This window comes from Lampetra planeri, chromosome 14, assembly GCF_965212315.1.
Source record: "Lampetra planeri chromosome 14, kcLamPlan1.2.h2, whole genome shotgun sequence".
Taxonomy (NCBI): domain Eukaryota; kingdom Metazoa; phylum Chordata; class Hyperoartia; order Petromyzontiformes; family Petromyzontidae; genus Lampetra; species Lampetra planeri.
This window is the reverse complement of record NC_136120.1, coordinates 1,684,621-1,755,984: the sequence shown is the minus strand read 5'-3', so window position 1 is coordinate 1,755,984 and position 71,364 is coordinate 1,684,621. Positions and strand designations below refer to the sequence as shown.

The window sequence follows — 71,364 nt, the reverse complement described above, 5'->3', positions numbered from 1 at the left end:
GCTGGCACGGTGCCGTGGAGGAGCAGGCAGCAGCAGCAGCATCGTCCAAGTCGTGACAAATGCGCACGCATTGTGCGTCATGCCGGTCTGCATATGCATCACACAAGCGAGCGCGCATGCATTGCAGCGCCACGTCTTTCTTCTTTTTCAAATGCACAGCTTATGCGACGGAAGTGTTAATTTCTGATTTCGTTGCGCTCGTTCGTCGTGGCTTGTGCGAGCCGCACTGGGCAAAAGCAGCGGCTGCGTCGCCAAATAACGATTCGCTTTAAGCAGGGACGACGGCAGAGTTCACGCGGCGACAAACACAACCTCGTTACAGCACTGCATAGTTTGTTTAACAAGGGCGTCAAATAAGAATGAAATCAAAGCACGATGGTAAATGATCAATGATCAGTAAAGGCGACACAAAGTATGCATTTACACGTGAGATTATATGAATATGTCCAAGTTATAATGCGAATGGGGAAGCAGAGGTCGTCGTGGTTAGCGCACTAAACACGACGTGCAGTGACATCGCGCTGTGAAATCAGCCCGAAATCCCCCGCGTAGCATGAACAGACTGTATGGGCAAGTGCTGTTAGCGAGTAACACCTATGAAGGCCGGCACGGCACACGAGGGGGGTGGGTGGCCAGCAGCACGCCCGGCCGCCTTTGTCTCTCCAGTGGCGATGTTTACACACCGCACCACGTACTCACTTGAGGCTGAGTCGACCTAGGGGAGGCCCAGGACCGGTTCAGACAATCGTCACTGGGTGTTGGCCGTGATCGGGAATCGAACTCGGGTCGCCAGGTTCATAGCGCAGCGTAGCGCTAACCGCTACACCACCGCTCCCCATATGTATCACACGCACGCGCACGCATTGCACGCAATGCCACACGCTACACGTGCTATGAACCAAACTCTTACCTATGTTGTGCATGGGGTTTTTAAAATCTCTCTTTTATAATGCATATTTTACGGGACAAAAGTAGTTAATGTCCCGTTTGTTAGTTCGTCGTGCTTGTGCGACACTGCCAAAGCAGCAGCTGAATCACCAAATAATGACGTCCTCTATCCAAGGATGATATCGTTCAGCGCTCACACGCGCGCGCGGAAAACACAACCTCATTCCTTTGTATGTACAGTACTGTGTGTATGGTTAATTTAACAAGGGCCTGACGTAAGAAATAGACTGATAATACCCTAAATTTGACAATACATTAATATCGTCCAATTCACTAACACAAAAAATGAATTACACGTAAAATAATAAACGTATACAAACGACGTTGTCACATTACGGAGAGATGCATGCTCGGAATTTAGAGAACAAAGGGGCAGGGAACGCGTGGATACGAGATCACTGGCAGGTTAATGACGAGTGGGTTTGGGCAGGGCACGTCGCTGGAAAGGGATTATGGCCAGTGGCGAAGGCTTCCGACGGCTTGGCAGCCGAGGAATGAACAACTCCGTCGGCAAGATGGAGAGTCTCTCTGCACGCTCGCGTACAGAGAGAGACGCTGGCTGAATCGTTACATCGCAGCAGGGTCGTTCGAGGTGGTGGCGACGGTGGCATTCAGATGATGATGTTCTATCCACTAATGGATGGAGGCGTCCCCCAAAGCTGCCGCTGTCTGTCACAGTCTTAAGATGCAAAACGTCAGTGGAGCTACTCCGCGGTGCACGCGCTCCCACCGACGTGTCCACTCTTCTTGGCTGCCGCTGCCTTCGTGATGCTCGACCAGCGGCCATCATCCTCCCTGCCAGGGTTGTGTGTCCCCTGCCCAAGCTTGTGCTTTACTGACACTCCAGTGTCGTGGGTTCAGTGTTCTTTTGTTTATAAATAAGTTATTATTCTTTCTGTCGCCCTGTTTAATTTGAAGCATGCAACATGTCTCCATGCTTCTTTGCGCAAGTAACTAATGTAACAAAGTCAAACATCTCTACATGTATAATTAAAGGATAGAACAGTGCTCTGAGACGTCTTGTTACGTTACGGGCTCAATACAATTGCAAGTAGAAAATTCGTGCATTGTGATAATCACATCAGAATCTTTATTTTTCTTGGAGAAATCGGATGAGCTATTAATCTCTTTTTCACAATGTCCAGTGGAGTATACGTGTACATACAAAAAACACATTAATAGCAAAGAATAATATATTTTTTTTATGTTTTAAATCTCACACCTTAATTCTAGATTTGAAGGTTTCGTGATTGCAAGGATCCATACTCTTTGTTTTTTTCGGTAAAGTCACGTAGGTAAAAAAAGAAAACAAATAAATTAAATCACGACGTTTCGTAGACGGAGGCTTGTGTTGCCTCCGAAACGTCGTAATTTGTTTTTACCTACGTGACTTTACCGAAAAAAACAAAGAATACTCAGCACCTTAGTTTACAACATTGCTTTAAAAGAACAAAATACAGAGGCGACGTTTCGATCAATGGCCCTTCTTCTCAGCACATACGTGCCAAGGCAGCGTTATTAACGAATGTGTTGAGCTTTTTTGTTATTGGTGCTGCAGCACCAGGAGCTTCACGAAACCCATTTGCTTTGTTATTCAAGGCGCCATCGTCGTCGTCCTTGCGTCACGTGAGGCCGCATCAGGAACATGCGCGCGGTAACTGAACTCAGTTGCATGACAAATCCCTACACAAAATCAAACCGTTTGTAAAGTTCTATACATTTAATTATTTTAAGGCGTACGCTTGAGTGCAGATGCTCGGCGAATCGTTACATCGCATACTCTTTGGTCCTTTAGGTAAAGTCACTTAGGCATAAAATAAAATAAATAATTTATTTTATTATCACCACATTTCGGTAAAGTCACTTAGGTATAAACTAAAATAAGTAATTTATTATTAATTAAAATAAATATTTGTATTTATTGTATATTTACGTGACTTTACCGAAAGAACCAATAAGTATGGATTCCTGCAGTCACGAAAACTCAAAATCTAGATCGTGACATCGCAGCAGGATCGTTAGAGGTGGTGGCGGCGGTAAGTTGAGACACGGGTGATGATGATGATGACATAAAATAATAAACGTATACAAACCACGTTGTCACATTACGGAGAGATGCATGCTCGAAATTTAGAGAACAAAGGGACAGGGAACGCGTGGATACGAGATCACTGGCAGGTTAATGACAAGTGGGTTTGGGCAGGGCACGTCGCTGGAAAGGGATTATGGCCAGTGGCGAAGGCTTCCGACGGCTTGGCAGCCGAGGAATGAACAACTCCGTCGGCAAGATGGAGCGTCTCTCTCTGCACGCTCGCGTACAGAGAGAGACGCTGGCTGAATCGTTACATCGCAGCAGGGTCGTTCGAGGTGGTGGCGACGGTAAAATTGACCACGGATGATGATGGCATTCAGAGGATGGCTGGTGATGATGTTCTATCCACTAATGGATGAAGGCGTCCCCCAAAGCTGCCGCTGTCTGTCACAGTCTTAAGATGCAAAACGTCAGTGGAGCTACTCCGCGGTGCACGCGCTCCCACCGACGTGTCCACTCTTCTTGGCTGCCGCTGCCTTCGTGATGCTCGACCAGCGGCCATCATCCTCCCTGCCAGGGTTGTGTGTCCCCTGCCCAAGCCCACTTGTACTTTACTGACACTCCAAGTGTCGTGGGTTCAGTGTTATTTTGTTCATAAATCAGTTATTATTCTTTCTATTATGTTTTATTTTTATTATTTTATTACTTCCCTTCTACGTGACTTTACCGAAAGAACCAAGAAGATTATTCTTTCTGTCGCCCTGTTTAATTTGAAGCATGTGACATGTCTCATTGCTTCTTTGCGCAAGTAACTAATGTAACAACGTCAAACATCTCTACATGTATAATTAAAGGATAGAATAGTGCTCTGAGACGTCTTGTTACGATAATTGGATCTTTACCCTTCTATCTGGCAACAAAACTGACACCTTTTTTTGTTGTTGCCAGATAGAAGGGTAAAGAACCAATTATCATATTTTAACTGGCAAATGAGGTTCCCATAGTGTACGTCTTGTTACGTTACGGGCTCAATACAATTGCAAGTAGCAAATTCGTGCAGTGTGATATTCAGATAAGAATCTTTATTTTTCTTGGAGAAATCGGATGATCTATGAATCTCTTTTTCACAATGTCCAGTGGACGTGTACATACAAAACACATTGATAGCAAAGAATAATATGAATAAAATGTTTTAAGGCGCAACACCTTAGTTTACAACACTGCCTTAAAATAACAAAATATAGAGGCGACGTTTCGATCAACGGCCCTTCTTCATATCACATACGTGCCAAGGCAGCGTTATTAACGATTGTGCTGAGTTTTTTTGTTATTGGTGCAGCAGCACCAGGAGCTTCACGAAACCCATTTGCTTTGTTATTCAAGGCGCCATCATCGTCGTCCGTGAGGCCGCATCAGGAACATGCGCGCGGTAACTGAACTCAGTTGCATGACAAATCCCTTACACAGAATCAAACCCTTTGTAAAGTTCTATACATTTAATTATTTTAAGGCGTACGATTGAGTGCAGATGCTCGGCGAATGGTTACATCGCATGCTCTTTGGTCCTTTAGGTAAAGTCGCTTAGGTATAAAATATATTATTTCTATGAAACAAGTTATTTATTTTAAATTACTTATTATATATATGAAAAAAATATTTATTTTATCAGCACATTTCGGTAAAGTCACGTAGGTATAAAATAAAATAAATAGTTTATTTTATTGTAAATTTACGTGACTTTACCGAAAGAAACAAAGAGTATGGATCCCTGCAGTCACGAAAACTCAAAATCTAGATCGTGACATCGCAGCAGGATCGTTAGAGGTGGTGGCGGCGGTAAGTTGAGACACGGATGATGATGATGACATAAAATAATAAACGTATACAAACCACGTTGTCACATTACGGAGAGATGCGTGCTCGAAATTTAGAGAACAAAGGGACAGGGAACGCGTGGATACGAGATCACTGGCAGGTTAATGACTAGTGGGTTTGGGCAGGGCATGTCGCTGGAAAGGGAGTATGGGCAGTGGCGAAGGCTTCCGACGGCTTGGCAGCCGAGGAATGAACAACTCCGTCGGCAAGATGGAGCGTCTCTCTGCACGCTCGCGTACAGAGAGAGACGCTGGCTGAATCGTTACATCGCAGCAGGGTCGTTCGAGGTGGTGGCGACGGTAAAATTGACCACGGATGATGATGGCATTCAGAGGATGGCTGGTGATGATGTTCTATCCACTAATGGATGAAGGCGTCCCCCAAAGCTGCCGCTGTCTGTCACAGTCTTAAGATGCAAAACGTCAGTGGAGCTACTCCGCGGTGCACGCGCTCCCACCGACGTGTCCACTCTTCTTGGCTGCCACTGCCTTCGTGATGCTCGACCAGCGGCCATCATCCTCCCTGCCAGGGTTGTGTGTCCCCTGCCCAAGCCCACTTGTACTTTACTGACACTCCAGTGTCGTGGGTTCAGTGTTATTTTGTTCATAAATCAGTTATTATTCTTTCTGTCGCCCTGTTTAATTTGAAGCATGTGACATGTCTCATTGCTTCTTTGCGCAAGTAACTAATGTAACAAAGTCAAACATCTCTACATGTATAATTAAAGGATAGAATAGTGCTCTGAGACGTCTTGTTACGTTACGGGCTCAATACAATTGCAAGTAGCAAATTCGTGCAGTGTGATAATCAGATCAGAATCTTTATTTTTCTTGGAGAAATCGGATGAGCTATGAATCTCTTTTTCACAATGTCCAGTGGACGTGTACATACAAAAACACATTGATAGCAAAGAATAATATGAATAAAATGTTTTAAGGCGCAACACCTTAGTTTACAACACTGCCTTAAAATAACAAAATATAGAGGCGACGTTTCGATCAACGGCCCTTCTTCATATCACATACGTGCCAAGGCAGCGTTATTAACGATTGTGCTGAGTTTTTTTGTTATTGGTGCAGCAGCACCAGGAGCTTCACGAAACCCATTTGCTTTGTTATTCAAGGCGCCATCATCGTCGTCCGTGAGGCCGCATCAGGAACATGCGCGCGGTAACTGAACTCAGTTGCATGACAAATCCCTTACACAGAATCAAACCCTTTGTAAAGTTCTATACATTTAATTATTTTAAGGCGTACGATTGAGTGCAGATGCTCGGCGAATCGTTACATCGCATGCTCTTTGGTCCTTTAGGTAAAGTCACTTAGGTATAAAATAAATTATTTCTATGAAACCCTGCAGTCACGAAAACTCAAAATCGAGATCGTTACATCGCAGCAGGATCGTTAGAGGTGGTGGCGGCGATAAATTGATACACGGATGATGATGACATTCAGAGGATGGCTGATGAAGATGTTCTATCCACTGATGGACGAAGGCCTCCCCCAAAGCTGCCGCTGTCTCTCTCAGTCTTAAGATGCAAAACGTCAGTGGAGCTACTCCGGGGTGCACGCGCTCCCACCGACGTGTCCACTCTTCTTGGCTGCCGCTGCATTCGTGATGCTCGACCAGCGGCCATCATCCTCCCTGCCAGGGTTGTGCGTCTCCTGTCCAAGCCCACTTGTACTTTACTGACACTCCAGTGTCGTGGGTTCAGTGTTCTTTTGTTTATAAATCAGTTATTATTCTTTCTGTCGCCCTGTTTAATTTGAAGCATGCAACATGTCTCCATGCTTCTTTGCGCAAGTAACTAATGTAACAAAGTCAAACATCTCTACATGTATATTAAAGGATAGAACAGTGCTCTGAGACGTCTTGTTACGTTACGGGCTCAATACAATTGCAAGTAGCAAATTCGTGCAGTGTGATAATCAGATCAGAATCTTAATTTTTATTGGAGAAATCGGATGAGCTATGAATCTCTTTTTCACAATGTCCAGTGGACGTGTACATACAAAAACACATTAATAGCAAAGAATAATATGAATAAAATGTTTGAAGGCTCAACACCTTATTTTACAACACTGCCTTAAAATAACAAAATATAAAGGCGACGTTTCGATCAACGGCCCTTCTTCATATCACATACGTGCCAGGGCAGCGTTATTAACGAATGTGTTGAGCTTTTTTTGTTATTGGTGCAGCAGCACCAGGAGCTTCACGAAACCCATTTGCTTTGTTATTCAAGGCGCCATTGTCGTCGTCCTTGCGTTATGTGAGGCCGCATCAGGAACATGCGCGCGGTAACTGAACTCAGTTGCATGACAAATCACAACACAAAATCAAACCCTTTATAAAGTTCTATACATTAAATTATTTGAAGGCGTACGCTTGATTGCAGATGCTCGGCGAATCGTTACATCGCATACTCTTTGGTCCTTTAGGTAAAGTCACTTGGTATAAAATACATTATTTCTATGAAATAAGTTTTTTATTTTAAATTATTTATTATATATATGAAAAAAATATTCATTTTATCAGCACATTTCGGTAAAGTCACGTAGGTATAAAATAAAAAAAATAGTTTATTTTATTGTAAATTTACGTGACTTTACCGAAAGAAACAAAGAGTATGGATCTTTACAGTCACGAAAACTCAAAATCGAGATCGTTACATCGCAGAAGGATCGTTAGAGGTGGTGGTGGCGATAAATTGATACACGGATGATGATGATGATGACATTCAGAGGATGGCTGATGATGATGTTCTATCCACTGATGGACGAAGGCCTCCCCCAAAGCTGCCGCTGTCTCTCTCAGTCTTAAGATGCAAAACGTCAGTGGAGCTACTCCGCGGTGCACGCGCTCCCACCGACGTGTCCACTCTTCTTGGCTGCCTTCGTGATGCTCGACCAGCGGCCATCATCCTCCCTGCCGGGGTTGTGCGTCCCCTGTCCAAGCCCTTTACTGACACTCCAGTGTCGTGGGTTCAGTGTTCTTTTGTTTATAAATCAGTTATTATTCTTTCTGTCGCCCTGTTTAATTTGAAGCATGCAACATGTCTCCATGCTTCTTTGCGCAAGTAACTAATGTAACAAAGTCAAACATCTCTACATGTATAATTAAAGGATAGAATAGTGCTCTGAGACGTCTTGTTACGTTACGGGCTCAATACAATTGCAAGTAGCAAATTCGTGCAGTGTGATAATCAGATCAGAATCTTTATTTTTCTTGGAGAAATCGGATGAGCTATGAATCTCTTTTTCACAATGTCCAGTGGAGTATACGTGTACATACAAAAAACACATTAATAGCAAAGAATAATATTTTTTTTTTATGTTTTAAAGCTCACACCTTGATTCTAGATTTGAAGGTTTCGTGATTTCAAGGATCCATACTCTCTGTTTTTTTCGGTAAAGTCACGTAGGTAAAAAAAGAAAACAAATACATTAAATCACGACGTTTCGTAGACGGAGGCTTGTGTTGCCTCCAAAACGTCGTAATTTGTTTTTACCTACGTGACTTTACCGAAAAAAACAAAGAATACTCAGCACCTTAGTTTACAACATTGCTTTAAAAGAACAAAATACAGAGGCGACGTTTCGATCCAATGGCCCTTCTTCTTAGCACATACGTGCCAAGGCAGCGTTATTAACGAATGTGTTGAGCTTTTTTTTTGTTATTGGTGCTGCAGCACCAGGAGCTTCACGAAATCCATTTGCTTTGTTATTCAAGGCGCCATCGTCGTCGTCCTTGCGTCACGTGAGGCCGCATCAGGAACATGCGCGCGGTAACTGAACTCAGTTGCATGACAAATCCCTTACACAGAATCAAACCCTTTGTAAAGTTCTATACATTTAATTATTTGAAGGCGTACGCTTGAGTGCAGATGCTCGGCGAATCGTTACATCGCATACTCTTTGGTCCTTTAGGTAAAGTCACTTAGGTATAAAATAAAATAAATAATTTATTTTATTATCAGCACATTTCGGTAAAGTCACTTAGGTATAAACTAAAATAAGTAATTTATTATTAATTAAAATAAATATTTGTATTTATTGTATGTTTACGTGACTTTACCGAAAGAACCAAAGAGTATGGATTCCTGCAGTCACGAAAACTCAAAATCTAGATCGTGACATCGCAGCAGGATCGTTAGAGGTGGTGGCGGCGGTAAGTTGAGACACGGGTGATGATGATGATGACATAAAATAATAAACGTATACAAACCACGTTGTCACATTACGGAGAGATGCATGCTCGAAATTTAGAGAACAAAGGGACAGGGAACGCGTGGATACGAGATCACTGGCAGGTTAATGACAAGTGGGTTTGGGCAGGGCACGTCGCTGGAAAGGGATTATGGCCAGTGGCGAAGGCTTCCGACGGCTTGGCAGCCGAGGAATGAACAACTCCGTCGGCAAGATGGAGCGTCTCTCTCTGCACGCTCGCGTACAGAGAGAGACGCTGGCTGAATCGTTACATCGCAGCAGGGTCGTTCGAGGTGGTGGCGACGGTAAAATTGACCACGGATGATGATGGCATTCAGAGGATGGCTGGTGATGATGTTCTATCCACTAATAGATGAAGGCGTCCCCCAAAGCTGCCGCTGTCTGTCACAGTCTTAAGATGCAAAACGTCAGTGGAGCTACTCCGCGGTGCACGCGCTCCCACCGACGTGTCCACTCTTCTTGGCTGCCACTGCCTTCGTGATGCTCGACCAGCGGCCATCATCCTCCCTGCCAGGGTTGTGTGTCCCCTGTCCAAGCCCACTTGTACTTTACTGACACTCCAGTGTCGTGGGTTTAGTGTTATTTTGTTCATAAATCAGTTATTATTCTTTCTATTATGTTTTATTTGTATTATTTTATTACTTCCCTTCTACGTGACTTTACCGAAAGAACCAAGAAGATTATTATTTCTGTCGCCCTGTTTAATTTGAAGCATGTGACATGTCTCATTGCTTCTTTGCGCAAGTAACTAATGTAACAACGTCAAACATCTCTACATGTATAATTAAAGGATATAGTGCTCTGAGACGTCTTGTTACGTTACGGGCTCAATACAATTGCAAGTAGCAAATTCGTGCAGTGTGATAATCAGATCAGAATCTTTATTTTTCTTGGAGAAATCGGATGAGCTATGAATCTCTTTTTCACAATGTCCAGTGGACGTGTACATACAAAAACACATTAATAGCAAAGAATAATATGAATAAAATGTTTTAAGGCGCAACACCTTAGTTTACAACACTGCCTTAAAACAACAAAATATAGAGGCGACGTTTCGATCAACGGCCCTTCTTCATATCACATACGTGCCAAGGCAGCGTTATTAACGATTGTGCTGAGTTTTTTTGTTATTGGTGCAGCAGCACCAGGAGCTTCACGAAACCCATTTGCTTTGTTATTCAAGGCGCCATCATCGTCGTCCGTGAGGCCGCATCAGGAACATGCGCGCGTTAACTGAACTCAGTTGCATGACAAATCCCTTACACAGAATCAAACCCTTTGTAAAGTTCTATACATTTAATTATTTTAAGGCGTACGATTGAGTGCAGATGCTCGGCGAATCGTTACATCGCATGCTCTTTGGTCCTTTAGGTAAAGTCACTTAGGTATAAAATAAATTATTTCTATGAAACAAGTTATTTATTTTAAATTACTTATTATATATATGAAAAAAATATTTATTTTATCAGCACATTTCGGTAAAGTCACGTAGGTATAAAATAAAATAAATAGTTTATTTTATTGTAAATTTACGTGACTTTACCGAAAGAAACAAAGAGTATGGATCCCTGCAGTCACGAAAACTCAAAATCGAGATCGTTACATCGCAGCAGGATCGTTAGAGGTGGTGGCGGCGATAAATTGATACACGGATGATGATGATGACATTCAGAGGATGGCTGATGATGATGTTCTATCCACTGATGGACGAAGGCCTCCCCCAAAGCTGCCGCTGTTTCTCTCAGTCTGAAGATGCAAAACGTCAGTGGAGCTACTCCGGGGTGCACGCGCTCCCACCGACGTGTCCACTCTTCTTGGCTGCCGCTGCATTCGTGATGCTCGACCAGCGGCCATCATCCTCCCTGCCGGGGTTGTGCGTCCCCTGTCCAAGCCCACTTGTACTTTACTGACACTCCAGTGTCGTGGGTTCAGTGTTCTTTTGTTTATAAATCAGTTATTATTCTTTCTGTCGCCCTGTTTAATTTGAAGCATGCAACATGTCTCCATGCTTCTTTGCGCAAGTAACTAATGTAACAAAGTCAAACATCTCTACATGTATATTTAAAGGATAGAACAGTGCTCTGAGACGTCTTGTTACGTTACGGGCTCAATACAATTGCAAGTAGCAAATTCGTGCAGTGTGATAATCAGATCAGAATCTTAATTTTTATTGGAGAAATCGGATGAGCTATGAATCTCTTTTTCACAATGTCCAGTGGACGTGTACATACAAAAACACATTAATAGCAAAGAATAATATGAATAAAATGTTTGAAGGCTCAACACCTTATTTTACAACACTGCCTTAAAATAACAAAATATAAAGGCGACGTTTCGATCAACGGCCCTTCTTCATATCACATACGTGCCAGCGCAGCGTTATTAACGAATGTGTTGAGCTTTTTTTGTTATTGGTGCAGCAGCACCAGGAGCTTCACGAAACCCATTTGCTTTGTTATTCAAGGCGCCATCGTCGTCGTCCTTGCGTTATGTGAGGCCGCATCAGGAACATGCGCGCGGTAACTGAACTCAGTTGCATGACAAATCCCTACACAAAATCAAACCCTTTATAAAGTTCTATACATTTAAATATTTGATGGCGTACGCTTGAGTGCAGATGCTCGGCGAATCGTTACATCGCATACTCTTTGGTCCTTTAGGTAAAGTCACTTAGGTATAAAAGAAAATAAATAATTTATTTTATTATCAGCACATTTCGGTAAAGTCACTTAGGTATGAACTAAAATAAGTCATTTATTATTAATTAAAATAAATGTTTGTATTTATTGTATATTTACGTGACTTTACCGAAAGAACCAAAGAGTATGGATCCCTGCAGTCACGAAAACTCAAAATCTAGATCGTGACATCGCAGCAGGATCGTTAGAGGTGGTGGCGGCGGTAAGTTGAGACACGGATGATGATGATGACATAAAATAATAAACGTATACAAACCACGTTGTCACATTACGGAGAGATGCATGCTCGAAATTTAGAGAACAAAGGGACAGGGAACGCGTGGATACGAGATCACTGGCAGGTTAATGACTAGTGGGTTTGGGCAGGGCACGTCGCTGGAAAGGGATTATGGCCAGTGGCGAAGGCTTCCGACGGCTTGGCAGCCGAGGAATGAACAACCACGTCGGCAAGATGGAGCGTCTCTATGCACGCTCGCGTACAGAGATAGACGCTGGCTGAATCGTTACATCGCAGCAGGGTCGTTCAAGGTGGTGGCGACGGTAAAATTGACCACGGATGATGATGGCATTCAGAGGATGGCTGATGATGTTATATCCACTGATGGACGAAGGCGACCCCCAAAGCTGCCGCTGTCTGTCACATTCTTAAGATGCAAAACGTCAGTGGATCTACTCCGCGGTGCACGCGCTCCCACCGACGTGTCCACTCTTCTTGGCTGCCACTGCCTTCGTGATGCTCGACCAGCGGCCATCATCCTCCCTGCCAGGGTTGTGTGTCCCCTGTCCAAGCCCACTTGTACTTTACTGACACTCCAGTGTCGTGGGTTCAGTGTTCTTTTGTTTATAAATAAGTTATTATTCTTTCTGTCGCGCTGTTTAATTTGAAGCATGCGACATGTCTCCATGCTTCTTTGCGCAAGTACCTAATGTAACAAAGTCAAACATCTCTACATGTATAATTAAAGGATAGAATAGTGCTCTGAGACGTCTTGTTACGTTACGGGCTCAATACAATTTCAAGTAGCAAATTCGTGCAGTGTGATAATCAGATCAGAATCTTTATTTTTCTTGGAGAAATCGGATGAGCTATGAATCTCTTTTTCACAATGTCCAGTGGACGTGTACATACAAAAACACATTGATAGCAAAGAATAATATGAATAAAATGTTTTAAGGCGCAACACCTTAGTTTACAACACTGCCTTAAAATAACAAAATATAGAGGCGACGTTTCGATCAACGGCCCTTCTTCATATCACATACGTGCCAAGGCAGCGTTATTAACGAATGTGTTGAGTTTTTTTTGTTATTGGTGCAGCAGCACCAGGAGCTTCACGAAACCCATTTGCTTTGTTATTCAAGGCGCCATCGTCGTCGTCCTTGCGTCACGTGAGGCCGCATCAGGGACATGCGCGCGGTAACTGAACTCAGTTGCATGACAAATCCCTTACACAAAATCAAACCCTTTGTAAAGTATTACATTTAAATATTTGATGGCGTACGCTTGAGTGCAGATGCTCGGCGAATCGTTACATCGCATGCTCTTTGGTCCTTTAGGTAAAGTCACTTAGGTATAAAATACATTATTTCTATGAAATAAGTTATTTATTTTAAATTATTTATTATATATATGAAAAAAATATTCATTTTATCAGCACATTTCGGTAAAGTCACGTAGGTATAAAATAAAAAAATAGTTTATTTTATTGTAAATTTACGTGACTTTACCGAAAGAAACAAAGAGTATGGATCCCTGCAGTCACGAAAACTCAAAATCGAGATCGTTACATCGCAGCAGGATCGTTAGAGGTGGTGGTGGCGATAAATTGATACACGGATGATGATGATGATGACATTCAGAGGATGGCTGATGATGATGTTCTATCCACTGATGGACGAAGGCCTCCCCCAAAGCTGCGGCTGTCTCTCTCAGTCTTAAGATGCAAAACGTCAATGGAGCTACTCCGCGGTGCACGCGCTCCCACCGACGTGTCCACTCTTCTTGGCTGCCGCTGCCTTCGTGATGCTCGACCAGCGGCCATCATCCTCCCTGCCAGGGTTGTGCGTCCCCTGTCCAAGCCCACTTGTACTTTACTGACACTCCAGTGTCGTGGGTTCAGTGTTCTTTTGTTTATAAATCAGTTATTATTCTTTCTGTCGCCCTGTTTAATTTGAAGCATGCAACATGTCTCCATGCTTCTTTGCGCAAGTAACTAATGTAACAAAGTCAAACATCTCTACATGTATAATTAAAGGATAGAATAGTGCTCTGAGACGTCTTGTTACGTTACGGGCTCAATACAATTGCAAGTAGCAAATTCGTGCAGTGTGATAATCAGATCAGAATCTTTATTTTTCTTGGAGAAATCGGATGAGCTATGAATCTCTTTTTCACAATGTCCAGTGGAGTATACGTGTACATACAAAAAACACATTAATGGCAAAGAATAATATATTTTTTTATGTTTTAAAGCTCACACCTTGATTCTAGATTTGAAGGTTTCGTGATTGCAAGGATCCATACTCTCTGTTTTTTTCGGTAAAGTCACGTAGGTTTAAAAAGAAAACAAATACATTAAATCACGACGTTTCATAGACGGAGGCTTGTGTTGCCTCCGAAACGTCGTAATTTGTTTTTACCTACGTGACTTTACCGAAAAAAACAAAGAATACTCAGCACCTTAGTTTACAACATTGCTTTAAAAGAACAAAATACAGAGGCGACGTTTCGATCCAATGGCCCTTCTTCTTAGCACATACGTGCCAAGGCAGCGTTATTAACGAATGTGTTGAGCATTTTTTTTGTTATTGGTGCTGCAGCACCAGGAGCTTCACGAAATCCATTTGCTTTGTTATTCAAGGCGCCATCGTCGTCGTCCTTGCGTCACGTGAGGCCGCATCAGGAACATGCGCGCGGTAACTGAACTCAGTTGCATGACAAATCCCTTACACAGAATCAAACCCTTTGTAAAGTTCTATACATTTAATTATTTGAAGGCGTACGCTTGAGTGCAGATGCTCGGCGAATCGTTACATCGCATACTCTTTGGTCCTTTAGGTAAAGTCACTTAGGTATAAAATAACATAAATATTTTCTTTTATTATCAGCACATTTCGGTAAAGTCACGTAGGTATGAACTAAAATAATTAATTTTTTATTAAATTAAATAAATCTTTTGTATTTGTTGTATATTTAAGTGACTTTACCGAAAGAACCAAAGAGTATGGATCCCTGCAGTCAGGGAAATCTCAAAATCTAGATCGTGACATCGCAGCAGGATCGTTAGAGGTGGTGGCGGCGGTAAGTTGAGACACGGATGATGATGATGATGACATAAAATAATAAACGTATACAAACCACGTTGTCACATTACGGAGAGATGCATGCTCGAAATTTAGAGAACAAAGGGACAGGGAACGCGTGGATACGAGATCACTGGCAGGTTAATGACAAGTGGGTTTGGGCAGGGCATGTCGCTGGAAAGGAGTATGGGCAGTGGCGAAGGCTTCCGACGGCTTGGCAGCCGAGGAATGAACAACTCCGTCGGCAAGATGGAGCGTCTCATTGCACGCTCGCGTACAGAGAGAGACGCTGGCTGAATCGTTACATCGCAGCAGGGTCGTTCGAGGTGGTGGCGACGGTAAAATTGACCACGTATGATGATGGCATTCAGAGGATGGCTGCTGATGATGATGATGTTCTATCCACTAATGGATGAAGGCGTCCCCCAAAGCTGCCGCTGTCTGTCACAGTCTTAAGATGCAAAACGTCAGTGGAGCTACTCCGCGGTGCACGCGCTCCCACCGACGTGTCCACTCTTCTTGGCTGCCGCTGCCTTCGTGATGCTCGACCAGCGGCCATCATCCTCCCTGCCAGGGTTGTGTGTCCCCTGTCCAAGCCCACTTGTACTTTACTGACACTCCAGTGCCGTGGGTTCAGTGTTCTTTTGTTTATATAAATCAGTTATTATTCTTTCTGTCGCCCTGTTTATTTTTGAAGCATGCGACATGTCTCCATGCTTCTTTGCGCAAGTAACTAATGTAACAAAGTCAAACATCTCTACATGTATAATTAAAGGATAGAACAGTGCTCTGAGACGTCTTGTTACGTTACGGGCTCAATACAATTGCAAGTAGCAAATTCGTGCATTGTGATAATCAGATCAGAATCTTTATTTTTCTTGGAGAAATCGGATGAGCTATGAATCTCTTTTTCACAATGTCCAGTGGACGTGTACATACAAAAACACATTAATAGCAAAGAATAATATGAATAAAATGTTTTCAGGCTCAACACCTTAGTTTACAACACTGCCTTAAAATAACAAAATATAGAGGCGACGTTTCGATCAACGGCCCTTCTTCATATCACATACGTGCCAAGGCAGCGTTATTAACGATTGTGCTGAGTTTTTTTGTTATTGGTGCAGCAGCACCAGGAGCTTCACGAAACCCATTTGCTTTGTTATTCAAGGCGCCATCATCGTCGTCCGTGAGGCCGCATCAGGAACATGCGCGCGGTAACTGAACTCAGTTGCATGACAAATCCCTTACACAGAATCAAACCCTTTGTAAAGTTCTATACATTTAATTATTTGAAGGCTTGAGTGCAGATGCTCGGCGAATCGTTACATCGCATACTCTTTGGTCCTTGAGGTAAAGTCACTTAGGTATAAAATAATATATTAATAAATGTTTACTTATTTATTATCAGCACATTTCGCTAAAGTCGCGTAGGTATAAAATAAAAATAAATAATTTATTAGCGTATATTTACGTGACTTTACCGAAAGAACCAAAGAGTATGGATAATGATGATATTCAGAGGATGGCTGCTGATGATGATGATGTTCTATCCACTGATGGATGAAGGCGTCCCCCAAAGCTGCCGCTGTCTGTCACAGTCTTAAGATGCAAAACGTCAGTGGAGCTACTCCGCGGTGCACACGCTCCCACCGACGTGTCCACTCTTCTTGGCTGCCGCTGCCTTCGTGATGCTCGACCAGCGGCCATCATCCTCCCTGCCAGGGTTGTGTGTCCCCTGTCCAAGCCCACTTGTGCTTTACTGACACTCCAGTGTCGTGGGTTCAGTGTTCTTTTGTTTATAAATCAGTTATTATTATTTCTGTCGCCCTGTTTATTTTGAAGCATGCGACATGTCTCCATGCTTCTTTGCGCAAGTAACTAATGTAACAAAGTCAAACATCTCTACTTGTATAATTAAAGGATAGAACAGTGCTCTGAGACGTCTTGTTACGTTACGGGCTCAATACAATTGCAAGTAGCAAATTCGTGCAGTGTGATAATCAGATCAGAATCTTTATTTTTATTGGAGAAATCAGATGATCTATGAATCTCGTTTTCACAATGTCCAGCGGAGTATACGTGTGCATACAAAACACATTAATAGCAAATAATAATAACATAATTTTTTATGTATTAACGCTTAGTTTACAACACTGCCTTAAAAACAAAATACAGAGGCGACGTTTCGATCAATGGCCCTTCTTCATGTCACATACGTGCCAAGGCAGCGATATTAACGAATGTGTTGAGCTTTTTTTGTTATTGGTGCAGCAGCACCAGGAGCTTCACGAAACCCATTTGCTTTGTTATTCAAGGCGCCATCGTCGTCGTCCTTGCGTCACGTGAGGCCGCATCAGGAACATGCGCGCGGTAACTGAACTCAGTTGCATGACAAATCAAATACACAAAATCAAACCCTTTGTAAAGTTAATTCTAAATTGGTAAAGTCTTAAATTTAAATATTTGATTGCGTACGCTTGTGTGCAGTTGCTCGGCGAATCGTTGCATCGCTGCAGAATCGTTAGCAATTGTTCCTTGCTGTGGTTGTCCCACCTGATGACGGACGCTTGTGTTGCGCCCGAAACGTCGTGATTTTATTTAATTTATTTTCTACCTATACGTGACTTTGCCGAAATAACCCAAAAGTATGGGTGATGATGATATTCAGAGGATGGCTAATGATGATGGTGTTCTATCCACTGATGGATGAAGGCGTCCCCCAAAGCTGTCGCTGTCTGTCACAGTCCTAAGATGCAAACGTCAGTGGAGCTACTCCGCGGTGCACGCGCTCCCACCGACGTGTCCACTCTTCTTGGCTGCCACTGCCTTCGTGATGCTCGACCAGCGGCCATCATCCTCCCTGCCAGGGTTGTGTGTCCCCTGTCCAAGCCCACTTATACTTTACTAACACTCCAGTTTCTTGGGTAAAGTGTCTGTTCATCCATCGGCTCTTCGTTATGTCGCCCCGTGTCATTGAAAGCATCTCTCCATGCCTCACTTGCAGTCACAATTCCACAATTTGAATCTACATTCATAATTCAATAATAAAACAGTGCTCTGAAGATGTCTTCTAACGTTACGGGCTCAATAAAATTGAAATTCGCAAATAAAAATCAGAATATTTATTTATCTTGGAGAAATCCGATTAGGTATGCAGCTTTTTTTCACACAGTGGAGAATACATGTCCACACAAATAGGGTGTTTTAATACCAAATAATTATATTAATTCAATTTTTAAAAGTTAAACGCGGTCGTTAACAACACTGCCTTAAAAGAACAAAATACAGAGGCGACGTTTCGGTCAATAGGCCTCCTTCATACAACATACGTGCCAACGCAGCGTTATTAACGAGTGCGCCGAGCTTTTGTGTAAGTAGTGCAGCACCAGCAGCTTCACGTAAAAAAAAACATTTTACATCGCGTGTCAAGGCGCTATCCCTTGCCGCGTACGCGGCACGGGCGGGACAAGGCAACATGCGCCCGCCCGGTGACTGAACTCAGCTGCATGACAAATCCAATACACAAAATGCAACGCTTTGTAAAATCGTACGCTCATTATTCGGCGACGCTACGTTGGCAGGGGGTGCAGCGAGCATCGCGTTGACTCACGCGTCGAGGATTTGTTTTGGGTTGTTGCCCTTTGTCAGTCTGTAGCAGGATGAAGAAGAATGGATGAAGGTCCTCCAGCACGCTCGCAATCGTGGGGAGCGCTGTGCGCGCTGCGCTACGAACCCGTGCCGCCAGAGATCGATTCACCCCCCACCTCTCACGGCCAGCGTCAGTGACGATTATCTGAACCGGTCGTGGGACTCCCCTAAGTCGACTCGGCCTCAAATGAGTAGCTGGTGTGGTGTGTAAATATCGCTACTGGGGAGACAAAGGCGGTCGGGCGTAGTGCTGGCCACCTACCCCCTCGTGTGCCGTGCCGGCCTTCATAGGTACTCGCTAACAGCACTTGCCAAAAACGTTTTTAAGGCTATACGGGGGATATTTGTCTTGCACATACATAGGTAGACTCAGCCTCAAATGGGTAATCGGTGCGGTGTGTTAACATCGCTACTGGGGAGACAAAGGCGGTCGGGCGTGGTGCTGGCCGCCCACCCCCTCCTGTGTCTTTCCGACCTTCATAGGGGCTCGCTAACAGCACTTGCAGGCAGGTCGCCGCAGTGGCGAGATGTTAACTACCTCGCCAGGTATACAGGAGGAGGACCGTGGGTGTCGACCCCAGCAGCAGCGTCACTAAATCCTTCGCTTTGTAAGTCGAGGCCCCTTGGTCGTCGTGCTTGCGCTCGTGCCGCCGCGTGAGGAATATGCGCGCGGTGAATGAACTCGGTTTGCATGACAAATCCACAACGGGTAAAATCAATTAAACCCCTCTGTGAGTCTTCAATTCATTATTTGGCGAAGCTGCGTTGGCAGGGTGTGTAACAAGCATTGCGCTGACTAATTTGACGAGGGTTTCTTCGCCCTTAGTCAATCTGTGTGCAAGTTGAACTGCTACCGTGGTCGCACAGCTCAGATGAGGTGCGCAGGAAGGTCGACAAACTCAACGCAAGAAGCAGTTCTAAGCAATTGAGGTGTAAATCGAGATGTAAAAGTGCATGGCTGTGGCTGGATAAATGTTTTTCCCCGCACAATGTCTCTCACGGTGCTTGTTTGAACATACACAGGTCGACTCGGCCTCAAATGAGCACATGGTGTGATGTGTAAGGGAGACAAAGGCGGCCGGGCGTAGTGATGGCCACCCACTCCTCGTGCGCTGTTCCGGCCTTCATATGTGCTGCTCGCTAACAGCACTTGCCCCAACAGTCTGTTAAGGCTAGACGGGGGATCTTTGCATGCACATATATGGGTCAACTGAACCTCAACTGAGTACCTGGAGCGGTGTGTAGTACACATCGCTACTCAGGGAGACAAAGGCGGCCGGGCGTGGTGCTGCCCACCCAGCCTCCTCGCGTGCCGTGCCGGCCTTCGTAGATGCTACTCGCTGACAGCTGCGGCGGCGAAATATTGTCTATCCGCCTGGTATATGACAGGGGTCGTGGGTTCTCATGCCGACCTTGACGCCTCTTGTATATTAGGAGTTTGCTTGTCTCGCTCGCCGAGGTCGCGTGGATTGACCCCCCGGGTCCTCTCCCTGTCGCCCCACCGCACTTTGAGACGCGCGCTGAGACTATTTAGCCGCGATAAATGTCCACACTCGCGGCCTGGTTGCTTCTGAAAAAACAATCTATGTAGGTCAGTGGGGCCTCACCTGGTAAAATAAAATAATTGTTTAGTTTACAAAAGCTCGCTGATCTTTGTCTTTCATGGGGAGCGATAGTGTATCGATAAGCGCGCTGCGCTCCGAACCCAGCCACCCGAGTTCGATACCCACTAATGGCCAACACTATCTGAACCGGTCCTGGGCCTCCCCTAGGTCGACTCAGACTCAAATGAGTACCTGCTGCGATGTGTACATATCGCCACGAGGAAGACAAAGGCGGTCGGGCGTATTTATGGCCACCCATTCCCTCGTGTGTCGTGTCCATCTTCATAGGTGCTACTCGCTAACAGCACGTGCCCCGCCAGTCTGTTAAGGCTATAAGGGGAGATGTTTGCCCATGGGCACACACCACGATCACCACGGTGAGTGCTGTGGGTTGGTCAAGGGTGGCTACCCAGGATCGGGTCAGCTATTATTCGCTACTGATGTTAACGATGGTCCAGAATAGAACTTCGCTTTCTATTTTCATAGCGTAATGTCACTGCACATCACGCTTAGTGCGCTAATCGTTACGTCCTCCCTGTTCCCCGCAACTCGCGATTGTGCTCGCACTGTTGACTGACTACGTGCGCTGCAAAAAAAGTAAATTCCCCGTTCGCATAATGCTCGCACATTTTAATTAACAGAATTTTGTTTGTTTAATCTCACCTGTAATTGAATGTTTTGTGTCGTCTTCACTGATAATTTGCCATCGTACTTTTATTTAACAAATATCCATTGCAACAGGCGCTCTACGTTGTCTCAGATGTGCCCTCTATTTAAATAGTTCACGGTCTGGGTGCATCAACACATGCATCTACTGGATTGTGCAGAACTGCCAACGAAGACTAAAACATATATATCTACGTGCGAATAAGAGACGACACGCAGGTTAATTACACGATTCAAACTGTTAGGTGAGCTTGGGTAGGGTAACGTCTCGAGAACGGGGAAGAGTTGGCCGAGCATGATGACAGCCCGGAACGGAACGCATCAGAGGGTTGTTCTCCCACCGGGGAGATGGAGCGGTGTTTGTGTGCAGGTGCTGGGCGAATTGTTACATTGCACGCTGCAATGGTATGAGGTGGTGACGGCCTTCATCTGGCAGTGGATTAACCCTGGTTGATGACGATGGTGGAGGCTTGGGGAAGGCTTCACCCAGCAGTGAATTGACCCTGGCTGATGATGCGGTGACAGAGTGGAGCTGTGTTTATACGTATTTGCTGTCAGCAATGCTCTCAGGCAACGCATGACTGACAGCGTCTCGTTGATTTAAATGTAATAATTAAACCGATGAATCACAATATATACTGTTGGAGGGATTACAACGACGGTATAACTTTTCCCCATCGTCTCGGTTGTTTTGAACAATTGCCCTGACCCACCGCGCTTATTGAATCGCGGGTGTCACCCACACACACACATCTAGAGCACCCAAACAAACGCACTGCTGTTTGTTGGCTTAACCTGCATTCCGCGTGCTGACTCACCAGCTAAGACCGCTGAGCAAATGGCTTCATTAAACTCACGTTGCATAGTTCCCACCGTCAACAGGCACTCCGATATAGTACTGTAGAAGGCAGCGGCGCAGGCCCTGCAATTCCCTGCTCGCGGCACTGCTGGTGGAAGGGCCTCCACTCCTGCGGGAGATCGAGCGAGCCCCCTCTAGAGAAGATTATTTAGAGACGGACTCGAAACGTTGGTAGTACGCACACTTTACCCCCACCATACACACAGTACGGTCTGTTGTCGAGGTGCAATCCCAATACAGTTGTCATCAATATTCAGTCTCATCATGTCACGGAATCAATGCGAATGCATTTTGCCGTTGGTCCATAAGTGTTTTGCAGGCATTGCCTTGCGGTAGCACTTTATAGTTTGCACGCTCAGTTTGAGACGTTTACTGCCTCTGTTCACTCCAGCCCAGTGCGCGCAGAGGCACACATATGGGATGACTTGTCAAGAGCCAAACCGGTTTGACGGGTTTAAAAGGCCCGTATCAAAATAATGGGAGCGAAGAGAAAAACCCCACGAGACGAAGACCAACGCTGCTGCGGTGTGTCAGTGTGTGTAGCTTTCGGTATGACACAAAAACCAAGTACAGTACATCCTGTTCAGAAAAACCCCCATCATTGACACGACAGTACTTGAGAACTTTGGCAGTACGGCAACTCATGGATGACGCATTGCCAAATCGCGTTGCGCATTCGCGCGCGCGCGGCGGCGTCGTCGTTCCCTCGGCCCCGTCGGTCCAGCGGGTCCCATTGTTTGTTGGCCACGCCGCGCAGAGCGGGAGAAGGGGGAAGGGGGGCAACTTGCCATAAAAAACGTGGTCCGTGCCGCGGACAGCCCAACTCGCTCCCCCCACACCCACCACCCTTCAACAAATTCCACTGGCCACAACTCGGGCCCCACTGTGTTTGTTGTGACGCATTGGCCAGATCTGGTTCCACCTCGCAGTCGTTGGTGAAGATGCGGCTTAAACGTTTTTCTGACGCGAAGAACAAAAAGGAGGCGTTGGTTATGTATGTAAAAGAGAGGGGGAATATTGCAAGAGTCAAGACAACTGGGGAAAAAAAGCACACTGCCGTGTTATGATGGGTTGCCTGCACGAATCTACGCATCACGTATCATGCTTGGCGCGGTGGAATTCGATCGACTGAGACATGACTGATCGCGTGAATCATTTCGCGTGTTGTACTCGGCAGACTCGCCAACTCGCTCTGCAGTCATATAAGAGACAAGACCTCTGTGATATGGTGATTAGTTAATAAAAAAACATATCCTGTTCTAATATCAAGGATGGATGCAACTTGCACCTTGATTTACAGGAAAACATTACTTAGACAAAACTAACGTTTGTCAATAACACCGCATTCACATGTTTTCACAGCATAAACACATAAGTGGTGCATTGAGCATTCATTAACACACATTCATTAATGTCACAGTTGTGGCAAAATTAAACTGAATTTTTTACAATGTCGCTTGCCTCTACCAACGTTCCAAGACCTTAACAAAAAAAGTTAACTTTAAGAATTCACTTTTTTTTTCCAAGATGCCAATCTGCGTGCCCTCCAGGGGACTTATGCGCATTCTTGGCACCAACATTTTGTAGAAGCTCAGCACAATGGCAAACGGGGGGGGGAGGGGCCTCATTTCTGACATTTTTTTTTATTAACGACCACACGTCATTTATACAACTGTAATTAACAATCTTAACATCTAAAACACTTACGCTCTTATAAAAATAAAAAAGGGGGAAAATAGCATTTAGCAACACAGTGGGAATATGCAGTAAAAATACAGGCGACTGAGAACAATGTGCAAGTACAGATGACAAACCACAGCAAAACCGTACTACAGTATCTGAATTTAGATTAGTTTAATACTTTGAGAAATTTTAGTGCTTATGCTTACATTGTAACCTAAAAACTTGTATCTATACGTAACTGTATTGAAAACATTTAATACTGAAGATAAACAGCCCACAGCAATGCTTTACTGTAAGAATACATCATACAATGTCATTTGTGGTAACTTTGGGATTTTGGAACCGAAAATTTAGTGCCATGAGTGAAAAATGTTCAAACTACATCGAAGACATTGCAATTTTTGTGTGTGTATTGTATATCACTTTATTTTTATCTAAACAGCATCCATACATTACACATTGTGATTCTGTAATGAGACTTAAAATAAAGCATTACTTTATACATGGCTTGATACAATTATGTTCTTAATAAATAACTGGATTACATTCTTCAATGTAGGTAAACACTATATTATTGTTATACCATTCACAACGATAATTTATGTCACGAATGTTGTGATTTTTGTCAAAAATTTCCTGAAATAAAGACCTGCAAGTTGTTGCTGGGTGGGAATTAGTACTCTGCAAGTTTTATTTGTATTTTCTTAGCGCGGGGATTCCAGATGTGAGAGTAAAGGGAAAACTTTGGTTATAATTGTTTACAAAATACTTAAAAGATCATTAATTATGTAAGCAATCTGTTAAAAGTTGTATTTGTGATAGTGCATACGGGGGAAGGGGGGGGGGGAAATGTAGAGTATAAGTTTTCAAAACTGTAGAAACTTGATGTTATCAAAAGTGGTTAGAATTTTCAAGTTACGTGAAGATTTAAATGACCTTGCAAACATTTAAGGTCGTTATTGTTTTGGTACACTGAAACATTTTAAATTTGTATTGTTTACCCATGAATAATGTCCATAAGTGATTTTAAAAAGGTTCTCCCATGCAACTTTGTTTAGATAAAGACTAATGCTGAGCCGAAGCTACACACACTGCACCAGTCCAGACCTCTCTTCACACACCCTTGGCTTGACTTTTTCATGTATTCCTCTGCTGTTAATTTCCTCGTTTTGAACATGTACATTGACTGCAATGACGAATAGTAATACACCCAATGTTTACATACGAATCAAGCGTCAGTTGACAGAAGCTAATGTCACATGGCTGTCGATACTTACAGAATGTCAGGAAACCTATTCTGACCGACAATTTCACTTAACAGGGTTTTTCACCGAGGTGTTACTCTCAAATCTTCTACGTGGAGCCCCCCGTTTCAATTCATGCACGTGTGGGGGCATCCGCATAATAGTTGTCATTACACACAGCATTGACTTTGATTTGACAATGGAGAGAAGCATCTCAATACACCCTCGCCGGTGGAGCTATCAATGAGGCTTAACCTGTACCATCTTATCTTACATGAGATTGATAAAGCGCCTTAACCAATGCTCGATAATTGAAATGAAGTGGCTTATTTTAAGTGGTGTACTTTTGATGACAGTAACACAAAAGAGGGATTTGATAAAGAGGGGTTGATGGGATAGGCCTGGGTCGTAATCAAACCAACAAACCATTGTTGGCAAAAACATACAAATCACTTGTTTGGCACCCAATCAATACAAGATGACAGCACTGCAAGGAAATAGTGAATCACTTGTCGAAACTTGAGTTGCATCCTTTTTTGTGTCCATACCAATTTTTTTCGCAATGCACAAATACACGCGACCAGATGCGATGGACACCACCGTCAGCGTTTCCTCATTCTGGAAGTATCAAAGTATGATTGTTATGAAGGCAACTTGCACTGTAAGTTCTTCTCACAGGACAAGGGTATGCTGCAAACCTCCTTATACTTGATCAGCCTCTCTTCTTCGGTCATCAGAATGCAAAGAATGTTTTAAGACAAAGGAGTACAATTTTAAGGGCAAATCCTACCTTGGACCCAGCAGAAATACAATTAAACTAAAAAAAATAGCAAAATACCGAGAACTAGTCCTGATAAACCCCATGGTAACGATACAAAGTACAACGACTGAGCAGAACAAGTGTAGGTAGGGGCTTGAGAATGTTACAAAGCATATACAAAGAGCTAACGTCGGTAAAAATAAGGGTTTAAACGTTGTGTAATAGCCCTTAATTGCTTTGTTTTATACCATGTCAAGGGATACCCGATAACATTGCCATCTGTGCCACTGACAAAACTCATTTTCTTCAGCTTCCATGCAGTGCGACAACAACATGCTTCTTGCAAAGCTGCACGGGAAAAATAAAGAGCATCTACATTGTAAATCAGAGTCATATATTCAATTACAAACCAATTAATATTGCAGGTATAATTGTATTCACAAATGCACATAGGCCCTACAAGTCTCAGTCTGTCATTCTACTATGCACTGCAAACAATGCCACTGAAGTGACTTGTACATCCTAATTTACACTATTTTTGATTTAAATACCCAGTTATATATGTATATTATATAGGAATATACATACATACTGACACAGACATATATACATATATTATTTACCAGTATAAGACACTCGGATGTGACAAATACCCTCGTTTAAAATTGACTGTGCAAAGGTCAGAAGACAAGAAAAACAATTACAAAGAGAAGCTGCAAGTGGCAACACATCATACTTTACACCCAACGGTGAGCATAAAGCCTTAAGCGAAGTGATTATTAAACTATTCTGACAAATAATTATTATGTAAACAACTGCAACAGTTACATTTTTGTTCAATTTTATCAGGAACGTACGCTGTACTTGTATATATTTAGTGTGTAATATTAGGATTATAAATCACTTGATAATTGTGCTATATTTACCAAGCAACACTGCAAAATCCTCATTTCAGAATATTAGCATGGATGCAATTTTAAATTATATATTGCAGTACTGTATACATTTATGTTGAATGATAAAATACCAAACATTACTCGGTGAATATGTTTGTAATCGGCTATGCTATCCAAATGACTGTTAATAAAAGTTACCAATAATGAAGAGTGCCAGCCACAACCTTCAGATTTTACGTTCCCAAATAGTTGGTCATCACGAACGTGTATACATTGTACACTGTTAATCTCATATGAATGGAAAAGGCTGTTTCGCACATGAATGCCAAACTGTGATGGGCCATGGGTTTCTTGGCTAACTATGCATCTCAGACACCTTCAAAGAGTACAAAGACAAACACTCTTACAGAAAGAAATAGCCGTCGAACACGATCACAAGGTGTTGGAAGTAACGAAGAACTGCTGCTACATAAACACGAGCTGGAAAAGGCATCTTCCAAACAGCTGCCTTTGCATCAAACCCAACAGGGAGTGGCCATTTGTGCCTATTTTTGATATCAAAATAAATACCTGAAGCTATACAGATATCATTAATAGTATAACATATGGAAAACATTTGACTGTTTAGCACGATTAAATAAACAAATTAGTTATTAATTTGAGATAAGGAAATCGGGAGCATTTCTGGAAAACTATTGTAAATGGGGAAATCAAGCACTGTTCTAGAAATCTATTATAGCTGCAATTTGAACCACTGTAAAATAAAAACACCCCCCATGAGCACTATCATATTAGTGTTCTCTATTTACAGTTTACAAGAGTTCTAAGTTGTTGTTGTGGCATACAACACACTTGTACTATGTATATTGAACTTTTTTCACACAGTACGTAGTCAACCGTGCTAAATCAGAGGTGTGGGGGACAGGACAACTAAACACAAGAAGCAGTTTTAAAGAAACGAGTTTGTGAATCTGGAGGATTTAAAAGTGCACGACTCCAGTGGCTTCCTAATATTGCCAGGAAGAGCATTCCAAATAGCTGTATAAGCACATTTGAAAGTGCGCGATGCAGTGACCGGAGTTTTCTTGATGATTTATGGAAAATAATGGCCACAAGTGTATAGAAAAGATAGTGTTGGATCGTATATGCACTTTGAAGTAGTTTGTGACTTAGCACTGTTTTGGTCAAATAAGTTGTAATGCATTATTTATTCCCATTGATTTATGCTTATTTGTGTGTTAATGTTAACTAAGCCAAGCCTATCGCCCACCATTAGAAAAGCAGGAATGCAGATATCTAACTCAAAGCAGTTGGGCAAATATCAATAATATTCACAGTATTCAACTAATATAGACTACATCATCTGATGTGGAGTCTCTCACGTGCAATTTAATAAAATTATTAAACAATCTTAAAGAGTGATTCAAATATCCAACGGTCATGTGCCATTACTCCAATTCAGATGAGGTCCATCTCAGATTTTATAGCCAAAAGAAATCCATGTATCCACGAGGGAGAAGAGGTCTGGCGTGAGCTCGGCACCCACTGGCGCAAAAGACATTATCTCCACCCTCCTAGGACTCTTAACTCATCACCTGCAATTATTAAAACCGTGGTGGGACCTGTATGGATGAACCGGAGCCAGTGCACAACCCTGCCAACTGTGCGCACAAGGAATTTAGATAACATATGACTGGACAGAGCCGATGAAGCTCTGGCCATGTGGGTTTTATTCACCACCCCCCACCCCGCATTATTCTGGTGTGCTCCAATTAATATAGCACACACCTCAACAGATACGTAACAGCACCGGGTATGTATTCTATTGGAACCATTCCACGCTCTGCACATGGGATTGTGGAATTAAACCTCTCAAAAGGATAGGTTAAAGGGTTGTTAATACAAAGCATAACTTTGGCCACCAACAACTAAGGAACAAGCTGCAATTTTTTTTTTTATCGGTGGCATTACAGAATAAAATCGCGACTATTCCCTGGGCTCTGTTAGGTTGTACATTAAGTAAAATGTGTCATTCTAGACGTGATGCACAAATATTCGTGCAATAATGCTCGATGACAAAAAAAGGACTCAAAAGCTAAGATTCCCAACAAATTCACAATTGATTTTTTTAGAGGCAATTGTTTAGAAATGTGGTTGTATTCCACATAGTGCTGCTCCGAATTGTATAAACTTTGCACCCAGAGCCATTTATATAACACATTACACATTTGTACTGGTCCATGATGAAGCCCAAATTAATCCACAATATAGAACAGCCGAACAAAATAACTTCATAAGGCAAAATGTGTAACATGGGCATCCACAGGTCAACCAAGGCTACAACCATGGCAATGGACACTCCCCCCCTGGTTGTGTGGTCTCCAATTTACTAAATAAAAATAACAATATCCCCATGTGAATGTTAAATTAGTTTTATTCAAATTATTTGGTTCTTTCGATAAAGTAATGTAGAAAAATAATAATAAAGTGAATACAAATAAAATAATAATAAAAACACTAATGTAGACTCCTGACTTCAAGCTTTTCGTGACTGCAGGAATTCAAACTCTTTGGGTCTTTCGGTGAAGCCACGAAGATAGAGAGAACATTTTTCTTCCTGCCTCAGCAGTCTGCCCGCTGTATTTTTGTCACCTGAAGACGATTGCTTGTGTTGCGATGGAAACGTCGTGATTTTGTATTTTATTATTTTTCTATCTACGTGACTTTACCGAAAGACCCAAATAGTACTAATGTCGACTGTAGCCCGGTTCTTAAGCTGGGTGAATATACTGGCAGTCTAATGTAGACTGTATGCTATTATAGACTGTCAATACGCTCACCAAACTTAATAACCAGGCTACAGTCTAAAAAATAGATTGCCAGTACACTTATCATTATTTTTCTATCTACGTTACTTTACCGAAAGAACCAAAGAATATTAATTCCTGCAGTCACGAAAATTTTAAGCCACAATGTAGTTTTATTAAAAATTGTTCTTTATATTTACCTGTATAGGAAGGCAATAAACAACATACATCGGCTACTTCTGTAGTACACTCATTTTTGCACAAGTGCATTTGCTCAAAGTCCAATTTTCACTCAATTAGTCTCTGATGTTCATCCATGGTATCCGCACGTTTAAAGACCTTCTGCACAGACCAAAAAGCATCTGTTGCAAGCTACTAATTTTGCGATGCTGAACTGTGTATAAATGTTATTGGTTTCATATAAGACGAGACGATTTTTTTTGTTTCATTGAGTGGGTTGTTTCATTTAAAATGTCCAATGGCAAATAATTAAAATATATCTGCTGGAGTATCACATCTCCATCGCAAATGAATTGTAGAATGCTGAATCCAAATTTAACAGACTGCCTTCTTTACAATTCGCAATGCAGGCTTGTGTTGCGGCGACGGTGCGTAGGAGGAGGTTGCAAGTCCAAGGGCCTTGGGGAAACTCCGAGGCGGCAATTTCTGCATTTTTACTGTCGACTTCTTCGCTGCAAAAATACGGGGCTACATCGTAGCTCCACTTGAAAATAACAACTACACGTCGGGCTCAAAAGGTGCTCTCTGCAGTTGCTTTGCCTCGCTGTGATCCAGTCACAGTGTCAACCTGGGGTTTGTGCCAATGACGGGGAGATGGGTGTGGGTGTGGACAGGGGCTGGCGGGCGTGAGAGGGCAAGGCCCCCCCCCTCGCCGCCGCCTCACAGCCGCGTCTGCGCCTCAGGAATGTAGATCTCGATGTTGTCGGAGCTCTCCGTGGCAGAGCTCTGGCGGCCGGCCGCAGCCCGCTTGGCCGCCATGAGCCGCTTGCGTGCCTCCTCGGCGCGCTGCTTGTCGGCCGACTCGCTGCTCGACTTGTCGCGGCTCAGGGAGCCCCGCAGGGCGCGGCCTCCGCGGCGCGACGTCACCGACCCCGCCGTCGCCAGTTGGCGGCCCGCTTCCTGCGCAGCCCACAAAACGGATATAATTAGACTAAAATCCCACACTTTCATGTTATTTTACCAGGTAAAGGCCAAACGAGCTATACAGCTTTTATTTCAGAAGCGACCTGGCTATCACAAATGATAGCGCAACGAAGTGGCTCATCGTGTGGACATTTCAATCAGCCAAAGTCTTAAAACGCACGTTCCTAAATGTGGAGGGAAAAACCGGAGGACCGAAGAAAAATCAATACGACCACAGGGAGAACACGCAAACTCCAAATATACAGGCATCGTCGGGGTCGGGATAGAACCCACAACCTCTTGTATACCAGGCGAGGAAGTTAACATCGCCACCGTGGCGCCAATTACGATCTATGTTAAGGTTGTGTGGGGGAGGGGGACAGGCGGTTATGGGGATGGTTATATGAGGTGGGGGGGGGCTAGTTACCAAAAATACTTTTCCAACAAAATATTCACTGCCCTCCTTTATTCACAAGTTAATTCAGATTTCAACGGTGGGGATTTCGAATTGAATGCAAATGTATGCATGTATGTATAACTTATTTCGCACCATATGTAGCCAACCATGTGATAATTGGAGGTGCGGGGGAAAGGAACAACCAACTACACACAAAAAGCAGTTCTAAAGAAATTTGTTTAAATCTAAATTTAAAATAATTAATATGCCAAGTATTAATTTGGTATATTTTATCAAAGTTATGCATTAATCACATACATTTGTAAAATTAGCTAAGTAGTTAAGAAACGGCATGCAAGTTTGAAAATATTTTTTAGTCAGCTTATTTTCAAATTTTCCCAATCGGAGTTGATAATTAATGCCTCTGTCCACTCGGCAGTATGAATGGGATCAGTAGACAGTAGATCGGGAGGCCGGGAATGGTGGGGTAACGTATGGGTACTTCCACCTCTTCGAGCAAGACGTTGTCTGGTTCGCATGACAGAATAGGTCACCCTAGAGAGGGGGGGGGCTCTCTAGACAGGGGGTTCTCTCTCGAGCTTCCTCTACAGTGGAGGTTCTTCCACAAGCAGTAGCACGCGCAAATAATTGCAGGGCAGCACCTTTTACATCATTTCTGCTCGCCAAGGGTTTAACGGTGCAAACATACAACCAGGCACATAATTCACCTACGAAAATCGATCCCTGCAACCGACGTGAACTTCGAAGCTTGCTCGCGAAGTTCACGTCGGTAGCAGGGAAGGCGAATCGTGTCAGGGCTCATAACGACAACGGCAGTGCAACCCATCCTCACCTTGGCGGAAGGAGGTGGCGGCGGCGTGGCCTGAATCCATCCGGCCACCTTGAGCTGCTGCAGCTCGTGAAACCGCGTGCTCACGTCCTCCACGGACAGCTGCAGCATGTCCCAGAAGCCGGCCAGGTCTGTGGAGGTGGGGCGAGGCGTGGCGTCCGGGTCCTGCATTTGTGCAAAATACGAACCGTTAAGGTGTTAAGGTTCGAGTAAAGCAGCTGGCCACAGAGGCCGTCACGTACCGGTTGATCGACCCCTCGCAACGAACAAATCCAATTTGGGATGTGGGGGATGACGGCTCGTGCAACAGCTAACGCTCGTGTGTGAAACACCAAGTCGTGATGCAATGCGACAGTACAGCAAGTAAGGTTTGCGGACGTTCTACGGTTGCGGACTTGAGCAGTCTCCTCAGGTACTCCGCAGTTTCCTTGCACATTCACAAGATGCTCAAAAGTAAAAGTTGTCCAAATACTCCAAAGCAAGAGCCGTCGCGAAATGTCTTGAATACAAATACAAGAGTAAATAGAGAAAACAAGGCAGCCTCACAAATTTAGCAATTCAAAATTAAAAGCGTGAATAAAACATATGAACATGGATGCATAAGGCAACTTAGCAACTGTACAATATAAACTAAAAATATGTACACAGCCGACGAAACTAAAACGTTTACAAAGTGCGACTTGTAATCTATCAACTTAATCTAGTGTTAAAGTATATCAGTGCTTCGTTTAAAACTATACAAATCATTGTTTCCGTTTCACTCTGGAAACATTAACATTGATTACAAGTTGTAGATGACACGCCTTCTCAGTCAATAATGAACACGTGATTTTATTTGCTTCAATGATGGAATTGTTTTCATGCCATTACATTTTGGCAACCCATGTAACTTGAAAATTTTGACTTTGCCTCTTCAGTTCTCATCCGGTCAAACGACAAACTACAAATAAACACATTCATACGTCTATATAAATATACTTTGTCTTTTTTTGCACTTGGAAAATATTTATTCATAAAGCCAAACACCTATTTTGAGTTGCAATTGGGCACTGATTTGCTGATGAAAGTCCAAAACTATCCTCATATGAATAGCTTTTCTCCCCAATTGAACACCAAAGCAAGGGTCTAATTAAAACACTCCTTATGCGGAGCAGCAGGAGGTTGCATGCAAGACAAACAGGGGGCAAACTGCTGCCCTAGCAGGAGGCCGACCTTAAAAAGATAAAACGGATCACTTTGCCCACCATGTAAGTAATGAAAATGCGAAGTTTGACATTTTACTTACAGATGTAGGGAGACAGGGAGGAATGTGTTGTGTGTGAACACACACACACACACCCATTGTTTTGTATTAATTTAGCTTCACATTCCCACAACAGCATCATTAACATTGGTGCCAGGGTTAGGGCGTTCAATTGTGTAGAACTGATACTCAGTAATTAGCACGTTGGCCCTTCCTGGGGAGGGGGCTCGTTCTCTGGGTATCAGTGGTGGGAAATCTATTTGCAATGTGCAGTGGACTTGAGCCTTGGGTAAAATAAGAATGTCAAGGAATTAGGCAATGCTATACCATTTTCATTTAAAAAAGGTAAGCTGCAAATATAATTCGATTTCATTTGAAACATTGTTTTGGTGATACTGTGTTCGGTAGTGGTGCACAAGAACGTGACACGTTAGTCAATAACACTGTGGCCTTAAAAGTAAAAAAAACAGTTGACGTTTTGGACAATGTCTCTTCTTCACAGTATGTAAAAAAATAATCTGTATTTAATTCGGATAGGTTACTCATTTATGACGTTTTGTCGTTTCTATTAAGATTCGTGCTGGGTGGATTGTCACAGTTTTCAACCTGGAATTGTATTTGACTATTAGAATGGAAACGGAATACAATTCCAAGACGGATGATAGATGGTGTGATTGGCACAATAGGGCGGCTGTGGTTGAGCTCGGTGCGGTGTTTCAGGGAAGAAAGTTGAGGCCGCTTGATGTTTGGCCAGCCTCGTGGAATCGCCATTGAAAAATTGGCCATGTTTCGATAACAAGGAAAGTCAACAATACCCCAGCGTATGTACGCAATGGCTAACAGCGTTCTATACTTTAAAGTACACGGCGACTCATGGCAACTGTGTGGGAACCAAAGAATCCTCTGCCTTTTCACCGTTACACTGCGCTAACTCCAAATATCAAATCTCTAATTGTTATATTAAACACAGGGTGGTGGTTGTAACAGGAACGAAACAAAGCAACACAAACAAGGACAGTAAGTTGTTACAATTACAAAGAGTCCGATCGTTTCTTTCACCGTGCCTCTTTGTAAAGTCCCCTGTGGCAGCGCTTTGGACCCACACAATGTGGTCATTTTGATAGATGCATAACAAGATAAGACGACAAGGTCACAGCGTGCATGCGGCACAGCATAGGAGATATGCACACGGTGCCATTACACTGGGCACCTGTCACCCATCCCTCCTTTTATAAAGCAAAACATTTATTGCCACTAATGCTATTCTAATGTTTAGCATTCCCAAGTAATTGAGGCTATTCATTCTTAGCACTGCGAGCACGCAAGTGCATTTGTTAAATCGGGTTAATGAAACATTTAACTAATCCGATTAAACTAACAGTAAGAACATAACGGGTACGTTACAGTTCATATGGAGGCCAACTTTATTTCCACTACAAGTCAGAGGTGCAAATGGCACTCCAACCAAAAACTTTAGCGAGGCATTCTAGAAGTGCAAATTCTAAGCCAAATGGGTAATTGTTTTAATAAATAGGTTTTCACGAGCAACGATTCGTAATCGTATTTTAGTAACGTTGTCCAAGTATAATATTTGGCCTCATAAGGTGGAGTAGGGTTATAGGGTACAACTTTACATTACACTCATATGCTATACAAACCCAAAAATACAATCATGACTTAAACAGTCTACCCCTATCTCTGTATATTTCACATCGATCTTCCTATAGCGGTCTACATTGTATTCTGTGCACCCTGTATTAAAATGCATACTTAATGCATTTTTAAGAAAAGGAATGATGCATAACCAGTGTAATGAAAGTGTATAATATAACTCATCTTTCAAACTAACAATGGAAGACATATCTTTATTTGTAAATTACCACGTAAAAAGTAATCAGCCTTCTGCAAAAAGCACCTTCATAGAATTTCCACTACAACAGACGGTAGGTCAACTACACAAACGACTAGGCCATAGTTCAGTGGGGGTAGCTCAACAGTTATGTATTTAAGTACGTCAGCCAAACTAGAAAGATGTGTGACAAACAAGAGTTCAGATGTCACTGAATTTCGTCAAACCTATGCCTCCGAGCTGCGGAAGAGGTGTTTGACATACTGACTGGGTCCTTCGGGCCAACTTGAGAAACCGTTCAAACATGTGATCGTGACAACTGTTGCCCCAACTGGTTTGACCACTTTTGGAAGACAAGTCATTCACCGCTTCACATGTGGTCGCATGAAAACAAAAAAAAACCTAAAGGCACATGGGAGGGCACTGTAATGAAAAGGAAGTGGCCGGATTAAACTGAACTTTTGTCACAACCTGCTTTTGAAAAGCAGCAAGTAAAAGTTAACGGTCATCTTATGGGCGATACCAATCGGCGTGTGTGCTGTTTACAATAGACACACAATTATATATGGGTTTAAAATAATACAAACTTATTTGGGCTTATTTAGAAAAAAAACTATGAGTTTGTGCATTTAAACAAACGTTGGCTATCAACGCAAGTCCTGGAGGCCAATAGGCAGACATAAATATATATTTAGTCTATGGATATATATAACGGACAGTTATTAATGTATTAGAAATGTATAGTCTTAAGAAAAATATAGAATGGAGATTGCTGCGTGAAGATAAAGGAACAAATATACACAAAAAGGCCTGTATGTCACTAGCAGAGTGTTAAGAGTTAAAATAACTACAGAAAATGACTCACCACTCGGGTCACACTTGTATGTGGTGCAATATTTTGACAGTTTCTGGTCCACTTAAAAATTAAACAAAATATAATAACAAACACAAAACGAGTGTAGGTACTGTATTTGAGATTCAAATGAACATGTCGTGAGTAATTAAGGTAAGTTTAAACTATTTATTGGTATTGTGCCAAGCGAGGAGAAAAGGGACAGTTTGTCTAAGTTGTTGGTAAGCCAATGGGTGCCCGAACACAAAACAGCTTTTATAAAGCAAGAGCTAACCTTCAAATATTTGTTTCAATTACATCCATTAACACAAATGCTGCTCAAGTATACAAGGCTTACAGAGAATCATCACGGGCATACATTCTTTATCCACTGCTGGATGAAGTATTCCCGATGCCATCAGCATCTAACAGTCCTGCAATGCAACAATGCATCTCCCTCCTCATCATTCCATATTTTGGGTGTCCATCCTCCTGGGCATGTCGTCTCCCATGGGTGTCATTTCATCACCAGTCTCGTCCAATGCATTGTCCCTTATTCCTTCTAATGGTGTATTCTGTTCCGAGCCACTTTCTTTTTTTAACAGTCAAAATGATGTCTGAATGGTGTTTGCTCCATGTTCCATGCGTTTCTCTTTCTGAGCCCGAGTGGAATTCCAAGCCTCCATCTCACCATGCTTATTTACACCCTTTACAGCCTTTACTTAATGTGTTTGTCATTGGCTCTGTTTTTGATGCATATGCCACAGCAAGCAGTACTATGCACCGATTGAAAATGTACTTTGAGGCATATTGGTATTTGAATTTTTTTTTAAGATGCGGCAGAGAAAACTGCAGAGGCAAGATGCCTCGGTCGTAAGAAACGCCAGCTGGAGGTGAGAAAAAATTGGTATAAGTTTCCCTCAGCTCCTGACGGAATGACAGATAAGCCCATTGTTTGGCCCCTGTCCGAAACGTGGAGAGCAACTTGCAGCATCTTTTCTCACCTATGGTCAGTATTTCCCACTGCAAAGGCATCTTTTGCGGTGCTATTTTAATCACGCACATCGCTATGTTGATATTCATTTTCAAATAAATTTGTATAACAAATGCATCCCACACTCTTCCTGTCCACCTCCTGTTTGCGTCATCATTTTAATCCAAACCCCGACTTGAATAATTGTTCACGGTACAAACATTGTGCCGTGTTTTCCATCGGCTCACGCCACTTGTTTCGTGGCAGTGTAGCAGTGGTTCCTTTTGGTAAGCAGTTTTGATAATTTATATTCGAGTATTTCTTCAGGCCCTGGTGTTTTTGTTTTTACAAATTAGGTTCTCAATAGCTCAGGGGCATAGCTCGAATGTGGTGGATATGGGTGTGGTCCAGGGAGCCATGTGGGGGGCTTTTGTTCGGGTTGGTGTGCGAATACCCCAAAGAATTTAGACAATTCCATCTACAGTACTGACAGAAAGCCAATTAAACGGCTGGCGGGAAAAGTGTTTGTTTTAAGGCAGATCATCTGAAATAGGAGGTGATATGTATGCAACGCTTCAGTCTCCAAGGAGGGAAAATGGTGCAAGCGCAGAGCATAAGACTCACCAAATTTTGCTGGCAGAGACCATGGAACTGCTTGAACTTCTGGGCGATGAGAAGCTGCGCACTGCCTACAGCACTGCGAATTTTCCCCAGAACTGCAGGAGGCGTACGCGCACACACACACATACACATCCCAGTAATCTCTCGCAAGGGTAAACCCTTCTCCAGTTCAAACAGTTCTATACAAACCCATGTTTCCTTTTTATTTGCTTTAACTCATTTACTTACTTTAACTGAAAGATTTTTCAAGGTGCAGTCATCTCTCGTAACTCAGTTATAAGCAAGGCAACTTTACGTTTTGATTAAAGGTGACCAAGTGGAATTGTTTACAAAGATTCTGGCCATGCACAACCTGATATAATTTGTTTAGTGTACAGTCATTGGCAGCATGCTGCACAGTTATTGTATCATGACCACAACACTGACAAATGCATATTATCATTAAATAAAAAGTACTTGAAATAGAACAGCAATAAACTCAGCATGACATTCCTAATGCAACCATAAATATGCAGTCTAATTCTGACTGTAACCAACTATTTACAAAACTGGAATGTTAGGTATTTTCGTCGAAGGACGTTCAATTCCTACCACTACAAATTATGTTCTCATGGTCAATTAAAAGCCACTCAAGATCTAAAGAAAACAAAAAATCGCTGAATTTTCCTTTTAGCACGGGAGACAAATTTTTTTTTGGATAAATGGGAAGAATGCTTCAGTAGGCCTTACCTGCTAAAATAAAAATACTTTGGCAATAGTTTTAGTTGAGTGTTAAAAATCACGAGGACAGAAATGAATCGTAAAGGATGCCCCCTCACCTTCCTCGGACAGCTGCTTGCCCTGAGTCTCAACCTCCATCTGAGAGCACCAGCCCTGCAGCCGCTCTGTCTCGCTCTGCAGCAGCCGCATGAACCAGCGGCCGTCTCGCACGCATGGCGACACGCGCCCTCCATTGGGAGGAGGGCCGCCGTCGAGACTTGCGGCCTGGCCTCCGCAGTCTTCCTGCGTCAGGACGGCTCGGCCGTGCTGCTGCTGGGAGCTGCTGCGGCGTACGCCGCTCCGGTCGACGCTCGACGCAGCGGCGCGGCTGCCCGATTTTCCGCCCTCCCTGTGCGATGGCTTGTCGCTGCTCGCCGGGGTCTGGCTCCCCTTTTCCGTCGAGGCCTGCTGCGCCACGTGCTGGAAGGCAGAGTGGCCGGCGACGGGCGTTCCCGACCGCGAGTGGCTCGCCCTGGAGGACGACGACGCGGAGCGGGTCACCTTCTCCGGTGTGAAGATCGAGAGGCGGGCCAGGTCTTCCACCTCCAGGTCTGCTTGCACGGCGGTGGTCACGCTGTTGGATCTTGTGTAGCGGCCGGCTCTGACACGGCACAGGATGAATGTCTCCGTTGAGTAAAGACATTTCACGGGATGTACAAGACAAATAGCGGACCTATTTATTGTGGAAACAAAAATGTATTGGTCCACATGCTTCCTTTATAGTTTTCCTTCTGTAAAAAAAACACTGTGCTGAGCGAACGGGATTCAATTACAAGGTGGTCATGGGTGCTATATGAAACTGCAAAAAACCCTCTACAATTAACTTTATTAACCAATGGCCAAAATGCATCATAATATATACTGGCACTGTGCCTTTTTTAGGCATCTGCAAAACCACTCTGTACTCTCAAGGCAGATTAAGAAAATAGTCTACATATCGACTTTTCAAAAAAATACTCATGCGACATTTATAATTTTAATTTGATTTTCAAGCAAATTGCAGTTATAATATCATAAAAGTAACCCACATCATAACCATACACGAAGTGTTTCAATTGCAAGGTTAAAACAGCGACTCTTCTGCCAATACCACACACCATTCATTATTATCATCAGATACGCGTCTTGCATATCGAGACAAGGTGCATACCTGCAAAGCACACGTTGGAGGGCCACCCATAAGGTTTAAATGTTATTTATTTTGTAATTATGATATTAAAACATGTTTTACCAGGTAACGCCCACCAAGCTATACAGCTCTTTTTCAGAAACAACCTGGCCACAAATGATAGCCCAATGGAGTTGCGGCTTATCACGTCAAAATTTATTGCAGCCAAATACGCCAAACGCACTTTTATAAAAATATGGAGGGAAAAAACTGTAGAACTCGAAGAAAAATTCACGCGACCATGGGGAGAACACGCAAACTCGAAAAATACAGGCGTCAGGGTCTGGATCGAACCCACGACTTCTCCTGTATACCAGGCGAGGCAATTAACATCTCACAACTGCTGCACCCCCCGTGGAACAACTGGCGTACCACAGACACAGGGCGCAAAGTGAATTGCGCAGAGCGCACACTACTGTATGCGCTATGGGCCCTTTGTGTGGGGAAGAACAAATGTGTCGGAAGGATTAACCTTATCCTGCACGTTGAACGCGGAGGTGTAAAAACATTTACAGCTTGGCAGCTTGCCTTTGGAAACTTACGGCAGGTATCGTGTTTCATGCCAGTTTCTCAGAGTACGTTTTAAGTGCATAAGCTTAAAATATGACCTTATGCCAAGACAGTAAGGAGAATCATCCACGATACCTTACAATAACTTGATACCTTTCAATGATTTACCGATAGAATTGTTCCAATCGTTACCTGCTCAGACTGGCAACTGCTCGTTTTGCAGCAAATGTTGCTATTGACATTTACACAATTTAAAAACATGCATTTTCTAAATACCAACCAGCATGTGGGCATCTATAAGAGCACTTGAAGTGCGTGTTCAGTGGATGAAGCGAGTCTTAGAGTATACATTTTAAAAAGTTACACGTGTGAACAATAACATTAAAGCATTGGGGAACAACTAAAAATACAGTTGATCATAAATTATCCGGCGCACGCAATTATCCAGCTTCCATGATTATCCGGCAGTTCCGGGTGCGATCCAGCAAAACCGCTCCAAAGGCTGTAACACCAGTTCAGCAAATCGGCACTCATGTGCGCGACACACAAAATAGCTATGCTCGATATCAGAGTTAAATATTATATATAGTACATTATACACTACATACAACTTAAACAATGAAAATACCGCATGTGAAAATGCATTACCCTATGCAGACTCTTCGAGGTTGGAGTAATAAGTATGGTACAGTAAATAGTAACTTTTTAAAGTAGGATATTTTGTTTTGTTTATGCCATTTTCAGGTAATAAACAAATTTAAAACACCATAAGAACACCTACAACATGTCATACAAGAATGTGCAAAAACAAGCTATTTTAAATAATAATGTGATTATCCAGCATTTTTGAAAATCCGGTAACCCCCCCACCTCCTGATAATAGATGATCTTAGTGTGGTTAAACTAAGCAAATGCTCCTTAGCAGAGGCCACCAGAAAATGTGCTTAAGTGATTAAATGTTCGCAAGATAAAGACTCCTGCTCACAATGAGGATTTAGTCATGTAACTTAAAAATATTGGAAAACACTACATTCGGATTTCACAACATTGCAGTGTAAAAGTTAGAAGAATGCAAGCTTTAACACAAAACTAAAAAAAATTTGATTGTAAAAAAAACACCCACAAAGCTGGTTGTTTATTAATAGATCAATACAATTAAATCCGAACAGTCAACTCGAGGAAACCCACTAAGCCTTTAAACATATTTCCGCCAGGAATGAACACTGGTTCACAGCAGCTCTGAAAGAGGTCAAACACCTGAGCATGTTGGTGGCGGCGGCATGAGGAGGCCCCCCCACCCCATCCGCCCAGCTCCCTTCCCCACCTCTCACCTGCGCTCGTCCTCCACCTGCACGCCTATCGAATGGTAGCGCTCTCCGCTCTCCCCGCTCTCGGCATCCGACAGCACCGCCGCGACCGCGGCTGCCGCGGCTGCCGCCTCGGGAATGTCCACCTGCACGGCCACGGAGGGCCGCTTCTTGCCGCCCGGCGACGCCAGAGACTTTCCCGACTCGTCCGAGACTAGGCTCTCGGGCCCGTCTGTCGAGCCCGACGCCTGGCGGTCCATGGAGCGGCACGCGGGCGAGCTGCGGCCTGCCGCGGGCCCGTCACGGGAAGCACGCACGCTCTCCAGGGAGGCGCTCATAGTCACACAGTTTGTCTGTGTGCACACGAACAACGCAACCACCGGTCTCGTCACCGCCATCATCATCATCGTTGGACCCGATCAATACTGCACATCTGTGAAAAAGAGCTTAATAGCTCATCGGATTCCTCAAGTGTATATTAATATTCCGATTCAACTGCTGTCACCAACTCTCACAATCCTACAATGTACTTACTAATCCGCATAGCACCTGCGCACACGAGCCGATTTCATGGCTTCACCGTGAAAAAAATAATGAGTAAGGGATGTGGTAAAGCCTAAATGGTGAAATTAGGAATGAGACCGACCGGATGATAACTGACAATCCCACCGCCCATCAGCCTCTCAATTAAAAAACATTGGTCTTGCCGTCGTGTGACAAACATTACTCTCACGTGGAGTAGCAGGTGAGAAAGTGATGCCCTCTATCATGTGCACCAAAGGTCACTTAAAGGGTTCTCGAGGTAGCTGTGTGTATTTTCTTCCCATGGGCTACTCTAAAACGATTCTTTGTTTCATGACATGATGCCAATAGCATAACAGATGAAATTGGAGTAAATGACAGAAACCAGGTTGAGATTAAACGTCTCCTTTTTCCAATGGTGACTTTGGTCATAAAAACCAATCCGATATTCACGTAAGAAAAAAATGTTATAATATCATTCTGAAAAGTTAAAATACAGTAAATTGCTATAACACCCCACAAATTAAACACACTGTTCTGAATAATGCATTTTGTGAAACCACAAAGCCGATTAAATAGATATGAAAATTTCTAAATAGTGTAGCCTAAATTAATGTGCATTTAAAATTAACATTGTAATTTCGAAATTCCATAGGATTTTTTTTTTACACAACACTACAATGTACATCAAAAGTTCGTACCAGTACGGTAATACATATAGACTGCACCAACCGAGCCCACAATCGGCACGGAGTAATGTTACAGCTGGGCTATGAAGTCACTCCATAGGTCACAGCAACAGTCTACATCAGCTATACTGGGGCGAACTCAGAGACTACGTATAATATATTATGTATAATTGTGTCGGTACAGTATTACGTATCGGTATGTGTCTGTATGGGTGTCAGTATATATTTATAGTATTGGGAACGGTAGTGCAGCGCTGATAACCCGGCGACCCGAGTTCGATTCCTACTCATGACCAATACCAGTGATGATTATTTGAACAAGTCCTTGGCCTTCCATAGGCCGACTCTGGCTCAAATGAGTACCTGGTGTGGTGTGTAAAACATGAGCACTAGGGAAACAAAGGCGGCTGGGCGTGGTGCTTCGTGTGCAGTGCCGGCCTTCATAGGTGCTCGCTAACATAACTTGGCCCAACAGTTGGTAAAGGCTATATGGGGGATCTTTGTATAGCTTGGTTGCCTGGTAGGTGTGTGTGTAAGTATCGGTATAAGTGTGGCCTCGGTGCACCTGGCCTGGTGACGTCACCGTCACTTAGTGGCGAATGGCGGGTATTGGTATAAAAGTGTGTATGGATGGGCATTCTCTGTGTATCGTGTGAATGTTTATGTATGAGTGAGTTTTTGCGTGTATTCCAATTGCTGCATGGGAAGAATCACAGCAGCTGGGCACAGGCCCATAGAGTAAAGCGGCAAGCAACGAACAGTACTTGTCGAAGCTGTAATATGAAGGGTTAACATGTTTCTTGAATTTTGCAAGGTTATAAGAGTTCGCGAAAAGAGACAATGAGAGGGAACTCCAAACATCGAGCAGGGAAGAAGCAGAAATGTTTTTTGTGACCGAGAACACAACAGAGACAAAAAGTCAGTCTGGCAGACAGTCCTCAAAATGGGTGCAGGAATCAATGAGTTAATTTCACAGGAACAATAAACTAAAACTAAGCAATTTTTTATGGTACCAGGAAAGGAAAGCCCACTGAGCTACATAGCTCTTTTTCAGAAGCGACCTGGCCACAAATGACAGCTCAATCAAGTGGCCTATCATGCAGAAATGTATAGCGGCCAAATTTACTCTGAACACATGATTCAAAAATGTGAAGGAAAAAATTGGAGAACCCGGAGAAAAAGCCACACGAAAAAGAGCTAGATAGCTCAGTGGCCCTTGCCTGGCAAAGTACAAAATAGTTGTTTTTAGTTTTAAACAAACAACCACCCGCAGCTGTTCGCGTGCGAAAATGCATTTGCGACACTCACGCGAGACCAGGGCTTGTGCTGTGGCGGCTGTGCCACCTCGGAGCCACCCCCTCCTCCCCAGGGCTCACGGAGGAGTCCGTCTCGCACCGGCACCTCCCCCTGCTGAGGCATGTGCTCCAGATACACGTCCTGCGCCGCCGCCGCTGTCACCGCGGTCACCGCCGCAGACGTCGACTCCGTGCTGCTCTGAGTCCCGACGGACACAAAGGGCTTGGGGCCCAGCCGAGGCGGCACCGGAGGGCCGCTTTTCTTGTACACGCCCAGACAGGAGACTGCACGCACAGCGGACGCGACATGCAATGGGGTGGCGGGGATCAGAGACGGTGGAAAAAGAGTCGGACCGCCATTGGCGAATGTGTACACGCTGGAGAGGAGCGAGACTTGCATTCGAGACGCGCACCTCCTTTAGCACGACTAGCTATGTACGGTGGGAAAGAAGTTTAGCATACATCTGGTACGGTTATCGCGCACATAGTCTTTCATGATAGGATACAATTTTAATTATCACAAGGAGGATTATCCCATTCTTTTAATTTGTATTTCAAAAAAGTTCAAACATACATACATATGGTACGGTTGTCATGCAAAAAGTATTTCATCATAGTATACAATGTTAATTCTCACAAGGAGGATTATCCCATTCTTTTAAGTTGCATTTCAGAATGTAATTGTGTCGTTTTTGTGCTTTGTTGCATAATCAGTGGAAATAGCTTAAAAAGTTATACAACTGCAGGTCAATCACAAACCTGCTATAGCTATTTAATAATTGCAACTTTACAACCTAGAACAATTATGAGGCACATGTGGTCAGTTATACTCCACAAAAATAAATCAATGAACTACAAAAATTACGTTCATATCGTCATGTCGTCAATTAACTCCAGAAAACATTTTGCAAAGCACTTCTTTAATATGCAATAGCTGTTGAAAAATGCATTTAAAATGCACCGTTGTTAATTCCCATACATATTTTGTTGGGAAGGAAAACGACAAAAACGCATGAGCCATGAAAATCATGATATTTTGCATACAGGTGATGACATTCAAGTGACAGCATTGCCAGACCGTGGCAACTCTGAGTCATTGGGGAGTGAGAGCACCTCACAGCTCGAGTCTTGCAATTACATCAACAACCTCCTGGGCTCTCAGTAAAAACACCAGCAGGGCCATAGGGTCAATATGCACATACGGTTGACAGATCAGAAACTTTTACATTTTTGCAACTTTGGCTGTCTCCTTACTCTCGTTCTTGAATCTAAAAAAATCTACAATTCACCAACAGGTTTCATTCAGTGAGTGTCCCTACAACAAAAAAATGTAACACAAATGGTATTAAAGGAATGCAGGGGAGGCGTGTTCTCCAAAGTAATTTATTTCCATTGTTATTGATCAAAAAGCCTTGGCTTTGTTAAACATTTAAACGGGTGTAATCTCTTTTTTTTAAAGTGCAAACAAAAAAACCAAGGCAGGCCCCAGGGCCAGACACACAAGCATCTCGGACAGCAACATCGAAAAACAACTAAATTAGGCAAGGGGACAGCGACAAAAATGAGGGGGCAGTTCAATGTTAGTCCCCTGTCTCCAAAACATTTACTCATCTTTACTGCAATCGTATACCACACTTTACAGCCGCAAGCACAAATAACGTGCAAAGCAAATTGTCGTACGTTCTACAAGCAGTGCAGCCGCAAGGAGACTTGCTGTGCACTTGCAAACAACACCTCATTACTGAGAGGGTCCAAAACATACAAAAATAGCAAAACAAGGTTAATTTACTCGTGCAGAAATATGACTTCTGCATCGTTATTCAGCCAAAAACACACCGTTTAACCCACACAAAGTACAGGCACTGCACTTTCACCTCTCATTTCTTGTATATCAGCACAATCCACTTTTAAAAACAATGTTACATATCATCCGCTTCTACAACAGTTTAGCAAAATGGTGCAAATGTTTAATCCAAAATGCAAATTTTTAAGCTCCACTGGGATTACCCGGACACATTGACATAGCATCCCCCCGCTCCTGACGTATGTTTCCCTGCCACGTGGTCCAGATGTCGCCTGCCTGATTTGCATGGTGCCAGGGAAGATAATCATCCTGCCCTTAATTAAAACACTGTAAAAGCACGTTTGCCACTGAAAAGTACGTGAAATTAATTCCCATGCAGCAACCAAACACACTTCTGATCAATCAGGTCTCAATCGCCATCAAACATATTGATTGCGCGTCTTAAGCACTTGTAAATAGGAAAAAATAGTTTGAATTCGACAGATTATATGTTAATTATGGCCGACGCAATGAAGACGTCAATATTACTTTACAGATATGATATAACACGGGGGGGAGTGGGTGCGCAGTGGTTAACACACTTGCGCTTTAAACACCGCGTGACTCGAGTTTGAATTCCAGCCACAGCTAAGATAAATCGAGAGAGATATCCGAACCAGTTCTGGGTGCTGCACCACCCCTTTCACTAACGCACACCGACTGGCATGGTGCAGTATGGTCAAACAGCTCCAAATGACCCACACAGCAGTGGGGAGGGGACGCCATCCAGCAGTGGATAAAGGGCTGTGAACGTTTAATGAAATTAGAATGGACCATAAAGTAGAAACGTAACAATGCACTGTCGCCATTGAATATTATTATTGCATTGAATTTTTTTTTAACATAATAAAAGTTGTATTACAAATTGCTGCAGGTTTCATGTACACCCATTACATACAGTGTATAAATAATACTAATTAAAACCATTTACATCCATTTGTCAATACAATGCTGGATTAAGGCCTCTCTCCAAGCCATGTCAGTCCTGTTTTTTGCTCAACCATATTTCACTCCAATCAATGCGGGTTCAGGAAGGGGCGCCCAGGACCAGTTCAGACACCACTCGCCACTGATGTTAGCTGTGCTCTACACTAACCATTGCCCTGCTGCGCCACCCCATACAACATATACAAATACGTGTACAGTACAGAAACATCGATTCTTAGACGAACAATTTGATGCATGTATTGATATACAGTGATACCTATCACAGAGCAACCATTATATTAAGTGCATTAGCCAGTGAACATTACATCTTCCAAAGCAAGGTGTTACTTTTTGTAGAATTTTCGCAGAGTCTATATTTCGACCGTCTCACGTGTTCATCATTTGGAGGGCAAAAAAAGTATATTCAAACACCCGTGTCGCCCTCCCCAATCGCCCAGGCGGATTGCTTCAGAACTTCAGCCGAGCAAGGATTGATTGGGTGGTGCGTGGGCGTGCTGGCGGGAGACAAGCCATGGCCGAGTATGCACAATTACCGCGATCGAATTCAGAGCAAAGTGTAAGACCGACTCGCGTTAGTGCAATGCCCAGGACGGCTTTGGAATGTTGCAGAAATTGCATGGAGGAGTGTGAAACGGCTTAAAATCCAAAGCTCCAAACGTTACCCCCCCCACCCCCTTCTCTGAAGTGTGAGCACTTTGGTGCCAGCCTCTTACGCGAGCTGCCTTTGCCCACAATCAACTTCCAAAGTGACACTTGAAGAATCAACATTCTCACCAAAGCATTTTGCATGACCAATAGTAATATTATCTCATCCATTGCACAAGCAGGAAGAAGTATTTATGTAACTAGACTTATCACTTACTGGGGGGGAGGGGCTGAAGGGAAATTTTAAATACATTTTTTCTGTGCAACCCAGGCACCTAAATCGTAAAAACATGTTCCAACAACCAAGTATATATCCACACGTGACACCAATGTGACAGGCAAAGTAAGCAGCCATGTCAGCTACGGGCATTGTTGTTCATCACGTGTGCCCTGAGTTTAAAACGACCACTGAATCTTCCCAGCTAGTGACGTTTTTTCATCAGTTCAGCTTCAGAAGAGAGGGAAAAAAGTAAAACAATGGAGGAAACGCATGTCTGCATACAAAGTCTTTGAAGTGACTGCGAGCTCAACTGGGGGGCAAGGAAGGAGGAGGGGTGGCTTAATCATGCAAACAGGAAGCCGGAGAATGCGATTAACAGGCAGGAGTAATTAGGGCCTGGCTGTGAAGCCTCCTCACCTCTCCGCCCCTTGCTCCATAACAAAGCCTCGGAGGAAACTATGTGAAGAAGAGCGGCAGACACTCATAAATCAGCCTCCCCCCCCCTCCCCCGGAAGCACACGATTTGTTGCAGGCAATGCACACGTGCAATTGTGTAATGGAGCAGATTCGTGACAGTCCCAGGGTTTCCAGACGTGTGAGCAAGACGTCCACAGATTGAGCTTTGGATCAGCGTGGCACCAAATGTAATATTAACACTATCATTACACAGCCTTTAAGCTGTTAATGTTAATTATATAAAGCAAAGTCAAATGTTGTCCTTTAACGAGGAACGTTAAATCGACTAACTACTTGGTGGGGGGCTTGGGGGCAGGAAGGGGTGGTGCAGTGGATAGTTAACTGCGCTATCAATCGAATTACCTAGGTTCAATTCCAGGCCATGGCTAACATCAGCGGCAAGTGACATCTGAAGCAGTCATGGGTTCCTCCTTCCCCCCATGTCGCCAATGCACACTAACCAGGATGGTGAAGCATGGTCAAACAACCATGAGGGCCAACAGCAGTGAGGATTTCATCCAGCAGTGAATTGAAACAGGACTATGAAATAAAAACTATAAATTCCAAAAATGGACACTCATTTTAAAAGTACTTTTAGCACTACTGCTGCACAAACCGCGGCATGGTTAACAAAACAATGACTGTGGAGCCAGAAATGTGACCGTACTGTATATCAGGCATAACACTCAACTACTGCCAATCGCTGTCCATTCTTCTTGACAAAATCACGCATTCGAATAACCTTCTGTTTTACTTGTGCTGATGACTAGCCAATTCCGGCACGGCTATTCATCTATGTTGTGCCACTGCAAAACATTCTGTGCCAAAAAAATTCCTCCCAGTGTGATAATCCTGTGGGAAAGCATAGCTGAGCTGTGATGACATGTCCAGCAAATGCCAGCGAGTCACACCCAACACTCACGCGACTGCCTGGCAAAGCATCGCCCTCTCCTGGTCACAGTCTGGAATTTCAACCTCATGCCACCAGGGCCACCCTTCGAAAACAAATGTACAGATTAAAGGAAACTGCTGTTGTCCTGCAAAATCTTCTTCTTTCGTATAGCAACCGTTTGTATAGATGATGTCATTGTTCAATGTTAGGATCCCTCAACCAACCCAAGGTGGCAGTAGACGCTGTGTGGATTGCGGCGACACCAAAAGGGTGTGGATGGCGCACCCATCGGCTTACGTTTGAGGTTTGGGCTTCACCACAGTCGCAGTCTGGCGATTCTTTGATATTCCATTTAACACGTAAGCTTTAGCGACCAATATCATACATAATTGTATAATATTCCATTTATGGAACCACGTGTATGATGCGTTCGAGCGCGGTTCAGCATGGTCCAAAGCCCTCGTGAAGGAGTGAATCCCAAATAATTATTCATAGCCCCTTTGTCACTCCACTGCTGGATGATGTCAGGGTTGTTTGACACGTGTCAGTCATGCAGATTGCTTGTCCGTACTTCACCACCATGGTCAATATGGGTTTTGCCAAGGAGTGGCAGGCAGTGCCCAGTAGCTGGTGCAGATGTCACTCGCCACTTGCGAATTCTGTGGCCGGCAATCAAACTCGGGTTGCTGGGTTTATAGCAGTGCCACCGCTCCACTTTGTTCGACTTGCGGTGCCGTAAAAGAAAGCCTACGAGGGCCACAGTAATATTACACTTTACTTTTAAGTGGAGGATGAACCTTTGCCGATTCATAAATGTTTTGACATAGTAACCTGGACTGCAGCAAGTCCCTGCAACGACCCACACAAACCCATGCATAATACAACCGTATAGACACGATGGGCTTATATACTTGACTTATTAAAATGGCAATTAATACGTATATATGCACACACACACACCAAATTATATTAAACAAATGACACTGAAGAGACAATACTGATCAGTAGACACTATCCGGAACTAAACAAGCCGACAACACCAGCATCCTTCATAGATCTGTGCCACCACAAAAAAAGCATGGTTCTGCCACACCGCTTTCTGGCAGCGCCCTTTCAACACAAGCACACTGCGGACCAGTTTGGACATTCGGCGTCTCTCATCTGCAGTCAGGCTCGCTTGAACCAATGCCGGTGAACTTCCAGGCATTACGAGGCAATGGCCTTCTTCTCCGACAGACGTGGGGCCTAGCTCGACACAACACTGTGTGAAACAAACACAAAAAAGTAAACCACGACAAGAATTCTGGCATGTGGAACGACTGTAGCCCTCGCCACCCTCCTGCAGCTGTCCACAATGCTGACCATATCATCCCCATCTTCACGTACAGGCTTAATACCTTCCTCTTCTTTCCTTGCCAAGGATCGATCATTTGCATCTATCCGAGTTCAAGGTGTTTTGATCAGCATGAATATTTACATTCCCCAGCGCTGTGTTTCTCCCCACCCTTCCTACTTTACCTTGACGTAATAAACGCAAAACATTTCCGTTATCCTTTCCGCAAACTAATAAAGGTCACGGTTTGCTATTTTGAGATGCCGTCACATTTAAAATATTCATAAATTTAAATCGTACGGTATGAGGAAGTGTTAATGGTACTCTACTAAAGTACAGTTGTGCATAGTACAGGGTGAGAATTGTTATGCCACCTGCACTACTGGACTGAAATTGTAATGCAAAGTAATGGCCACACGGTGGCAGTAATAGCAGCTGATTAAACACGATAAATGTACAAAGCAAAGTAAAATTACATTTTTATTTAAAGCTTTCGTGACTGCAGAGATTCATATTCTTGGTTCTTTCGGTAAAGTCACGTAGAAGGGAAATAATCAAATAATATAAAGTAAAATTAGTAAATAATAGTATGTTACCATTTAATTAATTAACATTACTATAATACACTCGACTCCTTGCAAAACAAAATAATTTTTTTAAACTAACATTGGTTGAACAATGACAAAATGAAAGACTGTCTTGCCTACCTGATATGGTTCCCCAAGAAATACTGGACATGCCATTGATACCATGTTATGGTCTGTTCACAGGTCACATGCAGAGCCGATAACACGACGGACAAAATATATGGCCACTGAGGAAGGCCAAAATCATAAAACTAAACTTTTTTTTATTTTACTAGGTAAGGCCCACTGAGCTGCATGGCTCTTTTTCAGAAGGCACCTGGTCACAAACGATAGTTCAACAAAGTGGCTTATCGTGCTGAAATTTATAGCAGCCGAATGTGGATTCTAAATGTGGAGGGAAAAACCTGCAGACCCGGAGAAAAATCCACGCGACCACAGGGAGAACATGTAAACTACAAATATACAGGCATCAGGGTCGGGATCGAACCCATGACCTCCTGTATACCAGGAGAGCTAGTTAAGATCTCGTCACCGTGGTGCCCCAATGTTTGAGATCGCTGTCCTGCCCTTTCCCAAACACATGGCAAAAACCAGTCTTTTTATTGTCAAAACAATATATTTTGCAGGTGTGTTATGATCTGGATATGCTTGGCAGCAATGCAAACAAGCGAATAAGCCAAAAACTCGGTGTTGCGTGGTTGGCATGGGCCCTGGTGCATGGAATTAAATGGGGATCCACCCCCACCCTTCTACATGAGAGGTCAGTGTCTGGGTTTCTCCAGTCTGTGGGGCTCGGTGCAGTTGCACTGCCTGCACACTCGATAGCCACACAATTGGCTCTCCACCGCCTGCACAGCAATCATCTTCCTCCACCAAACCCCTCTCGCAAATGTTTCCCCCTTCACCTGAATAAAAAAAACATGACATCCCTTTTTGCTGATATAATAATGCACATTATTTTTGCTTTTTGTAGAAATAAAAAGTGTCTTTGGAAATCATTGTTGTTGGTATTATCAAAAGTAAGGACTCCTGTTCATATGTAGTGCACTAAGCTGGTAAGCAAATCACAGGGCCATCATAATTTTGTGTGGAGTCATATCCACCACAGCACCTAAACCAACCATTTGCAACCTCAACACAGCAGACAGCGGTATAAGGTTAGCCAGTTCACTCTGTAGTCAACACAACCGCGTTGTGAAATTCATGTACAAATGTAAGACCACAAGCAAGTCAATTATACGTTTTTTGGAAACAATGCCAGAACGCCCATTAGTTTGCAGTGAAAGCCTCCGCTCTCAAGAGCCTTCGGGCTTTTCAGAACTTTGTTGATATCATTGCTAAGTGCAGAACAACAAAAAGGGAACGTACGCAATTGGTGCTCAAAACATTTCTGGTAAGATGGACCCACTCCGCCCGACATCAAGGCCGTTCCCCAGAACAAGACTCATCAGGAAAGTATTCACGTGGCAATCCCGCGCCTGAAGGCAGACAGTGACTCAGAAGTTCTGTACCCCATTATGAATCCGAGACACACTCTGGGTATGGCTGGCCCACCCTATTTCCGGGAAACAATCCTCAAGAGACAAGATTTATTTTACACACGATCCTTATTTGTTTTTTTAAAGCACTGTACTTGGAGTTGCCAGTAATGGTTCTCGCGCCATGAAACAAACCGCACAGAAAGGGGGCTGATGCTGATTGTGTTGGGCTCCAACCCAGGTTCACAGAGGTGCGGGGATATTCATTCTGGCAAACCCCACTGAAAATACAAGACGTGTGTAAACACATTATCCGATACATAGATCCACATATGCATACACAGCAGACATCTATCCAAAAGTACATGTTAACCAACATACATACCCTCATGTACACTATTACACATATTATACACGGACTTATATTAAATACCAGACACCTAAACCTACACGTCCATATATTTACATACACACTATACAGACACACACATATCCACATGTTCTCTTTATAATACCAGGCTGTTCAAATCTTTTTTTTTGCATGACTGATAACCACATGAGAAAAAAAAGCCTGGAAGAAAATGTGGTTGTCGGTTTTCCACAAGTAAAGAAACGTCTCGCTATAAATTATGTTTTAAAAATATTTTTAACCAAGAAACGAGGGGAACTGCCAGGGGTAACGGTGAGCACGCTGGACTTGCAAGGTCGCTGGTTTGATTCCTGACGCGGCAGTCGAAACAATAGAGTAAGTTTATTAAATCCCCCCCCTCGCATCTGTCTACCCAGCAGGATGAATAGGGACGCCAGTTATTTAATCGGCGGGTCACGTGTCAGTGGTGGGGTGAAGTGTGGGTTACACCCACATCTTCTGAAACGTCTGGTCAACGTGGAAGTGTAGGCCAAATATCCTCTTGGAGCTGCATCTAGCAGTGGCGAGGAAGCAAGCAATAATGCACCTTTACCTTTTAACTGAGAAACAAGGGCAATGTACCTGTGCCAAGGCGACCCAACTCCCCAGGTAAGCATGCATGTGTGGATACTTCATAGCCTGTTACCAAGAGGTTTGCATGAGTTTCCATTGCGTTGTTAGAGATATCTTCGCCAGAGGTAGAGAAATGGTTGTCATCCTTGAATTTTCGTATCGGCGAATTCTGCCCCCCACACCCCTTACCACTATAATGCTGATAAGAAGAGTTCCACTAACACGGAGCTATTGTGCTAAGTGTACCAATAAATGCTTGCCAGTAGGACACCTGTCCAAAGGTTACATCGATACTCAGAGTTAGTTAATACAGGTGCGAGCCACTGATGTAAAAGCGTCTCGCAAAAAGGGGCAAGACTGATGTAGCACATGAACAGCAATTGCCAGATTGAGAGGCTGCATTTAAAGACGATAATCTGACAAGGAGGTGAGAAAACATGCTCTTCTTCAAGATAGCTTTTATGGGAGTCATATGCACGGTTAAGAATAACCCAACGCTGCAACCAGCATTCACCAACTCCAGCGCCACAGAGCGGGGAAACGAAACCGTGACCTTGATCCTACCCTGCCGCTGCATTCAAGCGAGAGTGATGTTCGGCTTCACGCGACAAAAAAAACCCATAAGCCAAACGAACATTTTGTGTAAAAAGTGCATTGGGACAATTGCGTCACCAGTTCCATTTAACAATGCCATGATCTCCTCTTAAAACACTCGCCACTTTGTATTGACCACCAAGGGTAGGGATGAAACAAAAAAATAGCAATTTCAGTAGCCGAAGCATTAAATTCCATTCCCCAATGTGTCACGCCAGTTGTGGCCAACTACAGTAAAGTGAAACGCTTATTACCCAACACAATGTGAGTTGCGTTATCCGCACAATTGCGCATACTTGAAACCAAAATCAATCCAGTGACCGTGGTGGGGAAACTGGATTGCTTGATATTCTTGGGTCTTTCGATAAAGTCACGTAGATAGGTTGACCCAACGCGCAATCGGAAACTTGGATAAGAGCTTCGAAGGTTAAAGTTTTTCACTTCACTGGAATACAATTTCTCCATGCAGCATTTTCTGAACAAACGCTTACCATACCAATCTGCGTAAAGATCAGTACACAAGTGTAGTAAACCACCGATATTCAATAATGGTCCTTAAGATACAGGACAGTGGGCCGTGTTAAATTGCAAACTGTTAACTCTACAACAACGGGCACCACAAAAAGCTTGTATTCTTGCAAAGAGCATTATGGATTATTTAACATCTCGAAGCAATGGAGCGGGACACGGTAAGCTTACCTTCCTCTTCAAACAAAAAAACAGGCCGCTTGGGAGCGCGCACGCACGTTACCAAAACAAACCAGCGTGCACTCAAGAGACAGACAACCCCCCCCCCCCTCTGCGGCACACGAGCAACGACAACGGGCGGCCTCGCATGGATACGCGGGACTGGGCTGCTGTCGAATCGACATCCAGTCCTGGCTTGCGTGCGCATGCGACCCCGAGATCGAATACGAAACTCGAGAAGCAGGACCTCGAAACAGGTTGGCAGGGGGGTGTTGGCGTACACAGAATGACGTGCGCGTGCAATTTGTCGACAATAGGCACCGTGTCATACGATACTCCCGTCTAAGAATGTGAACACACACTTCTGGCAACGTTACCCTGAAGTAGTAAAAACAAATGAGCAAAGACAAAGTACGGACATGTACTCTCGCAGACGTCACGTGAACACCACCTCACACGTCACGTGAACACCACCTCTGACGTCACGTGAACACCACCTCAGAGGTCACGTGAACACCGCCACAGACGTCACGTGAACACCGCCACAGACGTCACGTGAACACCACCTCTGACGTCACGTGAACACCACCTCTGACGTCACGTGAACACCACCTCTGACGTCACGTGAACACCACCTCAGACGTCACGTGAACACCACCGCAGACGTCACGTGAACACCACCTCACGTCACGTGAACACCACCTCACACGTCACGTGAACACCACCTCAGACGTCGTGAACACCACCACAGACGTCACGTGAACACCACCTCAGACGTCACGTGAACACCACCTCAGATGTCACGTGAACCCACTCGCTCACATACTTTACACGGACAACTCGGCTGAAAGAATGTGGGGAATGCGAGGCATATTAAAGCCATGTGACACACAAGCGCAGCTGGGTGGCCTTACAGGAGCTGATTGTGTAAATCCTGCTCACGCCAAAAATGTCTGAGAATGAAACTTCCTCCCAACTCCACCGCCACCACTCCCCCTCTTCCGCCTCACCTCACATAATTCAGCGAGTTCATAGCCACTTTGTTTAAAAAGGATTAACATACTTCAGTTTCCTATCATCCACTCTCATGACGACACAATGCTGATCGGTCGACTTCATAATTGTCCACATTTATCAACGCTAGTTGAAACACGGCATTTAAAACGATCATTTATTTAGCCATTAAAAAAACAACACCTCAAAGAAATTACAAGAGTCTTGTTGCCATGTTTTGTGCAGTCTGACATGCAGATAACAAAGTAAAATTGTAGAAATAACGAAGAACCTTAAAGTATATTTTTGGAAAACTATCACAGGATTAGCATAGTTATATGATCACATGAATAAACCCCAAATTAGATCAGAATTGTATGGCTATATAGCTTAATAAACTGTTTCAGGCAATCACACATGCAGTCTTTGTCAGTCATGGCCATTCACATACGGGGTATTTTAGCTGAATAGCTCATGATCGGAACATGTAGCACTGCATTCAAGCAACTCGCCATGCACAATTGCCTCTAGAAATGGGTTTAACGACTTGCTGTGTGTTAACAGCTCTCATACATAGATAACACACAATCTTAAACGTCGTTTAGTTTGGTTCACTTGGTGCGTAACCAAGTGGAAGAGAGTCAAGCTCAACTAAAAAGGTGTCATTATGGCACAACTTTCACAGAGGGAGGAATGTTGCTTTGTGAAATCCCAAGTGACTAATGTACAGGTACATTTTCAGCATCGGGATGTTTGGCCAATAACACTAAAATTGTGGTTCATTATCCAAGGGAGGAAACTGGTGAAGCCGGAGGAACACCCCATGCAGAACTGGGAGAAAACATACAAAAACCCCACACAAGAAGGTGCCCGAGTCAGGGATTAAACCCAGGGCCTTCTTGCTGTAACGCACGAGTGTTGCCATTGCAGCACCATGCCATCATCCGACATGGGGAAAAAGCAAGGTTTTATTGGTCAAGACCACATTTAAGTAGTAATACTAAATTACAGTCTCTTTTCAATCCACTGCTAAATGAGATGGTTTCCCAAAAAAAAATTTGGTTATAATTATAGATTGACAAAGACTACTTTTCATTACATTACTGGTGAAATATAAAACATCCTCGTTCGAAATGCATCCCAGTGAACTACATGAAAGCGTGGCTAAGCCCCAAAACATACATATACACCTAAAGTTGGTTGGTATTGTAGGTTTGTTACAAGTTTATCGTACAAAAAAGATATGCACAACAGATACCAAGGTAAAAACATTTTCAAGAGATGGATACAAAGTTGAAAGTATTCTCATGACAACCAGAAGACTGACAACACCAAAAATGTGATCATACGAAAACAGATTATGCATCATTTTGTAGACAATACTAAAATCAATCGCAGTTCTTCACCGATGCGAGTCGTCAATACTATTGCAGGCGCCAAAGCAGAGAGATCAAAAAATGTCTTAAGTTACACACGCGGCCGATTTATGGGATTCCAATTAAGCTACAAAGGGCACGCCCGTTCCCCAGTACTGGTGGATTTTCACCATGTGACATCCCCTGCGCGTTTCTGAAATTGAGTATTGAGTGTAAAAATTATATTTCCCCGACACGTGCAGTCATCTTCAAAAGCGATTTGCAGTGGGGTATTAAAAAAAAAGAGCTAAACATGGGTTGCTAAATTCCATTCTTGCAAACCTCAGCTAATTCCAAGCAGCTAGCAGCCCACCGCAAATTCGATGCTTAACATATTTTAGAGGCACCACTAATTCTGGATGTTAAATAAATATATAGACAACCGTGAGAGGGTGCGAGACAAGATTCCAAAAATGTGCTCGTGTGGCTTTTCCTAAAGTTCCATAAATAGATTACTTTCCAATATCTTAATTTAAGGACGACCGTGTGTTTGTACGATGTACTAATTTGGCTACGCATTTGACAGAAAGGTACTGGAAATAATACGGTCTTAATGCCGAGCCTGAAGTTAAGCCCTCTCTTTATTCATGGCACACAAATAATTCCCCTGCATCTTGTATCCTTAGTATACAGTGTGCTCTCCTTGCAACAAAACATGTCTCATCATTAAAGGTTTCAGTGACTGAGAATGAGTGAACTGATACTTGAAAATCATATCCTGGCTGCTTCATGTACAACAACAAAATGATAAAAGAGGTAAAAACCTGTTTAAGTCCTGTTCTATAAGAATAAATAATAAAATAAGCATCACCGCCTTTGTAAATCCACCGGTGGATAAAGTCCTCCCCATGCTGTTCGTCAAGGAAATTGTTTAACCATAACTTACCCACACTGGTTAATATAATGTGGGTTCCTAAGAGGTTTTTGGGTTAGATCGCGTAAATATGTGTCGTTAAAACCTGCCACCACCCGACAGTCAACTATTAATGGTTGTCACGTAAACAGAACATGCCAATTCGTCACTAGTACAGCACATCGGTGTGTTGGAGAGCCATATTTGTGGAGTAAGACTTCTCCACAAAAATGGCTGTCGCCTGATGATGCTAGTTGTAATTACTGGCGAAACGTCGTACTCCGTTTGCAAATGTTGTGGCTTGGCTCTCCAACACACAACCGGTTAGTGCTGTACTAGTGACGAATTGGCATGTTCTGTTTACGTGACAACCCTTACTAGTTGGCTGTGTCGGGTGATATTGGTCGCGAAAGCCGACATGTTAAATAATGTGGGTTGATGAACAGGGGCCCAGAAATGGTTCAGACATCATTGCTTGCCACTAATATTAGCCATGGCTGGGAATTAACTCGGGTCCCTGAAAACTGCCGCGTGCGCACTCCTCCTCCTCGCCTTTTGTTCTGTACAGTTTTGCCAATGTAAGGTATCACCACAACATCATCTAATAATTACGAGCCATGATCTCTCCACTGCTGTATGGCATTGTATACAAGTCTATGGTTGGGGGTAAGTCTTTCCGTACAAACACTGGTGATTTTCTAAAAAAAATGATCAAATGAAGGATCATCTCAGCCCCTCAACAGTGATTTGAACTTACGACCCTTCCAATTGCAAGCTGGACATTCTACAGCTGCACAAAAGAATAATTAGCGTTGTTGTGAATATACGTAACAAAATAAAGACAAGTCCCCTTCATATCGGTCCCTCCACGCAATAGGTAATATAAACAATCTGACCCACAGTAAGATTAATTCAGTACACACAAACTCAAGTGTCTCTTCAGCAGATAAGATAATGAGACACTTTGTCAAAACTGGTCCAGAGTTTGCTTATAGATTAGTGTGATGTTTATTATAGTATTACAAAAACAGACAGACCAGAAAGAAATTGTATTTAACTCGGCCTCATTGCCACTTTCAAATAGACTTGGCACAGCAACAGCAAAAAAAACCCTTCAGCTAACACTCCCTTACCACCCATGCATGAAAAAGGAAATAAAACACAAAACCACAGACGCAAATCTCTTAAGATCGTCAAATTCCAAAAAAGTAGCAAGAGCTTCACTCAAGGCTCCAAACAAACGGCAGTGCCTCCACGAACCGAAACCATTTTGCAAAGTACCAAATTCACATTTACTGCAGTTCACGGATTATAGTTGGATAGCCTCAATGAAACAGGAGAGAACCTATCATTGTTTCATGGCTTAAAATGCACAAAGCGCAATTCAGTGACACGCCTTTTTCATCGCCTCCATCAATTTTACAGAAAATCTACAACACATCTTGGCTTCACATGCGCCGATAACAACCCTAAAGCGGTAAAAGGCGAGGTTATGATCGTTACCAGTTGACAAGAGGCTCGGGCAACAGCATTCTGCGCGTGGGCTACAGTCAGAACGGATCCTACTCGTTAGAAGCTGTCCTAAGAAGCTCCAAGGGGCAGTTTACTCAGGTGTCTGTTGGTTAACAGCACCCAATTCCACACTGTCCTTGAATAGCCTCCAAGTCAAAGAATGCACTCAATCTTTTTAAGCTTCCACGCTTCCCTTGCTTCACAAATAATAAAAAAAACCTCGTGTTTACATTGTGTGTGGAGGAGTGAATGCTTCACAAGTTTATGCGACTGCTGGCTGTTTTGATGCAGGCCCAAAACAAGTGTCCTATTATGTAAAGGACACAGTTATCTGATCATTCCCACAGGCAGCCATATATAAAAAAAGTTATTTTTTAGTGATGGAACAATAGCGATGACCATATAAAAGCTTGGCAGTAAAGCTTTGTTAATCCAATGAAGTCGTATATATAATAAATAAAAAGCCTTTGTAGGCATTATGGTAATGGTGGCACAATGTGAATGATCTTATAAAAGCTTTGGCAGCCATGTTTTGTTAAGGAACGTAAAATATTTACTTTCGAAGTATCCGTGAAGAGCAGATGAGCATTGTACGTTATAAACGCTTGCCTTACTTATATTAAATTCCACTTTGCTATCCTGATATTGGGAGTGGAGTGGTGGTTAAGTAGTTTGCGCACTGCTTTATGAACCCGTGAACGCGAGTTCCATTCCTGGCCATGGCTAAAATTGTCAAACGACATCTGAACTTGTCCTGGGCACCCTTCCCTTCACAAGTTGCACGAACCAGCAGAGTGAAGTATGGTCAGACAACATATGCATGACCGACAACGGTTGAGTTGTCCTTCATCCAGTAGTGCCTTGGCAAAGGAATGCAAGTTATTGTAACTAATAAAAAGCGGCATTCATATTACTTAATTAGCTATAAAGTCAACAATATAATCTTTAAGTATTAAATTGTTCCAGCCATGACAAGACACAAGACTGAATCAGCACTGCGATCGGCAGTTCCCAAACGCATTTCCAATGCCAGGTAATAATGAAATGTAATCTAACGTTTGCAACAAAAAGCATAACAGTTTTGCGGCATCAAGCATTCGTGAACATGCCATTTCACAAGCCACTCGATCATTGTTAAGTAGCGTACAATATTTTCTGGCAAATATGTATTTTATCTCAGCTTTGCCGAGAATGTATCACCAGATCACTTGACACTTGGTTGTACATGCAAACTATTGCAGTTGTTGAAAAGGTTTCAGTGGAAATTAACGTGGCTGCCAAGAAGACGGTAACAAGGACACAGCGGGCCACACACGCTGGTAGCCAATGGGACATTGGATTTCCACAAAAGCATTATTCCGGTCATGCTCGGTGGTTAAACGGCTGTGTCCTCCCACAACAATAAAAAAAAAGACGCTGCAACATCTGACCACCACAAACCTGCACGATGATAACCCAATCGGATAAAGAGTGCACAGTTTGAAAAAGGGGGGACCCAATTCAGAAAGCCCCCCCCCCCAGCAAAGCCTCAACACTGGCAAAGCTATCTTTAGCCAGCCTGTCGTCAGCTTGCATGATACCCAGTGCGATGGGCGAGCGCTCGGTATTTCATCACAATGATGAATATTGGATGCATTATTTTGTCTTTTTTATCCCATTTCAATGTTAACTGGCACTAACTTTGCTTTCCCATATTGCATTTCTCTTTAATCAATTTATATGATATTGTATTGTACTGGAGATATAAAAATACCAATACATAAAAAGTAGAACAGTCGCCAAAAAAGCCTGCACGGTTGTCTCTACACCGTGTCATCAACGTTTTGATGAGAATAAAAATAGATGTTGCCTCTGGGTAAGTAGCCTCCCAAGTTGTTTGTTTTATAAGTCATGGCCGATTCACTGGAATAAAGGCATCTGCTATTTACAAAGCACACGAATAACAACGGCACAGAAAGTGCAAATATCACGGGAATACGACATTGAATAAATACCACTTTTCGTATATATTTTCCAAGCAACCCCATTGCAATGACTGCTTATGAATGAGCACGTACCAAACTGTGTTGACTCTTCAAAATAAAGTCACAGTGCGTATGCCAAGCACGTCACACAGCTGCATGTAGCTACTTTTGCATGACCCGGGCAATTAAATGCAGCGCCACGTGGCGAAATGCATTTGTAAAAATCCAAAGCGACGTGGACACAAAGGGAGGCTCATTACGTCTCCCACAATGAACTTCTTCACATTTATTGTTCACAACAGAGAGGGCGGGCGGTCTTTACCACTTCATAAACACAAAGACAATGCATTAGCATAAACAAGTCTCAACGCCACATTATTAGGGTAGTTCACACCAGGCGAGCAGATTATGGATGACATAAAATTTTGATTGCTTTTTGAATGTAAAAATTGTCTGCAAGTTCCAACATCCCGGTTAAGCCAAAACAGAGACACATTCAACAAGATTCATTGTCACATTTTTTTGCACTACAATATTCCACAAAACTTTTCATCCAACGAAGCAATATGCGTTTTGAAGATATGTACAATAATGTAAGCCACGTGTAAGAGACTCGCAGGCCTTCTTCTGTTACAAATAAAAGTTGTACTCTGGTCAGCCATGACACATGTTGAAATGCCTGGCTCCGAAATAAAATCTTAAGTTGTAAAAGTCTGCACCATCAGGTTAACAATCAAAACCCGGCCATCACGCCACAACAGTTTCGACAGCAAGATACATTTCCATAGCGACTAGAATCATTATTTGAAATGCAGCGTGGCCACTTTTGAACAAGCTGCGCTGGTAGAAGGTAACAGTTTTCAGCACAGATCTCATGTTGAAGCAAAATTATTCAACTGCGTCAAGTCACCACATTTTCCTGGGCTTTATTCACTTTCAAAACAGTTACAGGGAAAAAAACCGGAATAGAATTTTGCTGGAGATTGATGATGAATGTTCACCAAGTCAGGTCTACAGGATAATACAATAAAGGGAACGATGAAACATGCAATGTCCTACAAATGCCTTTGTTAGCAAACACAGCACTGAACTACACTTGGATGCCACACACAAAATGACTTTACAGTACTACTAAATTGAAATAAATCTTAAACGTGACCTGATTATCACAGACTCATATTATTTGCAGCACCAGATCCATCTGTAAAATCTCCCACTCTCTGGAGATGAATTTTTATAATTTATCCCCATATTTCGTGGACATGAGTTAGACACAATTGGTCGACTGCATTGCTAAATGAATCAAATTCACACTTTTCACGCAAAAATGGAGTCGTGGGGAAAATTCATCCAAGGAGTCATTGGATGAATGTATTCCATTATCTAGGTTCATCCATTGATAATTTGATGGATGAGGGATTATTTTTGCAGACAATAGGATGAGAATGTATTCTTACGAAAAGGAATTGCCTAATGTCATCATGGTTTTCCCTCGAAGTTAGGAGTTGTTTGTTGCCATGACTTACAATCATAGTCCTCTAATATTACACCAACACTAAGTTATCTCAGGGTCAGACGTTGCACTTATGTGTAACTTTTTGAAGCATGGTACCGTGCTGAGAGTTGAGTGAATGCCCACTACAGGACAGACTCGACAAGTGTAACAGTCCACCCCCCCTCCTTATTGATCCAATGAATCGTCACGATTTTGGGTCGAGATCCAATTCAAGAAGAATTTATTTCTCTTCATCGTGCTAAATGTAGCAGCCTCGAGTGGCTGGAGGGATTGTGAATACCCATGGCATGCAAATAGAAAAACATTGTATATTTGCAGACGAGAAGAATCTGCATTAATCATTGATTCAATAAATCATTACACCACTATCAAATGGCATCGTCAGTTTAAAAGTATTTGTTCTTGAAGTCACCTCGAGTGTAGATCAAACAGGGAAAAAGTTACATAGCCAATCTAACCAAATTACATACTTAAGCGGTGGGTACAACATGACAAAGGCAGACTGAAGGCGCTTGCCAAATACAATAACTCAAGATGTCACTGGGAGGAAACTGCATTTTAATTCATGGCAACAGTGAGTAAATACGACATTGTGTAAGCACGTGTTTAATAGAATACACGTCGCCATTTACTGTATTAAACCTTTAATCAGGCCATTGCCAGATTTCCTGTAGAATGATCTGCTGCCAGATAATACGTGAATACACTAGCCAGGAAAAGCATTTAGTCTTCGATTGCAAATTGCCAAATGCACTGCTGCAATTAAAGCGAAAGCATCGCAAATCTAAATTACAGCACGGTACATTTAATCTGAAATATGGCTCTATTTATAGTTTTGCACTGTTACTATTAGAGAAGATAAAGATGGTCATACAAATCGATAAAGGCAAGCAGAACACTGCTGCCATAACTCTTGAGTGCAGATGCAATGGATATTTTGGATCAAATTACACCTCGTGTATTCAAAACACTGCTTCTTTGACGTTATATTCAAGTAGCAAGAACATTCAAACACCTGCACAGGAGCAACAAGACTACCTAGCAATACACTACTGCCAAGTAATAAGAAGCTTTGTGGTTACTAATGGCTTGCCTTTATATAACCAGCACAACCTTGTTCCACATCTCACTAAACAATTATGCCATGGAACACTAGAAGTCTAAATAGTGGGTTATTATATATTCTCAAACATCCGTAAAATTATTTTCTGCAAGACAATTAAAATGTTCCCTGGTCCAGAAATTAAGCAATTGTTCTGTTGAATACATGTAAAAGCACACGCTGTTCTTTTGTGACGAGATGGAATATTATATTTTGTATGCGTTTGTGTATTCTTACAATTTTTGTTTGACTATTTTGTGCAAGAATGGCATTGTGCCGAAGTCTGTAAATACATTCAGACTCGTCTGTCAATTCACTCAGAATTGTGGTGCTCATGGTCCCAAATCCTTTGCTTCAGGATTCCAGTGTCCACCATCATTATTGTCCCTTCTTGGTCTAAAACATTAGCCTATTCAACCGTTCGTTTAATTTTTTTGAGTTAAAAACAAAGGCAATGGCTTTTTTTATTTTGTTCCTGTACGATGCTGCCAAGAAAAGAACGTTTTATCCCCCTCGATGCATTTGTAATGTTTGGTCTTTTAATCAGCATATAGCCGGAGAACACCCACGTCTCCAAGGAAGAGTAAACTGTAATTTACTACGGTCGTTCCACTGCATACGTACAGTAAGCACTAGGCTTACATTATGCATGAAGTGCACAAACGGGTACCCCAACCCTTGGTGAAAAGCACAATTAAAAGTGAACAGTGGCTGCCATTGACCCATTGTTAACAATGCAGGGCATACACTCCACATGCATCATTATCCAGACCCAGTGTATAATTATTTTTCATTTTGAATCTGAAAGTTGTTCACAAATTGTCGAGCCATAGGCAAAGTCCAACACAAATGGCCCCATGGTCTCTTTAACATTTGTGCACGTGGAATAATTGCCCACGCCGGCCTATTGGCACTGAAGACAATGCACTGTACTGTTCACGCCACAAGCGTGCACAATCGCAGAGCAGTTTATAAATACGAGTGCGTTAAAATACTAAAATAAAATAAAAACCTTGTCTATAAATGGTGAAGGGTCAGAGACCTTACCAGCTGGGGTCCACCACGAAAGCGCACAGCAATGCTGTTTTATATTTAGACTTTAGCCCTCGCCGCTGAAATAAAAAGCCAAATGGTAACACAAATGTACCGACAAACACAGCGGTACAAATATTACAGTGTCATATTCTCAAACGGGTAATCCATATGCCAATGCAGCCAGCGAATGTTTGATGTTATACATACGGGTGTGTACCTCCACAGCACAGTGACGTATTGGTGGACTGTATGGTCTTAATCAATTGCCTTAATCCAAGTGAGTCCGCACCGAGATGTATTACCTCCTTCACAATGGAAAATAGAAAACCACGGTGAATCACGGTGATCCATTGCGATAAAAAATAAACATTTTGGTATAACATTTTTTTGCAACACAGCCAATCAGCGGCCAATTTCGAGGCGGAAGATATCGCCTTTGAAACCACAACCGGTGGCTAGCGAGTTCTGGCGAATCGAGTCAAAACACCTTTCGCGTCCCACTAGCAAACGGCACCCAGACCTGAGAAATTGTCAAAATGGCTTGGAGAGCGTGGGACACACAGTGCATTCAATCCGGGAGCAGCGGTAGCGTAGCGGTTAGCGCGCTGCGCTACGAACCCGGTGATAGGAGTTTGATTCCCGCTCACGGCCATCACCAGTGACGATTATCAGAATTGGTACCTTGGCCTCCCCTAGATCGACTGCCTAAAAAAATATATAGTACCTCGTGCGGTGTAAAAGCACTGCCACTCGGGAAACAAAGGCAGCAGGGCGAGGTGTTGGCCACCCGCCCCTTTGTGTGCCGTGCCGGCCTCCATAGGTGCTCGCTAACAGCACTTGCCCCAACAGTCTGTGAAGGCTATACGGGGTATCTTTGTCGGTGTCTATCCGGGAGTGAATTTTTTGTCGACGCCCTGTATTTGGAGGGGGGTTGACATTTTATGGTTTTAGGCTAATGAGGCTTTCAATGTGATGCCGCTGCCAAATGACGTAACTGTTAAAGCCCCAGTGCGGTCCCCATGACGACGATTTGACAGGCTCACACTCCTTAGCCACGCAGCAGCCACCCTTCAAAAACACACACGCCACACAAAGGCAGAAGAGGCATAGCCATCGCAAATGGGGCGGAGGAAGGTTTGGTGGTGATGGGGCAGGAATGAAAAAAACTGGCCTCAGATTTGCCCACGTCTCACCGGCCAGAGGTGGCAATGTCATCACGCGTGGCTACAATTTAATTTGTCTACAGTGCCAGCTTGTGTTTTTTTTGTTGCTGCACGATTAGCTATTTCCCCCCACTGTTTTATTGGTGCAACCGCATGGACAATAAAGGGTATATATATAGCACGGGCTCGCCATAGATATAGCAGCAGCCAACATGAGCGTGATGTAGTAAGACGATAAAAAAACACAATTAGAATACAACATCTGAATCAATGACAGAAACAAAGACAAAGATCCCCCGTATAACCTTAACAGACTGCCGGCACGGTACAAGAGGGGATGGGGGTGGCCAGCACCACGCCCGACTGCCTTTGTCTCCCCAGTGATTTTTTTTTACTTTACACACCGCACCAGGTACTCATTTGAGGCCGACTCGATCCAGGGGATGCCCATGACCGGTTCACATAATCGCCACTGAACAAGGGATATTCGAAACGTGTGGGAATGCTGGCTGGAGTTCCGGCGCATGGCATCGTAATGAACACACCACACTAAGCAACTCCGCGCTCAACGCACTCTTCGCCATCAAACGCACCGTGCTATTTATTGTTAACGCCAAAATGTTGGTGACCACAGAGTGGTAAAGTAGAAACTTGTGTACACACACGTACAGTACTGCTCTCGTATGCACGGTCACACATGCCATGCTCATTGTACATTCACAGCTCTTAATATAGCTCGCACTGATCTGAACAAGCTAATACATAGTTATTACGTACTGTACCGTGCTCGTACGTGCATTGGTGCCATTCCTCATTAATTGCAATGGCAATGTCATTTTCTTTTCAGCTAACAATGCTGTAATTATAATTAACTTCCAACAACTAGTTTCTAAGTTGGCCACACGTAACATATGCAGCATAGCTCTCCTCCCTGCAATGCTTTGTTCTCGCAAACACGACTGTTAATTCCATTGTTCTTGGAGTACATTGCCCGTGCACTACACACATTGTTAATAAGCACATTGCTCACAAGCTCTGCCATTAAAATAATCTCTCCGTACCACACGTTGCTCACTACACAGCAAACCCAGCAACAATCCCACACACACACACAAAGAGCTCCCGTATAGCTTTATAAACAGTTGGTGGGCAAGTGCTGGTTTCTCGTTCAGCAACCATTCCTTCCCATCTTGTATCTCCGGTGATGACGTTAAATCACCCACAGCAACCAGACACTTATTTAAGGCTGAGTCGACCTCGGCGAGGCCCGAGATAGTTCAGATACCATGTGCCACGGATGATGCCTGTGGCAAGGAATCGTATGCGCAACAGGGCCACTTATTACATGCCGAAGGTAAATGCATGCACACGTGTTGTACGCAAACTCTCTCCCACACAATGTACAGAATATACAGACCCACATGCAAATAAACACCCCGTGTTTGTCAAAGTTGCACAAAAGACACACACGCATACTATACATACACAAACGCACGTGTTTACAAACACGGATATAGTACACAGTGCAAACACCCACCCAGACACACACACTGACAAAAGACACGTAAAAATACACACAAATGCACACCCTCTGACAGACAAATATCCTCCTATAGCCTTAACATACTGATGGGGCGAGTGCTGTTAGCGAGCACCTATGAAGGTCGGAACGGCACACGACGGGGTGGGTGGCCAGCCCCATGCCAGACCGCCTTTGTCTCTCCAGTGACGATGTTTTTACACACCGCACCAGGTACTTCGAGGTCGAGTCGACCTAGACATACCAGCACACACACACACAGTGCCACACGTAACAAAGACCCCCCGTATAACCTTAACAGACCGTTGGGGCAAGTGCTGCTTAGCAAGCACACATTTAACTAGCGGGAAGTACCCGGCATTGCCCGGGCGAAGACAGACACACATCGACTTACACACTTACAGATATTGACCCACACACAAAACACATCGACTTACACACACAGACATCTACTTTAGATAGACACACATGGAGTTACACACACACATAGGGATTAACACACACACATGCACTGACACACACACATCGACTTCACACATGGACCCACACACATCAACTTACACACATCGACTCGCACACACACACATCAAATCACACGCACAGATGGACTCAAAGCGAGTTTAGCGAAAGCAAGAAAATTGCACTTAACATTGCCGTGGTGAGGCCTAGTCCCGTTGCAGAGCCCCCGGCCTCGCCTAGATTGCCTCGCCGGCCGAGGTGGCACCTAGGCAGGCTGGGGGCTGGGCCGCTACCCACCCCCCACCATCCCCCCACCTACGCTGAAATAATGCTATGCAAGCGCTATAATATTAGTATCTAGCGAGCCTATAGTAGTAAGTGCACACATTGGGGTGGGGGAATGAAACTTTGAAGAATTTACCGTCTATTTTATTTGCATAATGAAGCGAAAGAGAAATCCCCCCTCCACCGATGACGCGTGTGCGTTGCCAGGGGCAACCCCCGGCCAGTCGAGCGGCGTAATAAATAAATAAATAACGCGCCAAATCGCTAAATAAAGTGCTTCAAAGTTGACGGATGGGAAAACGGAATAGCGCTTGCTCACCACGGGGCTCACGGCGTGGTACCTGGATATTTTATTACATAAACCCCATTTGTTGAGAGGCAAATCCCTCGCAAGCGTGCGCACACACACAGACAAAAAACGATACTTACACACACACCCCCCAACACACACCACACCAATAATGTAGGTCCAGGCCCTGCCACACTGGGCAGCAGCAGCAAGGAGTCACGGCGAGACTCACATTGTCCCCCAGCTGCTGGCACCACCACCACCACCCACATCCCCCTCTCTCCTCCCACACCGGCTCCTTCGACTTGCGCCTCAGGAATTCCCTTCCACCTTCTCCCCCGTAACGAAGGAAACCAACCACAGCACATGAATCCAGAAACATGGCGAGCAAGTCAACTGCTGACGAGGTCCAGGGGGTGGAACCCTTCTAATAGGCTAAACGGACTAATAAGTGATGTTATGCGAGATACAACAAGCACAGCCCCTGGATCACCGACATCGCAGGCTTGACTCTTACATCACCATCATCGTAGTTCGTACTGTGGTGTAACGGATGCACACGGTACACGTGCTACACGCAAAGGTCGCCGGTTCGATCTCCCGACGCGGCAGTTGTAAGCGATGTCGAGGTCATATTCTTGGTTCTTTCGGTAAAGTCAAGTAGAAGGGAAATAATAAAATAATATAAAAACAATAACAATTATATTAACAATATTTAACAATATTATTTTATTATTTCCCTTCTACGTGACTTTACCGAAAGAACCAAGCATATGAATCCCTGCAGTCACGAAAGCTTTAAATCTAAAGATGTCGAGGTCGCTCCCCACCCCCCCGGGCTCACACGCCACGGTCAATTGATGGGCAGAACTCGCTTACGGCTCAAGCGTTCAGACTTACTTCCGAGATCAGCGTGGAAGAGTAGGCCAAAACACGAGGACAGAAATCCCTCTAGTGGTGGGGGGGAGGCATGGGTTAACGCCTTCTGCCAACAGTGGCGAGAGCGCGCTATTGCAGGGCAGCGCTTCTAGCCACGGCCACGCCGTCTCGGATCGTTCGAGACGCCTCCGCCTCCTCCGCTATTGTTCGGCAGTCGTGGAGCGGGGGAAGCCGCCCGCGGCTTCTTTACCTTCCTTCGCCGCCGCGGCCATCGGTCCACTCGCGAACACCAAGAAGCAACGACGACTGCAGCAGCCGGAAGACGAAGACGACGGAGTCGAAGTCGAGGAGGAACTGCGAAGAGGATGAAACGCCGGTACCCCCCCAAGCTCTGGCTTCCCGGTTCAAGTCCCGCCGCCACGTTCGGTTTAAGTTGGGTTAGGGTCGACTCGCCGGCATTGCTAACTCCCTATCATCAAGGTCGCCTCTCTCCTACAACGAACCAACTAACCAGACGAGTTAATTAGCCAAGACGCCAATCCGCCTCTTCTACCACACCGGTGGACTTCGCCTAGCACAATAATACATTACACATGCAGTCCTACCACGGAGAGCTTTAACATTACACCGCTTAAAGTGCGGCCGCAATTGTACCAATTCACACACGCCAATGGATCAACGATGAGTCGTGGGGTTATCTTACTTTGATGAACAGACGAGAGCCACAGAGAACATTTAAACGCTCGTCCGCGTTCGCCCGCCCGCTGTTAAATGCCCGCGCTGCGTTCCTCGTGCTCAAGACGCCGGGCGTTGGGGGTGGGGTGGGGGGAGAGGGGAGGGGGGGGGCGGGGGCCACGTGACCGGATAGAGCGCGGCGCGCGCACGCTCACTCGCGTTTGGACGCGACCAAGTGGCACCCCACCAAAGCCAAAACTAAAATAGGGGTGGTTGAATTATAAAATTAATATTTCCCCCTCCCCGCGCCTCCAAAAAAACAGACATCGCCATCGCGTTTAATGTACAAATTGCTAGCTTTAGTTAATTAATCCAGTTTTTATTGATAAAGATGTGAGGTCTAGAGAAAGATGGGGTTTTCGCAGAATACCCTAAAATCCAGCCCCCCGGGCGGTGGTAATGGGCCAGGCGAGAGGTTTCATATAAAGGCGGGTGCGGCCGGACGTGGCGCGTGACGTCAATGGGTCCGCGTGTCTGGGCCAGTGGAGGCCCTCCCTGCTCTCACTCATGGAGTGGCAGCAACCACCACTACCACCACCACCGCACCGTCATGGTTTGTACACTGGAAGGAGTTATTCGTCTGATATTCCCTCGCCTTTATTTTTCGTGTCTTGAAAATGACACCCACCCATTGTTACGCTCACGTTATGCGATTCCGATATGGTATGAGGAAGAATTCGCAGCTGGCAAGCGAGAAGCTTAACCACCCCGTATCCATTGAACCGCCGTGCAATAAATGACTTAACAACTATTGTTTAAGTCGATTCAATAGCATTTTAAACACCCTGCAAAAAAATCGCATACGTGGGCATTCAATTCATGTTGAATTCGCACTAAGCTGGAATGAAGAAAAATTAAATGGCAGCCCTAAATGTCTTACATTTTTTTTCAATGTCAATTAAGTCTAAATAATGAAGTTCACCACGGGCTGATGAATTTCATTTTTTTATTCTGCAAAATGCACTTTTAATGTTGTACTTTGATTTTTACCAAAAGTGCAATACATGAACAATTGTTATTTATCCAGGATATTGCTGTGGTGCAATGGTAAGCAACACTGGTCACCAGAACATTCCCTTGGCACTGCAGTTTAAACAATGGTGCAAGATTCGGACCTCCCCCCCCCTCCTCCTCCATGGCCTTTGTCTACCCATCATGTCACAGGTGAGACGTTAACTACCTCGTCGGGTAAGCAGGAGATCGTGGGTTCGACCCCGACCCTGGTAGCGTGGATTTTTCTCCAGGTCCTACGGGTTTTCCCTCCACACTTAGAATCAAGATGTGTTTTTCGAGTCTTTGGCTGCTATAAATTTCCACATAATGAGCCACTTCGTTGAACTATTAATTATGGCCAGGTCGTTTCTGAAAAAAAATAACGAGCTCCGTGGGCCTTACCTGGTAAAAAAAAACTAGTTTAGTTTATCTGACCAGGCGTTAAGAGGAGGCCAACATACCCTCTGAGAGGGGTTTTCTAGAGTTTCTCTGATGTAGGCCATTCCCTTCGTGGTGGCATAGGCAAGCACTTACACGGCTGCAGCTTTACTT

The 71,364-nt window shown here is 43.7% G+C and overlaps 1 protein-coding gene across 2 annotated transcripts; it reads right to left on the bottom strand.

The window, feature by feature from the left end:
- Positions 1-23,489: 23,489 nt before the first annotated feature.
- LOC144722281 (disks large-associated protein 3-like) lies at positions 23,490-69,899 on the bottom strand. 2 transcript variants are annotated; one of them, XM_078600382.1, is made up of 7 exons: positions 69,335-69,899; positions 43,428-43,699; positions 40,933-41,261; positions 37,983-38,524; positions 37,168-37,259; positions 31,650-31,811; positions 23,490-30,396 (listed from the first exon to the last, which is right to left on the bottom strand). In XM_078600382.1, exons 1-7 carry the CDS (start codon positions 69,354-69,356, stop codon positions 30,157-30,159), a joined length of 1,659 nt encoding a protein of 552 aa, XP_078456508.1. In that variant the 5' UTR covers positions 69,357-69,899; the 3' UTR covers positions 23,490-30,156. The 2 variants fall into 2 exon arrangements, with proteins under 2 accessions (XP_078456508.1, XP_078456509.1); XM_078600383.1 differs by having other exon boundaries at positions 69,788-69,899.
- Positions 69,900-71,364: the final 1,465 nt, after the last annotated feature.

Coding starts and splice junctions, on each gene's coding strand:
- LOC144722281 (XM_078600382.1), bottom strand. CDS start 69,356: ATGGCCGCGGCGGCGAAGGAAG. Junction 37,260..37,982: donor CAAGCAGCTGTCCGAGGAAG/GTGAGGGGGCAT, acceptor CGCCTCCTGCAG/TTCTGGGGAAAATTCGCAGT. Junction 30,397..31,649: donor CGCCACCTCCTTCCGCCAAG/GTGAGGATGGGT, acceptor TGGGCTGCGCAG/GAAGCGGGCCGCCAACTGGC.